The sequence below is a fragment of the Thunnus albacares genome, chromosome 2, assembly GCF_914725855.1.
Source record: "Thunnus albacares chromosome 2, fThuAlb1.1, whole genome shotgun sequence".
In the NCBI taxonomy this organism is placed as follows: Eukaryota; Metazoa; Chordata; class Actinopteri; order Scombriformes; family Scombridae; genus Thunnus; species Thunnus albacares.
Window position 1 is genome coordinate 7,305,169 of NC_058107.1, and position 72,089 is coordinate 7,377,257.

The window sequence follows — 72,089 nt, forward strand, 5'->3', positions numbered from 1 at the left end:
ATCAAAACTCAACGCCACGCCACGGCCAAACCATCATGATCATACACTAGTCTAGATGACACACACTGATTTTTAAGTCCTTACCATGGATTCTGTAGGAGGAGTTCTTTAAAATACAAGGTATGCGAAATGGCCAAGAAAAGGCGAAAATGTACCATTTTTTTCAAGATGGCCGACTTCCTGTTCGACTTACAATAAGGCTTCAGGAAGCTTTTTTGTGCGTCTTGACATTATACATGTGCCCTGTGAATTTCATCTTTCTACGTTAATCTGGAAGGCGGGGCTGCAATTTTGAAATTTTAAAGGGGGCGCTGTTGAGCCATTTTGCCACGCCCATTCAAAGCGACCACATAGGATTTTAGCTGACATCACTCTAGACATGTGTGTCAAGTTTCATGACTGTAGAGCAATCCCTTCTCCCTGAAAAACAGTATCATATTTCATGGCGAAGGATGTGTCGCCATGGTAACAGCATTCAGTTTTGGGTCATGAGCTGCCAAATGTAGCATCACCAAGGTCTTGTTTATTAGCTGACTTAATTTCAGGTGCATCAGCCAAATTTCCTAGGAGTAATTAGACAAAGTACGACGCATGATACTTCCTGTTGCCAGTAGGTGGCGCTATGACTTTCGCTAAATATGAGACTGAACATGTGTTCAGATTGGGACTCTTAACAAGCATATGAAATGTGGAAAAGATCAGACCACGTGGAGTCAAGTTATAAGGCATTGAAATTTCATGGCGTCACAGCGAAATTCGCCGCGTCGCCATGGCAACACCTTTCAACGAAGGGTCACCAACTTCATAATATAAGATCTCCAAGGTCTTGAGGCTATTCTCAGTAAATTTCAGCTGGATTCCATCACCGTGCTGCCCACAGGGCGTCAGAGCGTAAAACATGTAACTTCCTGTTGCCAGGAGGTGGCGCTATGACTCATATCCTGTATTGTCACATGGACCCGTTCAGGGCGGGACTCTTATGAAGCACAAAAGGTTTGGCTCTCTTAGGATCATGTATGCCGGAGTTATAGCCGTTTCATTTTTCATGGCGAAGGATCGAAATTCGCCGCCCAGCCACGCCCCCTAGGAAAGACTAATGAGAATTGTTTTAATAACTTTTAATCTCCTATGCCTGTAGATGATACGGACCGAATTTGAAAGTCCTGGGGTCAAATCTCTAGGAGGAGTTCGTTAAAGTATGCGGGCTGGAAATGACAAAATCGGTGCAAAATTTCAACTTTGATACAAAATGGCCGACTTCCTGTTGGAGTTAGGCTATGTGTCCTTGGGACTTTTTGGTGCGTCTGGTCATGATACATATGCATACCGAATTTCGTTCTCCTACGACAATCTGTATCGAGGGGCTCAATTCTAGGTGGCGCTGTCGAGCCATTTTGTCCCGCTTTATTTCGAGACCCATAAAATATCGAAATTTTCGCCAGTCCTGACATCTGTGCAAATTTTCATGAGTTTTCGTGCATGTTTAGGCCCTCAAAAATGCGTTTGTTTCGGAGGAATAATAATAATTAAAGCTGCAAGCAGCGATGATCGGGCCCTCGCACCCCAGCGCATGTCCAAGTGACGCTCAGTCGAAGGGCTTTTGTCAGTGACTTGTTGTGTAAAGTTTGAGGCAGATCCAACCGTGTACACTCAAGTTATATCAATTTCCTCTGTCATGGCGAAACATCAAAACTCAACGCCACGCCACGGCCAAACCATCATGATCATACACTAGTCTAGATGACACACACTGATTTTGAAGTCCTTACGATGGATTCTGTAGAAGTTCTTTAAAATACAAGGTATGCGAAATGGCCAAGAAAAGGCGAAAATGTACCATTTTTTTCAAGATGGCCGACTTCCTGTTCCACTTACAATAAGGCTTCAAGAGGCTTTTTTGTGCGTGTTGACATTATACATGTGCCCTGTGAATTTCATCTTTCTACGTTAATCTGGAAGGCGGGGCTGCAATTTTGAAATTTTAAAGGGGGCGCTGTTGAGCCATTTTGCCACGCCCATTCAAAGCGACCACATAGGATTTGAGCTGACATCACTCTAGACATGTGTGTCAAGTTTCATGACTGTAGAGCAATCCCTTCTCCCTGAAAAACAGTATCATATTTCATGGCGAAGGATGTGTCGCCATGGTAACAGCATTCCGTTTTGGGTCATGAGCTGCCAAATGTAGCATCACCAAGGTCTTGTTTATTAGCTGACTTAATTTCAGGTGCATCAGCCAAATTTCCTAGGAGTAATTAGACAAAGTACGACGCATGATACTTCCTGTTGCCAGTAGGTGGCGCTATGACTTTCGCTAAATATGAGACTGAACATGTGTTCAGATCGGGACTCTTAACAAGCATATGAAATTTGGAAAAGATCAGACCACGTGGAGTCAAGTTATAAGGCATTGAAATTTCATGGCGTCACATCGAAATTCGCCGCGTCGCCATGGCAACACCTTTCAACGAAGGGTCACCAACTTCATAATATAAGATCTCCAAGGTCTTGAGGCTATTCTCAGTAAATTTCAGCTGGATTCCATCACCGTGCTGCCCACAGGGCGTCAGAGCGTAAAACATGTAACTTCCTGTTGCCAGGAGGTGGCGCTATGACTCATATCCTGTATTGTCACATGGACCCGTTCAGGGCGGGACTCTTATGAAGCACAAAAGGTTTGGCTCTCTTAGGATCATGTATGCCGGAGTTATAGCCGTTTCATTTTTCATGGCGAAGGATCGAAATTCGCCGCCCAGCCACGCCCCCTAGGAAAGACTAATGAGAATTGTTTTAATAACTTTTAATCTCCTATGCCTGTAGATGATACGGACCGAATTTGAAAGTCCTGGGGTCAAATCTCTAGGAGGAGTTCGTTAAAGTATGCGGGCTGGAAATGACAAAATTTCAACTTTGATACAAAATGGCCGACTTCCTGTTGGAGTTAGGCTATGTGTCCTTGGGACTTTTTGGTGCGTCTGGTCATGATACATATGCATACCGAATTTCGTTCTCCTACGCCAATCTGTATCGAGGGGGTCAATTCTAGGTGGCGCTGTCGAGCCATTTTGTCCCGCTTTATTTCGAGACCCATAAAATATCGCAATTTTCGCCAGTCCTGACATCTGTGCAAATTTTCATGAGTTTTCGTGCATGTTTAGGCCCTCAAAAATGCGTTTGTTTCGGAGGAATAATAATAATAATAATAATAATAATAATAATAATAATAATAATAACTCCTTCAGTTTCAATAGGGCTTCGCACCGGTCGGTGCTCGGGCCCTAATAATAATAATAATAATAAGAAACAAACAAACACACGAAAAACAATAGGGTCTTCGCCCTTTGGGCTCAGGCCCTAATTAAAGCTGCAAGCAGCGATGATCGGGCCCTCGCACCCCAGCGCATGTCGAAGTGACGCTCAGTCGAAGGGCTTTTGTCAGTGACTTGTTGTGTAAAGTTTGAGGCAGATCCAACCGTGTACACTCAAGTTATATCAATTTCCTCTGTCATGGCGAAACATCAAAACTCAACGCCACGCCACGGCCAAACCATCATGATCATACACTAGTCTAGATGACACACACTGATTTTGAAGTCCTTACCATGGATTCTGTAGAAGTTCTTTAAAATACAAGGTATGCGAAATGGCCAAGAAAAGGCGAAAATGTACCATTTTTTTCAAGATGGCCGACTTCCTGTTCCACTTACAATAAGGCTTCAAGAGGCTTTTTTGTGCGTGTTGACATTATACATGTGCCCTGTGAATTTCATCTTTCTACGTTAATCTGGAAGGCGGGGCTGCAATTTTGAAATTTTAAAGGGGGCGCTGTTGAGCCATTTTGCCACGCCCATTCAAAGCGACCACATAGGATTTTAGCGGACATCACTCTAGACATGTGTGTCAAGTTTCATGACTGTAGAGCAATCCCTTCTCCCTGAAAAACAGTATCATATTTCATGGCGAAGGATGTGTCGCCATGGTAACAGCATTCAGTTTTGGGTCATGAGCTGCCAAATGTAGCATCACCAAGGTCTTGTTTATTAGCTGACTTAATTTCAGGTGCATCAGCCAAATGTCCTAGGAGTAATTAGACAAAGTACAACGCATGATACTTCCTGTTGCCAGTAGGTGGCGCTATGACTTTCGCTAAATATGAGACTGAACATGTGTTCAGATCGGGACTCTTAACAAGCATATGAAATTTGGAAAAGATCAGACCACGTGGAGTCAAGTTATAAGGCATTGAAATTTCATGGCGTCACATCGAAATTCGCCGCGTCGCCATGGCAACACCTTTCAACGAAGGGTCACCAACTTCATAATATAAGATCTCCAAGGTCTTGAGGCTATTCTCTGTAAATTTCAGCTGGATTCCATCACCGTGCTGCCCACAGGGCGTCAGAGCGTAAAACATGTAACTTCCTGTTGCCAGGAGGTGGCGCTATGACTCATATCCTGTATTGTCACATGGACCCGTTCAGGGCGGGACTCTTATGAAGCACAAAAGGTTTGGCTCTCTTAGGATCATGTATGCCGGAGTTATAGCCGTTTCATTTTTCATGGCGAAGGATCGAAATTCGCCGCCCAGCCACGCCCCCTAGGAAAGACTAATGAGAATTGTTTTAATAACTTTTAATCTCCTATGCCTGTAGATGATACGGACCGAATTTGAAAGTCCTGGGGTCAAATCTCTAGGAGGAGTTCGTTAAAGTATGCGGGCTGGAAATGACAAAATTTCAACTTTGATACAAAATGGCCGACTTCCTGTTGGAGTTAGGCTATGTGTCCTTGGGACTTTTTGGTGCGTCTGGTCATGATACATATGCATACCGAATTTCGTTCTCCTACGACAATCTGTATCAAGGGGGTCAATTCTAGGTGGCGCTGTCGAGCCATTTTGTCCCGCTTTATTTCGAGACCCATAAAATATCGCAATTTTCGCCAGTCCTGACATCTGTGCAAATTTTCATGAGTTTTCGTGCATGTTTAGGCCCTCAAAAATGCGTTTGTTTCGGAGGAATAATAATAATAATAATAATAATTAAAGCTGCAAGCAGCGATGATCGGGCCCTCGCACCCCAGCGCATGTCCAAGTGACGCTCAGTCGAAGGGCTTTTGTCAGTGACTTGTTGTGTAAAGTTTGAGGCAGATCCAACCGTGTACACTCAAGTTATATCAATTTCCTCTGTCATGGCGAAACATCAAAACTCAACGCCACGCCACGGCCAAACCATCATGATCATACACTAGTCTAGATGACACACACTGATTTTGAAGTCCTTACCATGGATTCTGTAGGAGGAGTTCTTTAAAATACAAGGTATGCGAAATGGCCAAGAAAAGGCGAAAATGTACCATTTTTTTCAAGATGGCCGACTTCCTGTTCCACTTACAATAAGGCTGCAAGAGGCTTTTTTGTGCGTGTTGACATTATACATGTGCCCTGTGAATTTCATCTTTCTACGTTAATCTGGAAGGCGGGGCTGCAATTTTGAAATTTTAAAGGGGGCGCTGTTGAGCCATTTTGCCACGCCCATTCAAAGCGACCACATAGGATTTGAGCTGACATCACTCTAGACATGTGTGTCAAGTTTCATGACTGTAGAGCAATCCCTTCTCCCTGAAAAACAGTATCATATTTCATGGCGAAGGATGTGTCGCCATGGTAACAGCATTCAGTTTTGGGTCATGAGCTGCCAAATGTAGCATCACCAAGGTCTTGTTTATTAGCTGACTTAATTTCAGGTGCATCAGCCAAATTTCCTAGGAGTAATTAGACAAAGTACGACGCATGATACTTCCTGTTGCCAGTAGGTGGCGCTATGACTTTCGCTAAATATGAGACTGAACATGTGTTCAGATCGGGACTCTTAACAAGCATATGAAATTTGGAAAAGATCAGACCACGTGGAGTCAAGTTATAAGGCATTGAAATTTCATGGCGTCACATCGAAATTGGCCGCGTCGCCATGGCAACACCTTTCAACGAAGGGTCACCAACTTCATAATATAAGATCTCCAAGGTCTTGAGGCTATTCTCAGTAAATTTCAGCTGGATTCCATCACCGTGCTGCCCACAGGGCGTCAGAGCGTAAAACATGTAACTTCCTGTTGCCAGGAGGTGGCGCTATGACTCATATCCTGTATTGTCACATGGACCCGTTCAGGGCGGGACTCTTATGAAGCACAAAAGGTTTGGCTCTCTTAGGATCATGTATGCCGGAGTTATAGCCGTTTCATTTTTCATGGCGAAGGATCGAAATTCGCCGCCCAGCCACGCCCCCTAGGAAAGACTAATGAGAATTGTTTTAATAACTTTTAATCTCCTATGCCTGTAGATGATACGGACCGAATTTGAAAGTCCTGGGGTCAAATCTCTAGGAGGAGTTCGTTAAAGTATGCGGGCTGGAAATGACAAAATCGGTGCAAAATTTCAACTTTGATACAAAATGGCCGACTTCCCGTTGGAGTTAGGCTATGTGTCCTTGAGACTTTTTGGTGCGTCTGGTCATGATACATATGCATACCGAATTTCGTTCTCCTACGACAATCTGTATCGAGGGGCTCAATTTTCTTGACTTTCTAGGTGGCGCTGTCGAGCCATTTTGTCCTGCTTTATTTCGAGACCCATAAAATATCGCAATTTTCGCCAGTCCTGACATCTGTGCAAATTTTCATGAGTTTTCGTGCATGTTTAGGCCCTCAAAAATGCGTTTGTTTCGGAGGAATAATAATAATAATAATAATAATAATAATAATAATAATAATAATAATAATAACTCCTTCAGTTTCAATCGGGCTTCGCACCGGTCGGTGCTCGGGCCCTAATAATAATAATAACTCCTTCAGTTTCAATAGGGCTTCGCACCGGTCGGTGCTCGGGCCCTAATAACTCCTTCAGTTTCAATAGGGCTTCGCACCGGTCGGTGCTCGGGCCCTAATAATAATAATAATTCCTTCAGTTTCAATAGGGCTTCGCACCGGTCGGTGCTCGGGCCCTAATAATAAAGAAACAAACACACGAAAAACAATAGGGTCTTCCCCCTTTGGGCTCAGGCCCTAATAATTCCTTTGGAAACAAGAGGGCTTCGCGCTGGTCAGCACTCGGGCCCTAATAATTCCTTTTGATACAAGAGGGCTTCACGCTGGTCAGTGCTCGGGCCCTAAATTTAAATAATTTTGCTGCCTCAACAAATATAGATACAAATACTGGGCTCTCTGCAAATGGCAATGGCAAAGAGGGCTGTGATGGTAAAAATGTAGCAAGACTTTACTGCTAGTGAAATGCAAACAACAGTTTCAGAAGTAGAAGCCAGAGAAGGCAGATTTGGCTAGTAAACATGTCATTGGCACAACCGTTTGGAGTCTGATTGTGAATCCTGTATACAGCCTGCATACCTGTTGCACCACTACCACGCAGTACATCCGTAACAAAATAAAAAGTTGGTAAATGTGTAGATGTGTGTAATTGATCTTAATAAATCTCTACTGCTGTGCCAGGTGTACATTACATTTATGATGATGATTTATGGATTACGCCTTAGCTATTAATTTTATTTTAAGTAAATAAATTGTGTATTATAAGCAATTTCACACTTTTAATTGTTGTATATTTTTTAAAATAATTCTTGTTGTAATACACTGCTTACATTGAATAAATCATTCATGACTACATAATTTTTTAACACCATGGGATGTTTATGATTTGTGCGTATGCACAGATAAAAACAGAGCTGGAAATGAGCATAATAGGTCCCCTTTTAATGATCCACATGAGTGTTTTCTGATTGAACACCTCCATAGTTTAGGTTTTGTCAAGTTTTGGCAACTGAAATTACTGGGTTAAGATTAAGGAAAGATCATGGACATGTTTAAAAGAAACCAGTGTTGACCGTTGGTAGGAAGCAAACAGTGGTCTCCTGTGTCAAAGTCACATGCTTTGTTGACCCATCGATTCACCTTCCCCAACTACTGCACTACTAGTTTATGTGGTGCAATAACAATGTTAAGCTGCTTCCATCTGAACATGTTAGCAGTTGCCCATTTACACCTCCAGCAGACAAAGAGCAACATCAGCATTCATTTAGTGTTTGTGTCCACCTAAGGAATCTAAGTCCAATATTCATTGTCATTTTAGCTCTGGTTTTGTCTCCACAGCTCCTGAGAAGAATATCTGGCTCTTTACCTGCTAAATGTCTGTCTGCTGTTTGGTGTTGTTAATTCATCACATCAAAAAAAGTGTGATGTTTGATGCATCATGCTGCTCTGTGCTTGTGGCCTCTGTTATACAGTTGGGGCTCTTTTGTCTTACTGCTGTGACATCAGTGAAACAATTTTTTTGTTTTGTTTTGTGTATTTTTTTTACAATCAATGTGCATGTACTGCACATCTATTGACCAAATTATGTTTTTAAGTTTCAGTTGCAACTTCCTTTTAACTAATATAAACATCAGAGATAAAAAAGGTAAAAAGTTAACTGCTTGTGCATGCTGCATGTTATATTTCCAATTATCAAGCCAAATAAGTAAATATGGTATAAGCAACTGTCTGCATTAAACTAACTCAGATCAATCTGTTCAGAACATGGCTGGCCTTCCCTTTAATTTTTTACATTACAGTTTTATCTTGAGGTCTATGTGCTATTAATATATCAATTCAGTCATATTTATGTGCAGTAACCAGGAGCTGTCTATCTGCAGGGTATTAGGGAGCCTGCAGTCTTCACACAGATAGCATCTCAGAAACTAAGGCAACATTAATCCAGTGTTGTTTGCTGACACACCAGTGCCCTAAAAGCCACCTGACTGGACTTCACAGACTCTCTTCATTTGATTTTTGGATGTGCTGCATTTCAGAGAGAGAGACTGAGCAATGACAAGTATAATAGAGTCTCTGAATGAAAAATACACAGAAATAAGGAGAAAATCAGCAGAGTGGTCCTTTATTCGAAGAAGTCAAATGTAGGCGTATTTATTTGAGAATGATTTTAAGATAAGTGTTTATACTACAGGGACTGCCGAAGAAAATACAGTTACATTTTCTTGTGTCATTCTAAAAACAGGGTCTCTCTCAGAATTGTCTTGTAAACACCTGAACAGGGACTCATGAGAACACCGGCCTGCTGCCAGAACTACTCACTAGTAGGGGTTTGCCCAAATACAAATATGTTATTCAGCAAAGCACAAATAGTGGGGTTTTTTTACGAATATTTGTTTCAAACAAATATTTTAGTTTTCGGGAAGAAAAGAAAAACCATGTCAAATAACAATGTGCAGGTCGGTTACATCGCCATCTCAGTCTCTCTCTCTGCTCTGCTGTTATGACTATCAGCAGGTCTCAAGAAGGGGAGTCACATCCACCTGCTACATGACACACATTTCCTAATTTGGACATCACTCCAGGAGTTGGGGGTGTTCCCCAGAGATGAAACTGAGCTACTGACACACACAAAGAACTCCCAAGGGACTCTCCATAACCTGTTGTGGTTAGGTTGTAAAAAAAAAGGTGACAAATGAAAAGTGCAAAGCAATAATTGCCTTTGAAGTTCTTCTCTTCTTTACATCTCCTCTTTACATGGTGTGCTGTCTCTGTGTTATTGGTGTATAAATAGGTAGAGGTCTGTCTGCAATGAGGCAATAAATTAAGTTTTAGCTCAGTAGTCAGCACAGTCATCTATGATCTGGGAGACTCCAGTTCGAGACCCATTTGGGGATCTCCTTTGTAATGTAGTTTATTCATTAACGCTTATTAGAACACTTTAATTTTCTAAAAGTAAAAGTGTAATAAAAACAGAAACAGGATTTTCAAGCCTCTTTCCACTTTTATTCGAATACAAATACAAATAATTTTGCTGCCTCAACAAATACAGATACAAATACAATTAAAGCTGCAAGCAGCGATGATCGGGCCCTCGCGCCCTTGCCTACATTGTCTTGGATGGAGTCGAAGGGCCTCAGTCACAGGCATGTAGATGTCACCAGACCCGAGCTGTTTCCAGATACTGAAAGAGGGAGGTTAACATCACTGCCTGTTTGCTATTTTGCCTGCTGCTGGGGCTACTTCATTGAATGTCGTAGGGGGCGCTATGGAGCCAGTTTGCATTATTGACTAAATATTATCATGTAGACATGTTCAGGCCTGGACTGTTTTCAAATGTCAAGTTTCAGGCAGATCCGACCTTGTACACTAAACTAACAATTTCGCCTGTCATGGCGAAACATCAAAACTCAACGCCAAGTCACGGCCACACGCTTCAATGATAACTAAATCTTTTGATAACTTTTGATCACACACTAGTGTAGATAACACACACTGATTTTAAAGTCGTTACGATGAATTCTGTAGGCGGAGTTCGTTAAAATACAAGGTATGGGAAATGGTCAAAAAAATGCAAAAATTGACCAGTTTTTTCAAGATGGCCGAATTTCATTTTGTGAATTTTATTTTTCTATGTTAATAATAATATTAATTTATTATATATATATTATAATAATAATAATTCCTTTGGATACAAGAGGGCTTCGTGCTGGTCAGCGCTCTGGCCCTAATAATTAAAGCTGCAAGCAGCGTTGAATGGGCCTTCGCGCCCTTGCACACATCAGGCCGCGGCGCAGTCAGCTAAGCTTCTGGGAACTAAGAAAACATTTGGAGATGATCAGTGTGAGAGTCTTTTGACACACAATACTAACCAGTTTCTCTCCGTGAGCACACCCCTCTGTTTATCACAGATAATTATGGATTATGAAATCAAAATATTGTTAACCTTAACCAATAATTCAGGCACCAACTGTAGGATCTGTGAGGAACACAGTTGATTATTTGCATTAATTATCAATTATCTAAGATAATTAACTAATTATAATAATTAATAGAATTATTAATATGAACTAACAAATACGGAGCACCACCCGGAAACCGGGACCAATAACCGAACAAGGTAATCTCATAAATGGGAGTTCACCTAGAATGTTAATATCTGAGAGATATCAACATTCAAGGGTGAACAAAGAAGGGTTGAATTCAAGCTCTGATTCCTTCAATCAGCCACTTTTCACAATATGTTACACACAATAATGACAAAAGAACTTCTCTTTAAGGATATAACATTGTTTATTAAACTTAGCAAAATTAACAAAGTTAACAAATGTTTCATTCAATAAACAGATATTCTAAAATCTAATTCTACCAAACTAAACACAAACAGCTTTGCACTGGGTTGGACACATGCAGGGGAATGCATGTATGTATGTATGTATGTATGTATGTGTGTGTGTGTGTGTGTGTGCGCGCGCGCATGTGCGAGACAAGATGGTGACTGGGAATGACGTGATGACGTCGTCAGTCTGCGACACGGACGTGACTGTGGGAGTAGGTCACGTCACGCGAGACCCAAATGGCAGAAGTACGGCAGTGTCTTGGCTAGACAAAAACAAGATGGCACCGCCTGGTAGTCGGCGTCTTGCTCTCATCCAATTCCGTGAAAAACACACGTGTCTGATGGCAGATAAGGAAACAACGCAAAGCTTTGTCCGACATTATCTGACCATCAGATGTGCAAAACGATGTCGGTGCGTGTATCTGTGCGCGCGTGAGTGTGTGTGTTAGTTGCAAGAGAGGGAGGAAGGAAAGCGATCGTGAGAGGAAGAGAAGCTGATCTTTTGTCCACAGATAGCGCACGTACGGACGGCAGTCTGTAACGCACGTTGTCTGATTTCTGATCGACAAATTAATTTACTTTCTCACTCACGGTGGCACAAACACAGCAGTAGTCCCGAGCGGGACAAACACAAAATAGTCTAGCGTGGTGAACACAACTAACAGGCAGCACACTTAAAATACTCCTCAGAGTAAAGCAGAGAAAAATGGACTCGGCGGTCCGTCAACTCAAACAACAAGAACAATAGCAATAAAGCTAAATGCTAAAAAACAGCAACTGATGCTGAAAAGAACACACAACTAACACTGCCTATGCCCAGACTTATGCCTCTTACTTGGTCGCTTCAGAAAGCGAGCAGGGTGTGTGTGTGTAGTCCGTCTTAATGTCCAACTTTGTTCTTGGCTCGGAGGCAGACGGTGCCGTTCTCGCACGGTCGGCCAAAATCACGGCAGCTGGCTCTGAGTGGAGTGGCGGAGAGAACAGCAGAGTCGACTCGGCGAAGACGAGCAGGGCAGAGCCGGTCCACGTTATCCTGAAGTAACTTCATTTCTTCTTTCTCGGGGGAATTTGAGGACGCTGGTTGCAGCAGCGGTCTCTCTCGGATCCAGGAATGTGTTTGGGTGAACACGGGCAAAATCTCGTCTCGTCCGACGAGGGGAGTCTTCAATGAGGGGAAAACATGTTCGTGGGGTAGTCAAGCTAACTCACAGAGGAGTTACCCCTAGCTCAGTGACATGGGAAAGACGTGTATTTTGGGCGTGCTCGCTTATAAAGGGGTGGTGATGTCATGGCTGCGTCATCAGGACGCTCCACTGTGCAGGAGCGTCTCCGCCAATGAGGGACCGATGTTGACTGTTCCCTGCTGAGGTGTGAAAATCGCAAAGCATCCTTGGAAATGGAGTTTGCTCCACCCTCATGGCAGGTCCATTACAATTTTAATACTGAGCTCCGGAACTCCAGCCTTCCTGAGTTCTTCCCTCATATAGGCTATAGTTTTTCTTGATCATTAGTACAATATATGATTATATGTGTAATAGTATCCTCAGCCAAGAGGGAAAAATATGTGCATATATCAACATCAGCAATTGGCAAAAATTACAGTCAAAAAGTGATCATGTTGAATAATCATGATCTCAATATTGAACAAAAATGATCATGATTATGATTTTTACCATAATCAAGCACCCCTAAAAACAGCAAATTGTGATTTACAAACACACACAGAGTTTAAATATGTATGTGATAAATTGTAAATATGTATGTAATGAATTGTTTTCTTTAAGAAACTGTTACTTGAACATTTTTCCAGTGTGCTCCCAAAGTTATATGTATGCTCCTAATTTCTTTCATTTAGGAGCACATGTACTCCTTGAAAAAAAGTAAGGATTGAACACTGCTGTCAGATGTGTAGAAGCACTAAGTAAGTGGAGTGTGGCGCAGTCTAAGGGCTTCTGTCACAGGCAGTAGATGTTTACTTTACCCATCCCCCCCTCCCATTCTCTCCCTTTCCCTCACAGCTGCAGAGAAGGACATCAGTGTACTCTTCTTGTGAAATATCCTCATAAATCCCATAACTTTGGCCAAATCCTACATAAAAATATCATTTTTTGTAGGAATTTTCGTCGCGAATCCATTGATACAGGTTAGAACGTGGTCGGACTTATAGTTTAGATGCCAGATGCCCCAGTTTAGCACAAAGTCCATGCCAAGAGTTTGCCTCCCCATTGGTTTACATTGTAAGGTGTAATGTCGCACTCCAACTTTCAGGGCTTACTAAATCAAAACCGTTCGAGTTATTACAAAGTTTTTAATAGCTTTTGCTCAATATAGTGTGATAAGTCATGTACTCAAGTTTGAAGCCGATACCATTAATGCCCTAGGAGGAGATAGCGTTTATTCAAGGTCCAAAATTGGCACAAAATCGTATTTTGAAATTGAGATTGCAGACTTCCTGTTGGATTTAAGTCAGGGGTGTCAGCATATGATTTGTGGGGCTTGATGAGTCGAATAATTGAGTTTTGGTTCGATCTCTCCACGACATTCCTACAGGCCGTGGCGGCCGTTTTAGATACATAGGTGGCGCTCTCGAGCAGATTTTGACACTTCGGGGGTTAATTTTTACATTTTATCAAATTTTTCACCAGACCTGATGTGCGTGCCAAATTTGGTGAGTTTTTAAGCATTTTTAGGGGGTCAAATTTAGAGTTAAAGTGGCGTATTAATAAAGAAAGATTATTAAGAAAGAAAAGTTAAAGTACGTGGGCTAAAAACGGCAAAATTGGCCTGAAAATCGCAACTTTGAACCAAAATGGCCGACTTCCTGAAGAATAAGAATAATAATAATAATTAAAGCTGCAAGCAGCGATGATCGGGCCCTCGCGTCCTTGCATATGTCGGGGCTCGGCGCTGGTGAAGGGCTTCTGTCACGGGCATATAGATGTCCCCACACCTGGGCTGTTTTCAGACAGTGCAAGGGGAGATTAACGTCACATACTCAATCACCTACTCTGCATGCTGCAGGGGCTGCTGCATTGAAATGTCGTAGGGGGCGCAATGGAGCCAGTTTTCATCACTGACTGAATATTGCTATTTAGACGTGTTCAGGCTGGGAGTCTTATCAAACATGTAAAGTTTGGTGTAGACTCGAGCATTTATACTAAAGTTATAGCAATTTCGCCTGTCATGGCGAAACATCAAAACTCAAAGCCACGCCACGGCCACACGCTTCAATGATAACTAAATCTTTTGATAACTTTTGATCACACACGACTGTAGATGACACACACTGATTTTGAAGTCGTTACCATGAATTCTGTAGGAGGAGTTCATTAAAAGGTATGCGAAATGGTCAAAAAAATGCGAAAAATGACCACTTTTATCAAGATGGCCGACTTCCTGTAGGACTTACAATACGGCTCCAAGAGGCTTTTTTGTGCGTCTTGACATGATACATATACCTCCCAAATTTCATTTTCCTAGGTTAATCTGGAAGGCAGGGCTACAATTTTGAAATTTTCAAGGGGGCGCTGTTGAGCCATATTGTCACATCTTTGCAAATGACCTATCCAGGATTTTAACTGGTGTCGCTCCAGACATGTGTGCCAAGTTTTGTGACTGTAAACCCATCCATTGTCCCTAAAATACAGCATCGTATTGCATGGCGAAGGATGTGTTGCCATGGCAACAGCGTTTGGTCATGGGTCATGACCTGCTAAATGTAGCATCACCAAGGTCTTACATCTTAGCTGAGTCAATTTCAGGTGCATCGGCCAAATTTCCTAGGAGTAATACAACAAAGAACGACGCATGATACTTCCTGTTGCCAGTAGGTGGCGCTATGACTCTCACTAAATATGGGCCTGACAATGTGTTCAGACCGGGACTCTTAACAAGCATATGAAATTTGGAAAAGATCAGACCATGTGGAGTCAAGTTATAAGGCTTTCAAAATGTCATGGCGAGACATCGAAATTCGCCGCGTCGTCATGGCAACACCTTTCAACGAAAAGTCACTAACTTCATAATATACCATCTCCAAGGCCTTTAGGCTATTCTGAGTAAATTTGAGGTGGATCCCATCACCGTGCCACCCACAGAGCGTCAAAGTGTAAAACATGTAACTTCCTGTTGCCAGCAGGTGGCGCTATGACTTAGATCCAATATTGACACATGGATGTGCTTGACTCTGTCCAAGCACAAAAGGTTTGGGTCTCTTAGGATCGTGCATGCCAGAGTTATGGCCGTTTCAATTTTCACGGCGAAGGATCGAAATTCGCCGCCCGACCACACCCCCTCAGCAATGTCAAAAACTCACCGTTTTGATAACTTTTCATCTCCCAGGTCTGCAGATGATACTGACCGAATTTCAAGTTGCTCAGGTCAAATCCCTAGGAGGAGTTCGTTAAAGTACGCGGGCTAAAAACGGCAAAATTGGCCTGAAAATGGCAACTTTGAACCAAAATGGCCGACTTCCTGTTGGATTTAGGGTATGGCTCCAAGAGAGTTTTTGGTGCGACTGGTCATGATATATAAGCACACCAAATTTCATTGTTCTACGACCATCTGTATCGTGGGGCTCGCTTTTCTTAATTTTCTAGGTGGCGCTGTCGAGCCATTTTTCCCCGCATTTTTTGCGAGACGCATAAAATCTGCGATTTTCACCAGAACTGACGCGCATGCCAATTTTGGTGAGTTTTGGTACACGTTTGTAGAAGTTATTTGAGGTCAAAGAGTTGTAATAATAATAATAATAATAAAAAATTAAAGCTGCAAGCAGCGTTGAACGGGCCTTCGCGCCCTTGCGCACGTCAAGCCGCGGCGCAGTCAGCTGAGCTTGTGGGGACCAAGAAAACGTTTGGAGATGATCAGTGTGAGAGTCTTTTGACACACAATACTAACCAGCGTCTCTCTGTGAGCCCACCCCTCTGTTCACAGACAATTATGAATTATGAAATCAAAATATTGTAAACCTTAATCAATAATTCAGGTACCAACTGTAGGATCTGCGAAGAACACAGTTAATTATTTGCTATAATTATCAATTATCAATAATAATTAATTATAACAATTAACAGAATTATTAATATGAACTAACAGATACGAAGCACCACCCCGAAACCGGGACCAATAACCGAGCAAGGTAGTCTCATAAATGGGAGTTCACCTAGAATGTTCATATCTGAGAGATAATCATTCAAGGGTGAACAAAGAAGGGTTGAATTCGAGCTCTGACTCCTTCAATCAGCCACTTTTCACAATATGTTACCAATAATGACTAAAGAACTTCTCTTTAAAGATATAACAGTGTTTATTAAACTTAGCAAAATTAACAAAGTTAACAAATGCTTCATTCAATAAATAGCTATTCTAAAATCTAATTCTACCAAACAAAACACAAACAGCTTTGCACAGGGTTGGACACTTTTGTCCCACGTTATCTGACCATCAGATGTGCAAAACGATGTCGGTGCGTGTATCTGTGCGCGCGTGAGTATGGTGTTAGTCACAAGAGAGGGAGGAGGGAGAGCGATCGTGAGAGAGAGAGAAGCGGTTCTTTTTCCACAGAGAGCGCACGTATGGACGGCAGTCTGTAACGCACGTTGTCTGGTTTAAGATCGACAAATCAGTTTACTTTCTCACTCACGGCAGCACAAACACAGTAGTCCCGAGCGGGACAAACACAAAATAGTCAAGCGTGGTGAACACAACTAACAGGCAGCAAACAGGCAGCAGCGGAGCGTTAACTGCAGCATGACCGAAAGAAGCACAACCAGTTAGCCTCTGCTAGCCTCTCAGCTAACCCCGGCTCTCTGTTTAGATCCAAACGGAGCACCGAGTCCCGAATTGCTATTTAGGTTAAAGCGGAGAGAATCAGCGGGTCTGTCGGCCAGCTGAGTGAAGTGAAACCTGCGGAAAAAACACCGTGACCATCAAGGTAAAACAGGTCGGCGAAAACACGGCAGCTGGCTCTGAGTGGAGTGGCGGAGAGAACAGCAGAGATGACTCGGCGAAGACGCGAAGGGCAGAGCCGGTCCACGTTATCCCGAAGTAACTTCATTTCCTCTTTCTCGGGGGAATTTGAGGACGCTGGTTGCAGCAGCGGTCTCTCTCGGGTCCAGGAATGTGTTCGGGTAAACACGGGCAAAGTCTCGTCTCGTCCGACGAGGGGAGTCTTCGATGAGGGGAAAACATGTTCGTGGGGTAGTTAAGCTAACTCACAGGGGAACAGGAGTTACCCCTAGCTCAGTGACATGGGAAAGACGTGTAGTTTGGGCGTGCTCGCTTATAAAGGGGTGGTGATGTCATGGCTGTGTCCTCGAGACGCTCCGCTGTACAGGAGCGTCTCCGCCAATGAGGGACCAATGTGGACTGCTCCCTGCTGAGGTGTGAAAATCGCAAAGCATCCTTGGAAATGGAGTTTGCTCCACCCTCTGTCACAGGCAGTAGATGTTTACTTTACCCATCCCCCCCCTCCCATTCTCTCTCTCTCCCTCACAGTTGGAAGGAAAGATTTCAAAGTGATCTTCTTGTGAAAAATCCTCATAAATCCCATAACTTTGGCCAAATCCTACATAAAATTATCATTTTTTTGTAGGAATTTTCGTCGCGAATCCATTGATACAGGTTTGAAAGTGGTGGGACTTATAGTTTAGACGCCAGATGCCCCAGTTTGGCACAAAGTCCATGCCCAGAATTTGCCTCCCCATTGGTTTACATTGTAAGGTGTAATGTCGCACTCCAACTTTCAGGGCTTACTAAATCTAAACCGTTCGAGTTATTACAAAGTTTTTAATAACTTTTGCTCAACACAGTGTGATAAGTCATGTATTAAAGTTTGAAGCCGATACCATTAACGCCCTAGGAGGAGATAGCGTTCATTCAAGGTCCAAAATTGGCAAAAAATCATACTTTGAAATGGACATTGCGGATTTCCTGTTGGATTTAGGTCAGGGGTGTCAGCGTATGATTTGTAGGTCTTGATGAGACGAATAATTGGGTTTTGGTTCGATCTCTCTACGACATTCCTACGGGCCGTGGCGGCCGTTTTAGATACATAGGTGGCGCTAGAGAGCACATTTTGGCACTTTGGGGTTTAACTTTTACATTTTATCAAATTTTTCACCATTCCTGATGTGCGTGCCAAATTTGGTGAGTTTTTGAGCATGTTTAGGGGGTCAAATTTAGAGTTAAAGTGGCGTAATAATAAAGAATAATAATAATTAAAGCTGCAAGCAGCGATGATCGGGCCCTCGCACCCCAGCGCATGTCGAAGTGACGCTCAGTCGAAGGGCTTTTGTCAGTGACTTGTGTAAAGTTTGAGGCAGATCCAACCGTGTACACTCAAGTTATATCAATTTCCTCTGTCATGGCGAAACATCAAAACTCAATGCCACGCCACGGCCAAACCATCATGATCATACACTAGTCTAGATGACACACACTGATTTTTAAGTCCTTACCATGGATTCTGTAGGAGGAGTTCTTTAAAATACAAGGTATGCGAAATGGCCAAGAAAAGGCGAAAATGTACCATTTTTTTCAAGATGGCCGACTTCCTGTTCCACTTACAATAAGGCTTCAAGAGGTTTTTTTGTGCGTGTTGACATTATACATGTGCCCTGTGAATTTCATCTTTCTACGTTAATCTGGAAGGCGGGGCTGCAATTTTGAAATTTTAAAGGGGGCGCTGTTGAGCCATTTTGCCACGCCCATTCAAAGTGACCACATAGGATTTTAGCTGACATCACTCTAGACATGTGTGTCAAGTTTCATGACTGTAGAGCAATCCCTTCTCCCTGAAAAACAGTATCGTATTTCATGGCGAAGGATGTGTCGCCATGGTAACAGCATTCCGTTTTGGGTCATGAGCTGCCAAATGTAGCATCACCAAGGTCTCGTTTATTAGCTGACTTAATTTCAGGTGCATCAGCCAAATTTCCTAGGAGTAATTAGACAAAGTACGACGCATGATACTTCCTGTTGCCAGTAGGTGGCGCTATGACTTTGGCTAAATATGAGACTGAACATGTGTTCAGATCGGGACTCTTTACAAGCATATGAAATTTGGAAAAGATCAGACCACGTGGAGTCAAGTTATAAGGCATTGAAATTTCATGGCGTCACATCGAAATTCGCCGCGTCGCCATGGCAACACCTTTCGACGAAGGGTCACCAACTTCATAATATAAGATCTCCAAGGTCTTGAGGCTATTCTCTGTAAATTTCAGCTGGATTCCATCACCGTGCTGCCCACAGGGCGTCAGAGCGTAAAACATGTAACTTCCTGTTGCCAGGAGGTGGCGCTATGACTCATATCCTGTATTGTCACATGGACCCGTTCAGGGCGGGACTCTTATGAAGCACAAAAGGTTTGGCTCTCTTAGGATCATGTATGCCGGAGTTATAGCCGTTTCATTTTTTAAAGGGGGCGCTGTTGAGCCATTTTGCCACGTCCATTCAAAGCGACCACACAGGATTTTAGCTGACATCACTCTAGACATGTGTGTCAAGTTTCATGACTGTAGAGCAATCCCTTCTCCCTGAAAAACAGTATCGTATTTCATGGCGAAGGATGTGTCGCCATGGTAACAGCATTCCGTTTTGGGTCATGAGCTGCCAAATGTAGCATCACCAAGGTCTCGTTTATTAGCTGACTTAATTTCAGGTGCATCAGCCAAATTTCCTAGGAGTAATTAGACAAAGTACGACGCATGATACTTCCTGTTGCCAGTAGGTGGCGCTATGACTTTCGCTAAATATGAGACTGAACATGTGTTCAGATCGGGACTCTTAACAAGCATATGAAATTTGGAAAAGATCAGACCACGTGGAGTCAAGTTATAAGGCATTGAAATTTCATGGCGTCACATCGAAATTCGCCGCGTCGCCATGGCAACACCTTTCGACGAAGGGTCACCAACTTCATAATATAAGATCTCCAAGGTCTTGAGGCTATTCTCTGTAAATTTCAGCTGGATTCCATCACCGTGCTGCCCACAGGGCGTCAGAGCGTAAAACATGTAACTTCCTGTTGCCAGGAGGTGGCGCTATGACTCATATCCTGTATTGTCACATGGACCCGTTCAGGGCGGGACTCTTATGAAGCACAAAAGGTTTGGCTCTCTTAGGATCATGTATGCCGGAGTTATAGCCGTTTCATTTTTTAAAGGGGGCGCTGTTGAGCCATTTTGCCACGTCCATTCAAAGCGACCACACAGGATTTTAGCTGACATCACTCTAGACATGTGTGTCAAGTTTCATGACTGTAGAGCAATCCCTTCTCCCTGAAAAACAGTATCGTATTTCATGGCGAAGGATGTGTCGCCATGGTAACAGCATTCCGTTTTGGGTCATGAGCTGCCAAATGTAGCATCACCAAGGTCTCGTTTATTAGCTGACTTAATTTCAGGTGCATCAGCCAAATTTCCTAGGAGTAATTAGACAAAGTACGACGCATGATACTTCCTGTTGCCAGTAGGTGGCGCTATGACTTTCGCTAAATATGAGACTGAACATGTGTTCAGATCGGGACTCTTAACAAGCATATGAAATTTGGAAAAGATCAGACCACGTGGAGTCAAGTTATAAGGCATTGAAATTTCATGGCGTCACATCGAAATTCGCCGCGTCGCCATGGCAACACCTTTCGACGAAGGGTCACCAACTTCATAATATAAGATCTCCAAGGTCTTGAGGCTATTCTCTGTAAATTTCAGCTGGATTCCATCACCGTGCTGCCCACAGGGCGTCAGAGCGTAAAACATGTAACTTCCTGTTGCCAGGAGGTGGCGCTATGACTCATATCCTGTATTGTCACATGGACCCGTTCAGGGCGGGACTCTTATGAAGCACAAAAGGTTTGGCTCTCTTAGGATCATGTATGCCGGAGTTATAGCCGTTTCATTTTTTAAAGGGGGCGCTGTTGAGCCATTTTGCCACGCCCATTCAAAGCGACCACACAGGATTTTAGCTGACATCACTCTAGACATGTGTGTCAAGTTTCATGACTGTAGAGCAATCCCTTCTCCCTGAAAAACAGTATCGTATTTCATGGCGAAGGATGTGTCGCCATGGTAACAGCATTCCGTTTTGGGTCATGAGCTGCCAAATGTAGCATCACCAAGGTCTCGTTTATTAGCTGACTTAATTTCAGGTGCATCAGCCAAATTTCCTAGGAGTAATTAGACAAAGTACGACGCATGATACTTCCTGTTGCCAGTAGGTGGCGCTATGACTTTGGCTAAATATGAGACTGAACATGTGTTCAGATCGGGACTCTTAACAAGCATATGAAATTTGGAAAAGATCAGACCACGTGGAGTCAAGTTATAAGGCATTGAAATTTCATGGCGTCACATCGAAATTCGCCGCGTCGCCATGGCAACACCTTTCGACGAAGGGTCACCAACTTCATAATATAAGATCTCCAAGGTCTTGAGGCTATTCTCTGTAAATTTCAGCTGGATTCCATCACCGTGCTGCCCACAGGGCGTCAGAGCGTAAAACATGTAACTTCCTGTTGCCAGGAGGTGGCGCTATGACTCATATCCTGTATTGTCACATGGACCCGTTCAGGGCGGGACTCTTATGAAGCACAAAAGGTTTGGCTCTCTTAGGATCATGTATGCCGGAGTTATAGCCGTTTCATTTTTCATGGCGAAGGATCGAAATTCGCCGCCCAGCCACGCCCCCTAGGAAAGACTAATGAGAATTGTTTTAATAACTTTTAGTCTCCTATGCCTGTAGATGATACGGACCGAATTTGAAAGTCCTGGGGTCAAATCTCTAGGAGGAGTTCGTTAAAGTATGCGGGCTGGAAATGACAAAATTTCAACTTTGATACAAAATGGCCGACTTCCTGTTGGAGTTAGGCTATGTGTCCTTGAGACTTTTTGGTGCGTCTGGTCATGATACATATGCATACCGAATTTCGTTCTCCTACGACAATCTGTATCGAGGGGGTCAATTCTAGGTGGCGCTGTCGAGCCATTTTGTCCCGCTTTATTTCGAGACCCATAAAATATCGCAATTTTCGCTAGTCCTGACATCTGTGCAAATTTTCATGAGTTTTCGTGCATGTTTAGGCCCTCAAAAATGCGTTTGTTTCGGAGGAATAATAATAATAATAATAATAATAACTCCTTCAGTTTCAATAGGGCTTCGCACCGGTCGGTGCTCGGGCCCTAATAATTAAAGCTGCAAGCAGCGATGTTCGGGCCCTCGCACCCCAGCGCATGTCGAAGTGACGCTCAGTCGAAGGGCTTTTGTCAGTGACTTGTTGTGTAAAGTTTGAGGCAGATCCAACCGTGTACACTCAAGTTATATCAATTTCCTCTGTCATGGCGAAACATCAAAACTCAACGCCACGCCACGGCCAAACCATCATGATCATACACTAGTCTAGATGACACACACTGATTTTTAAGTCCTTACCATGGATTCTGTAGGAGTTCTTAAAATACAAGGTATGCGAAATGGCCAAGAAAAGGCGAAAATGTACCATTTTTTTTCAAGATGGCCGACTTCCTGTTCGACTTACAATAAGGCTTCAAGAGGCTTTTTTGTGCGTCTTGACATTATACATGTGCCCTGTGAATTTCATCTTTCTACGTTAATCTGGAAGGCGGGGCTGCAATTTTGAAATTTTAAAGGAGGCGCTGTTGAGCCATTTTGCCACGCCCATTCAAAGCGACCACATAGGATTTTAGCTGACATCACTCTAGACATGTGTGTCAAGTTTCATGACTGTAGAGCAATCCCTTCTCCCTGAAAAACAGTATCATATTTCATGGCGAAGGATGTGTCGCCATGGTAACAGCATTCAGTTTTGGGTCATGAGCTGCCAAATGTAGCATCACCAAGGTCTTGTTTATTAGCTGACTTAATTTCAGGTGCATCAGCCAAATTTCCTAGGAGTAATTAGACAAAGTACGACGCATGATACTTCCTGTTGCCAGTAGGTGGCGCTATGACTTTCGCTAAATATGAGACTGAACATGTGTTCAGATTGGGACTCTTAACAAGCATATGAAATTTGGAAAAGATCAGACCACGTGGAGTCAAGTTATAAGGCATTGAAATTTCATGGCGTCACATCGAAATTCGCCGCGTCGCCATGGCAACACCTTTCGACGAAGGGTCACCAACTTCATAATATAAGATCTCCAAGGTCTTGAGGCTATTCTCAGTAAATTTCAGCTAGATTCCATCACCGTGCTGCCCACAGGGCGTCAGAGCGTAAAACATGTAACTTCCTGTTGCCAGGAGGTGGCGCTATGACTCATATCCTGTATTGTCACATGGACCCGTTCAGGGCGGGACTCTTATGAAGCACAAAAGGTTTGGCTCTCTTAGGATCATGTATGCCGGAGTTATAGCCGTTTCATTTTTCATGGCGAAGGATCGAAATTCGCCGCCCAGCCACGCCCCCTAGGAAAGACTAATGAGAATTGTTTTAATAACTTTTAATCTCCTATGCCTGTAGATGATACGGACCGAATTTGAAAGTCCTGGGGTCAAATCTCTAGGAGGAGTTCGTTAAAGTATGCGGGCTGGAAATGACAAAATCGGTGCAAAATTTCAACTTTGATACAAAATGGCCGACTTCCCGTTGGAGTTAGGCTATGTGTCCTTGAGACTTTTTGGTGCGTCTGGTCATGATACATATGCATACCGAATTTCGTTCTCCTACGACAATCTGTATCGAGGGGCTCAATTCTAGGTGGCGCTGTCGAGCCATTTTGTCCCGCTTTATTTCGAGACCCATAAAATATCGAAATTTTCGCCAGTCCTGACATCTGTGCAAATTTTCATGAGTTTTCGTGCATGTTTAGGCCCTCAAAAATGCGTTTGTTTCGGAGGAATAATAATAATAACTCCTTCAGTTTCAATAGGGCTTCGCACCGGTCGGTGCTCGGGCCCTAATAATAATAATAAGAAAGAAACAAACACACGAAAAACAAGAGGGTCTTCGCCCTTTGGGCTCAGGCCCTAATTAAAGCTGCAAGCAGCGTTGGACGGGCCTTCGCGCCCTTGCGCACATCGGGCCGCGGCGCAGTCAGCTAAGCTTCTGGGAACCAAGAAAACGTTTGGAGATGATCAGTGTGAGAGTATTTTGACACACAATGCTAACCAGTGTCTCTCTGTGAGCCCACCCCTCTGTTCACAGACAATTATATATATGAGGGATATTTCTTACAAGTGTGGTGTGCTTTTATTTTGAAAGTTTGATTGACATGTGTACTGTCAGGTGTGTAGAGATAATAAGTAACTGCAGCTGGACACAGAAAAATACTCATATATTTGAATGGAGGGTGTGAGCGAACCCACACCTTTTTGAACATTTACTGCTTCCACATAATTTTAGATACAAACTTCATTTGAACTTTATATGAGCCACGAGACTTTGACCTACAAATCTTGAATTTACATGTGTTTTCTATCTTTTATTGTTTTTGAGATATTAGAGTGTGAGTTTTAAAGTCTTTTCTTGCTCCTCCTGTGATTTTATAATGAGTGTGTATTGCGGAATGTTTCAGAGCACTGAGGGAGTGACATCATCAGGAGCAGTTGGAGAGGAGGATATTAGAGAACGCTTCTTGTGAAATATCCTCATAAATCCCATGACTTTGGCCAAATCCTACATAAAAATATCATTTTTTTGTAGGAATTTTCGTCGCGAATCCATTGATATAGGTTTGAAAGTGGTCGGACTTATAGTTTAGACGCCAGATGCCCCAGTTTGGCACAAAGTCCATGCCCAGAGATTGCCTCCCCATTGGTTTACATTGTAAGGTGTAATGTCGCACTCCAACTTTCAGGGCTTACTAAATCTAAACCGTTCGAGTTATTACAAAGTTTTTAATAACTTTTGCTCAACACAGTGTGATAAGTCATGTATTAAAGTTTGAAGCCGATACCATTAACGCCCTAGGAGGAGATAGCGTTTATTCAAGGTCCAAAATTGGCAAAAAATCATACTTTGAAATGGACATTGCGGATTTCCTGTTGGATTTAGGTCAGGGGTGTCAGCGTATGATTTGTAGGTCTTGATGAGACGAATAATTGGGTTTTGGTTCGATCTCTCTACGACATTCCTACGGGCCGTGGCGGCCGTTTTAGATACATAGGTGGCGCTAGAGAGCACATTTTGGCACTTTGGGGTTTAACTTTTACATTTTATCAAATTTTTCACCATTCCTGATGTGCGTGCCAAATTTGGTGAGTTTTTGAGCATGTTTAGGGGGTCAAATTTAGAGTTAAAGTGGCGTAATAATAAAGAATAATAATAATAATTAAAGCTGCAAGCAGCGATGTTCGGGCCCTCGCACCCCAGCGCATGTCGAAGTGACGCTCAGTCGAAGGGCTTTTGTCAGTGACTTGTTGTGTAAAGTTTGAGGCAGATCCAACCGTGTACACTCAAGTTATATCAATTTCCTCTGTCATGGCGAAACATCAAAACTCAACGCCACGCCACGGCCAAACCATCATGATCATACACTAGTCTAGATGACACACACTGATTTTTAAGTCCTTACCATGGATTCTGTAGGAGTTCTTAAAATACAAGGTATGCGAAATGGCCAAGAAAAGGCGAAAATGTACCATTTTTTTCAAGATGGCCGACTTCCTGTTCGACTTACAATAAGGCTTCAAGAGGCTTTTTTGTGCGTCTTGACATTATACATGTGCCCTGTGAATTTCATCTTTCTACGTTAATCTGGAAGGCGGGGCTGCAATTTTGAAATTTTAAAGGAGGCGCTGTTGAGCCATTTTGCCACGCCCATTCAAAGCGACCACATAGGATTTTAGCTGACATCACTCTAGACATGTGTGTCAAGTTTCATGACTGTAGAGCAATCCCTTCTCCCTGAAAAACAGTATCATATTTCATGGCGAAGGATGTGTCGCCATGGTAACAGCATTCAGTTTTGGGTCATGAGCTGCCAAATGTAGCATCACCAAGGTCTTGTTTATTAGCTGACTTCATTTCAGGTGCATCAGCCAAATTTCCTAGGAGTAATTAGACAAAGTACGACGCATGATACTTCCTGTTGCCAGTAGGTGGCGCTATGACTTTCGCTAAATATGAGACTGAACATGTGTTCAGATTGGGACTCTTAACAAGCATATGAAATTTGGAAAAGATCAGACCACGTGGAGTCAAGTTATAAGGCATTGAAATTTCATGGCGTCACATCGAAATTCGCCGCGTCGCCATGGCAACACCTTTCGACGAAGGGTCACCAACTTCATAATATAAGATCTCCAAGGTCTTGAGGCTATTCTCAGTAAATTTCAGCTAGATTCCATCACCGTGCTGCCCACAGGGCGTCAGAGCGTAAAACATGTAACTTCCTGTTGCCAGGAGGTGGCGCTATGACTCATATCCTGTATTGTCACATGGACCCGTTCAGGGCGGGACTCTTATGAAGCACAAAAGGTTTGGCTCTCTTAGGATCATGTATGCCGGAGTTATAGCCGTTTCATTTTTCATGGCGAAGGATCGAAATTCGCCGCCCAGCCACGCCCCCTAGGAAAGACTAATGAGAATTGTTTTAATAACTTTTAATCTCCTATGCCTGTAGATGATACGGACCGAATTTGAAAGTCCTGGGGTCAAATCTCTAGGAGGAGTTCGTTAAAGTATGCGGGCTGGAAATGACAAAATCGGTGCAAAATTTCAACTTTGATACAAAATGGCCGACTTCCCGTTGGAGTTAGGCTATGTGTCCTTGAGACTTTTTGGTGCGTCTGGTCATGATACATATGCATACCGAATTTCGTTCTCCTACGACAATCTGTATCGAGGGGCTCAATTCTAGGTGGCGCTGTCGAGCCATTTTGTCCCGCTTTATTTCGAGACCCATAAAATATCGAAATTTTCGCCAGTCCTGACATCTGTGCAAATTTTCATGAGTTTTCGTGCATGTTTAGGCCCTCAAAAATGCGTTTGTTTCGGAGGAATAATAATAATAACTCCTTCAGTTTCAATAGGGCTTCGCACCGGTCGGTGCTCGGGCCCTAATAATAATAATAAGAAAGAAACAAACACACGAAAAACAAGAGGGTCTTCGCCCTTTGGGCTCAGGCCCTAATTAAAGCTGCAAGCAGCGTTGGACGGGCCTTCGCGCCCTTGCGCACATCGGGCCGCGGCGCAGTCAGCTAAGCTTCTGGGAACCAAGAAAACGTTTGGAGATGATCAGTGTGAGAGTATTTTGACACACAATGCTAACCAGTGTCTCTCTGTGAGCCCACCCCTCTGTTCACAGACAATTATATATATGAGGGATATTTCTTACAAGTGTGGTGTGCTTTTATTTTGAAAGTTTGATTGACATGTGTACTGTCAGGTGTGTAGAGATAATAAGTAACTGCAGCTGGACACAGAAAAATACTCATATATTTGAATGGAGGGTGTGAGCGAACCCACACCTTTTTGAACATTTACTGCTTCCACATAATTTTAGATACAAACTTCATTTGAACTTTATATGAGCCACGAGACTTTGACCTACAAATCTTGAATTTACATGTGTTTTCTATCTTTTATTGTTTTTGAGATATTAGAGTGTGAGTTTTAAAGTCTTTTCTTGCTCCTCCTGTGATTTTATAATGAGTGTGTATTGCGGAATGTTTCAGAGCACTGAGGGAGTGACATCACCAGGAGCAGTTGGAGAGGAGGATATTAGAGAACGCTTCTTGTGAAATATCCTCATAAATCCCATGACTTTGGCCAAATCCTACATAAAAATATCATTTTTTTGTAGGAATTTTCGTCGCGAATCCATTGATATAGGTTTGAAAGTGGTCGGACTTATAGTTTAGACGCCAGATGCCCCAGTTTGGCACAAAGTCCATGCCCAGAGATTGCCTCCCCATTGGTTTACATTGTAAGGTGTAATGTCGCACTCCAACTTTCAGGGCTTACTAAATCTAAACCGTTCGAGTTATTACAAAGTTTTTAATAACTTTTGCTCAACACAGTGTGATAAGTCATGTATTCAAGTTTGAAGCCGATACCATTAACGCCCTCGGAGGAGATAGCGTTTGTTCGGGGGCCAAAATTGGGGCAAAGTCTTATTTTGAAAAGCTGATTGCAGACTTCCTGTTGGATTTAGGTCAGGGGTGTCAGCGTATGATTTGTAGGTCTTGATGAGACGAATAATTGAGTTTTGGTTTGATCTCTCTACGACATTCCTACGGGCCGTGGCGGCCATTTTAGATACATAGGTGGCGCTCTCGAGCACATTTTGGCACTTCGGGGGTTAATTTTTACATTTTATCAAATTTTTCACCAGACCTGATGTGCGTGCCAAATTTGGTGAGTTTTTGAGCATGTTTAGGGGGTCAAATTAAGGATTGAAGTGGCGTATTAATAAAGAATAATAAAGAAACAAACGCACGAAAAACAATAGGGTCTTCGCCCTTTGGGCTCAGGCCCTAATTAAAGCTGCAAGCAGCGTTGGACGGGCCTTCGCGCCCTTGCGCACGTCGGGCCGCGGCGCAGTCAGTTGAGCTTGTGGGAACCAAGAAAACGTTTGGAGATGATTAGTGTGAGAGTCTTTTGACACACAATACTAACCAGTGTCTCTCTGTGAGCCCACCCCTCTGTTCACAGACAATTATGAATTATGAAATCAAAATATTGTTAACCTTAATCAATAATTCAGGTACCAACTGTAGGATCTGCGAAGAACACAATTAATTATTTGCTATAATTATCAATTATCAATAATAATTAACTATAACAATTAACAGAATTATTAATATGAACTAACAAGCACGGAGCACCACCCGGAAACCAGGACCAATAACCGAACAAGGTAATCTCATAAATGGGAGTTCACCTAGAATGTTAATATCTGCGAGATATCAACATTCAAGGGTGAACAAAGAAGGGTTGAATTCGAGCTCTGACTCCTTCAATCAGCCACTTCTCACAATATGTTACACACAATAATGACAAAAGAACTTCTCTTTAAAGATATAACATTGTTTATTAAACTTAGCAAAATTAACAAAGTTAACAAATACTTCATTCAATAAACAGCTATTCTAAAATCTAATTCTACCAAACAAAACACAAACAGCTTTGCACAGAGTTGGACACTTGCAGGGGAATGCGTGTATGTATGTATGTGTATGTATGTATATGTGTGTGTGTGTGTGTGTGTGTGTGTGTGTGTGTGTGTGTGTTAGTAGCAAGAGAGGAAGGAGGGAAAGCGATCGTGAGAGGGAGAGAAGCGGCTCTTTTTCCACAGAGAGCGCACGTACGGACGGCAGTCTGTAACGCACGTTGTCTGGTTTCTGATCGACAAATCAATTTACTTTCTCACTTACGGTGGCACAAAAGTAGCAGTTGTCCCGACCGGGAAAAACACAAAATAGTCTAGCGTGGTGAACACAACTAACAGGAAGCAAACTTAAAATACTCCTCAGAGTAAAGCAGAGAAAAATGGACTCGGCGGTCCGTCAACTCACACAACAAGAACAATAGCAATAAAGCTAAAAAGGCTAAATGCTAAACAACAGCAACTGATGCTGAAAAGAACACACAACTAACACTGCCTATGCCCAGACTTATGCCTCTTACTTGGTCGCTTCAGAAAGTGCGCAGGTTGTGTGTGTGTGTAGTCCGTCTTAATGTCCATCTTTGTTCTTGGCTCGGAGGCAGACGGTGCCGTTCTCGCACGTCGGCGAAAACACGGCAGCTGGCTCTGAGTGGAATGGCGGAGAGAACAGCAGAGACAACTCGGCAAAGACGCGCAGGGCAGAGCCAGTCCACGTTATCCCGAAGTAACTTCATTTCTTCTTTCTCGGGGGAATTTGAGGACGCTGGTTGCAGCAGCGGTCTCTCTCGGATCCAGGAATGTGTTCGGGTGAACACGGGCAAAGTCTCGTCTCGTCCGACGAGGGGAGTCTTCGATGAGGGGAAAACATGTTCGTGGGGTAGTTAAGCTAACTCACAGGGGAACAGGAGTTACCCCTAGCTCAGTGACATGGGAAAGACGTGTAGTTTGGGCGTGCTCGCTTATAAAGGGGTGGTGATGTCATGGCTGTGTCCTCGAGACGCTCCGCTGTACAGGAGCGTCTCCGCCAATGAGGGACCAATGTGGACTGCTCCCTGCTGAGGTGTGAAAATCGCAAAGCATCCTTGGAAATGGAGTTTGCCCTTTGGGCTCAGGCCCTAATTAAAGCTGCAAGCAGCGTTGAACGGGCCTTCGCGCCCTTGCGCACATCGGGCCGCGGCGCAGTCAGCTAAGCTTCTGGGAACCAAGAAAACGTTTGGAGATGATCAGTGTGAGAGTCTTTTGACACACAATACTAACCAGTGTCTCTCTGTGAGCCCACCCCTCTGTTCACAGACAATTATATATATGAGGAATATTTCTTACAAGTGTGGTGTGCTTTTATTTTGAAAGTTTGATTGACATGTGTACTGTCAGGTGTGTAGAGACAATAAGTAACTGCAGCTGGACACAGAAAAATACTCATATATTTGAATGGAGAGTGTGAGTGAACCCACACCTTTTTGAACATTTACTGCTTCCACATAATTTTAGATACAAACTTCATTTGAACTTTAAATGAGCCACAAGACTTTGACCTACAAATCTTGAATTTACATGTGTTTTCTATCTTTTATTGTTTTTGAGATATTAGAGTGTGAGTTTTAAAGTCTTTTCTTGCTCCTCCTGTGATTTTATAATGAGTGTGTATTGCAGAATGTTTCAGAGCACTGAGGGAGTGACATCACCAGGAGCAGTTGGAGAGGAGGATATTAGAGAACGCTTCTTGTGAAATATCCTCATAAATCCCATGACTTTGGCCAAATCCTACATAAAAATCACATTTTTTTGTAGGAATTTTCGTCGCGAATCCATTGATACAGGTTTGAAAGTGGTCGGACTTATAGTTTAGACGCCAGATGCCCCAGTTTGGCACAAAGTCCATGCCCAGAGATTGCCTCCCCATTGGTTTACATTGTAAGGTGTAATGTCGCACTCCAACTTTCAGGGCTTACTAAATCTAAACCGTTCGAGTTATTACAAAGTTTTTAATAACTTTTGCTCAACACAGTGTGATAAGTCATGTATTAAAGTTTGAAGCCGATACCATTAACGCCCTCGGAGGAGATAGCGTTTGTTCGGGGGCCAAAATTGGGGCAAAGTCTTATTTTGAAAAGCTGATTGCAGACTTCCTGTTGGATTTATGTCAGGGGTGTCAGCATATGATTTGTAGGTCTTGATGAGACGAATAATTGAGTTTTGGTTTGATCTCTCTACGACATTCCCACGGGCCGTGGCGGCCGTTTTAGATACATAGGTAGCGCTAGAGAGCACATTTTGGCACTTCGGGGGTTAATTTTTACATTTTATCAAATTTTTCACCAGACCTGATGTGCGTGCCAAATTTGGTGAGTTTTTGAGCATGTTTAGGGGGTCAAATTTAGAGTTAAAGTGGCGTAACAAGAAAGAAGAAAGAAACAAACACATGAAAAACAATAGGGTCTTCGCCCTTTGGGCTCAGGCCCTAATTAAAGCTGCAAGCAGCGATGATCGGGCCCTCGCACCCCAGCGCATGTCCAAGTGACGCTCAGTCGAAGGGCTTTTGTCAGTGACTTGTTGTGTAAAGTTTGAGGCAGATCCAACCGTGTACACTCAAGTTATATCAATTTCCTCTGTCATGGCGAAACATCAAAAGTCAACGCCACGCCACGGCCAAACCATCATGATCATACACTAGTCTAGATGACACACACTGATTTTGAAGTCCTTACCATGGATTCTGTAGGAGGAGTTCTTTAAAATACAAGGTATGCGAAATGGCCAAGAAAAGGCGAAAATGTACCATTTTTTTCAAGATGGCCGACTTCCTGTTCCACTTACAATAAGGCTTCAAGAGGCTTTTTTGTGCGTGTTGACATTATACATGTGCCCTGTGAATTTCATCTTTCTACGTTAATCTGGAAGGCGGGGCTGCAATTTTGAAATTTTAAAGGGGGCGCTGTTGAGCCATTTTGCCACGCCCATTCAAAGCGACCACATAGGATTTGAGCTGACATCACTCTAGACATGTGTGTCAAGTTTCATGACTGTAGAGCAATCCCTTCTCCCTGAAAAACAGTATCATATTTCATGGCGAAGGATGTGTCGCCATGGTAACAGCATTCAGTTTTGGGTCATGAGCTGCCAAATGTAGCATCACCAAGGTCTTGTTTATTAGCTGACTTCATTTCAGGTGCATCAGCCAAATTTCCTAGGAGTAATTAGACAAAGTACGACGCATGATACTTCCTGTTGCCAGTAGGTGGCGCTATGACTTTGGCTAAATATGAGACTGAACATGTGTTCAGATTGGGACTCTTAACAAGCATATGAAATTTGGAAAAGATCAGACCACGTGGAGTCAAGTTATAAGGCATTGAAATTTCATGGCGTCACATCGAAATTCGCCGCGTCGCCATGGCAACACCTTTCAACGAAGGGTCACCAACTTCATAATATAAGATCTCCAAGGTCTTGAGGCTATTCTCAGTAAATTTCAGCTGGATTCCATCACCGTGCTGCCCACAGGGCATCAGAGCGTAAAACATGTAACTTCCTGTTGCCAGGAGGTGGCACTATGACTCATATCCTGTATTGTCACATGGACCCGTTCAGGGCGGGACTCTTATGAAGCACAAAAGGTTTGGCTCTCTTAGGATCATGTATGCCGGAGTTATAGCCGTTTCATTTTTTATGGCGAAGGATCGAAATTCGCCGCCCAGCCACGCCCCCTAGGAAAGACTAATGAGAATTGTTTTAATAACTTTTAATCTCCTATGCCTGTAGATGATACGGACCGAATTTGAAAGTCCTGGGGTCAAATCTCTAGGAGGAGTTCGTTAAAGTATGCGGGCTGGAAATGACAAAATCGGTGCAAAATTTCAACTTTGATACAAAATGGCCGACTTCCTGTTGGAGTTAGGCTATGTGTCCTTGAGACTTTTTGGTGCGCCTGGTCATGATACATATGCATACCGAATTTCGTTCTCCTACGACAATCTGTATCGAGGGGCTCAATTTTCTTGACTTTCTAGGTGGCGCTGTCGAGCCATTTTGTCCCGCTTTATTTCGAGACCCATAAAATATCGCAATTTTCGCCAGTCCTGACATCTGTGCAAATTTTCATGAGTTTTCGTGCATGTTTAGGCCCTCAAAAATGCGTTTGTTTCGGAGGAATAATAATAATAATAATAATTAAAGCTGCAAGCAGCGATGATCGGGCCCTCGCACCCCAGCGCATGTCCAAGTGACGCTCAGTCGAAGGGCTTTTGTCAGTGACTTGTTGTGTAAAGTTTGAGGCAGATCCAACCGTGTACACTCAAGTTATATCAATTTCCTCTGTCATGGCGAAACATCAAAACTCAACCCCACGCCACGGCCAAACCATCATGATCATACACTAGTCTAGATGACACACACTGATTTTTAAGTCCTTACCATGGATTCTGTAGGAGGAGTTCTTTAAAATACAAGGTATGCGAAATGGCCAAGAAAAGGCGAAAATGTACCATTTTTTTCAAGATGGCCGACTTCCTGTTCCACTTACAATAAGGCTTCAAGAGGCTTTTTTGTGCGTGTTGACATTATACATGTGCCCTGTGAATTTCATCTTTCTACGTTAATCTGGAAGGCGGGGCTGCAATTTTGAAATTTTAAAGGGGGCGCTGTTGAGCCATTTTGCCACGCCCATTCAAAGCGACCACATAGGATTTTAGCTGACATCACTCTAGACATGTGTGTCAAGTTTCATGACTGTAGAGCAATCCCTTCTCCCTGAAAAACAGTATGATATTTCATGGCGAAGGATGTGTCGCCATGGTAACAGCATTCAGTTTTGGGTCATGAGCTGCCAAATGTAGCATCACCAAGGTCTTGTTTATTAGCTGACTTAATTTCAGGTGCATCAGCCAAATTTCCTAGGAGTAATTAGACAAAGTACGACGCATGATACTTCCTGTTGCCAGTAGGTGGCGCTATGACTTTCGCTAAATATGAGACTGAACATGTGTTCAGATCGGGACTCTTAACAAGCATATGAAATTTGGAAAAGATCAGACCACGTGGAGTCAAGTTATAAGGCATTGAAATTTCATGGCGTCACATCGAAATTCGCCGCGTCGCCATGGCAACACCTTTCAACGAAGGGTCACCAACTTCATAATATAAGATCTCCAAGGTCTTGAGGCTATTCTCAGTAAATTTCAGCTGGATTCCATCACCGTGCTGCCCACAGGGCGTCAGAGCGTAAAACATGTAACTTCCTGTTGCCAGGAGGTGGCACTATGACTCATATCCTGTATTGTCACATGGACCCGTTCAGGGCGGGACTCTTATGAAGCACAAAAGGTTTGGCTCTCTTAGGATCATGTATGCCGGAGTTATAGCCGTTTCATTTTTTATGGCGAAGGATCGAAATTCGCCGCCCAGCCACGCCCCCTAGGAAAGACTAATGAGAATTGTTTTAATAACTTTTAATCTCCTATGCCTGTAGATGATACGGACCGAATTTGAAAGTCCTGGGGTCAAATCTCTAGGAGGAGTTCGTTAAAGTATGCGGGCTGGAAATGACAAAATCGGTGCAAAATTTCAACTTTGATACAAAATGGCCGACTTCCTGTTGGAGTTAGGCTATGTGTCCTTGAGACTTTTTGGTGCGCCTGGTCATGATACATATGCATACCGAATTTCGTTCTCCTACGACAATCTGTATCGAGGGGCTCAATTTTCTTGACTTTCTAGGTGGCGCTGTCGAGCCATTTTGTCCCGCTTTATTTCGAGACCCATAAAATATCGCAATTTTCGCCAGTCCTGACATCTGTGCAAATTTTCATGAGTTTTCGTGCATGTTTAGGCCCTCAAAAATGCGTTTGTTTCGGAGGAATAATAATAATAATAATAATTAAAGCTGCAAGCAGCGATGATCGGGCCCTCGCACCCCAGCGCATGTCCAAGTGACGCTCAGTCGAAGGGCTTTTGTCAGTGACTTGTTGTGTAAAGTTTGAGGCAGATCCAACCGTGTACACTCAAGTTATATCAATTTCCTCTGTCATGGCGAAACATCAAAACTCAACCCCACGCCACGGCCAAACCATCATGATCATACACTAGTCTAGATGACACACACTGATTTTGAAGTCCTTACCATGGATTCTGTAGGAGGAGTTCTTTAAAATACAAGGTATGCGAAATGGCCAAGAAAAGGCCAAAATGTACCATTTTTTTCAAGATGGCCGACTTCCTGTTCCACTTACAATAAGGCTTCAAGAGGCTTTTTTGTGCGTGTTGACATTATACATGTGCCCTGTGAATTTCATCTTTCTACGTTAATCTGGAAGGCGGGGCTGCAATTTTGAAATTTTAAAGGGGGCGCTGTTGAGCCATTTTGCCACGCCCATTCAAAGCGACCACATAGGATTTTAGCTGACATCACTCTAGACATGTGTGTCAAGTTTCATGACTGTAGAGCAATCCCTTCTCCCTGAAAAACAGTATGATATTTCATGGCGAAGGATGTGTCGCCATGGTAACAGCATTCAGTTTTGGGTCATGAGCTGCCAAATGTAGCATCACCAAGGTCTTGTTTATTAGCTGACTTAATTTCAGGTGCATCAGCCAAATTTCCTAGGAGTAATTAGACAAAGTACGACGCATGATACTTCCTGTTGCCAGTAGGTGGCGCTATGACTTTCGCTAAATATGAGACTGAACATGTGTTCAGATCGGGACTCTTAACAAGCATATGAAATTTGGAAAAGATCAGACCACGTGGAGTCAAGTTATAAGGCATTGAAATTTCATGGCGTCACATCGAAATTCGCCGCGTCGCCATGGCAACACCTTTCAACGAAGGGTCACCAACTTCATAATATAAGATCTCCAAGGTCTTGAGGCTATTCTCAGTAAATTTCAGCTGGATTCCATCACCGTGCTGCCCACAGGGCGTCAGAGCGTAAAACATGTAACTTCCTGTTGCCAGGAGGTGGCGCTATGACTCATATCCTGTATTGTCACATGGACCCGTTCAGGGCGGGACTCTTATGAAGCACAAAAGGTTTGGCTCTCTTAGGATCATGTATGCCGGAGTTATAGCCGTTTCATTTTTCATGGCGAAGGATCGAAATTCGCCGCCCAGCCACGCCCCCTAGGAAAGACTAATGAGAATTGTTTTAATAACTTTTAATCTCCTATGCCTGTAGATGATACGGACCGAATTTGAAAGTCCTGGGGTCAAATCTCTAGGAGGAGTTCGTTAAAGTATGCGGGCTGGAAATGACAAAATCGGTGCAAAATTTCAACTTTGATACAAAATGGCCGACTTCCCGTTGGAGTTAGGCTATGTGTCCTTGAGACTTTTTGGTGCGTCTGGTCATGATACATATGCATACCGAATTTCGTTCTCCTACGACAATCTGTATCGAGGGGCTCAATTTTCTTGACTTTCTAGGTGGCGCTGTCGAGCCATTTTGTCCCGCTTTATTTCGAGACCCATAAAATATCGCAATTTTCGCCAGTCCTGACATCTGTGCAAATTTTCATGAGTTTTCGTGCATGTTTAGGCCCTCAAAAATGCGTTTGTTTCGGAGGAATAATAATAATAATAATAATAATAATAATTAAAGCTGCAAGCAGCGATGATCGGGCCCTCGCACCCCAGCGCATGTCGAAGTGACGCTCAGTCGAAGGGCTTTTGTCAGTGACTTGTTGTGTAAAGTTTGAGGCAGATCCAACCGTGTACACTCAAGTTATATCAATTTCCTCTGTCATGGCGAAACATCAAAAGTCAACGCCACGCCACGGCCAAACCATCATGATCATACACTAGTCTAGATGACACACACTGATTTTGAAGTCCTTACCATGGATTCTGTAGGAGGAGTTCTTTAAAATACAAGGTATGCGAAATGGCCAAGAAAAGGCGAAAATGTACCATTTTTTTCAAGATGGCCGACTTCCTGTTCGACTTACAATAAGGCTTCAAGAGGCTTTTTTGTGCGTGTTGACATTATACATGTGCCCTGTGAATTTCATCTTTCTACGTTAATCTGGAAGGCGGGGCTGCAATTTTGAAAGTTTAAAGGGGGCGCTGTTGAGCCATTTTGCCACGCCCATTCAAAGCGACCACATAGGATTTGAGCTGACATCACTCTAGACATGTGTGTCAAGTTTCATGACTGTAGAGCAATCCCTTCTCCCTGAAAAACAGTATCATATTTCATGGCGAAGGATGTGTCGCCATGGTAACAGCATTCAGTTTTGGGTCATGAGCTGCCAAATGTAGCATCACCAAGGTCTTGTTTATTAGCTGACTTAATTTCAGGTGCATCAGCCAAATTTCCTAGGAGTAATTAGACAAAGTACGACGCATGATACTTCCTGTTGCCAGTAGGTGGCGCTATGACTTTCGCTAAATATGAGACTGAACATGTGTTCAGATTGGGACTCTTAACAAGCATATGAAATTTGGAAAAGATCAGACCACGTGGAGTCAAGTTATAAGGCATTGAAATTTCATGGCGTCACATCGAAATTCGCCGCGTCGCCATGGCAACACCTTTCGACGAAGGGTCACCAACTTCATAATATAAGATCTCCAAGGTCTTGAGGCTAGTCTCAGTAAATTTCAGCTGGATTCCATCACCGTGCTGCCCACAGGGCGTCAGAGCGTAAAACATGTAACTTCCTGTTGCCAGGAGGTGGCGCTATGACTCATATCCTGTATTGTCACATGGACCCGTTCAGGGCGGGACTCTTATGAAGCACAAAAGGTTTGGCTCTCTTAGGATCATGTATGCCGGAGTTATAGCCGTTTCATTTTTCATGGCGAAGGATCGAAATTCGCCGCCCAGCCACGCCCCCTAGGAAAGACTAATGAGAATTGTTTTAATAACTTTTAATCTCCTATGCCTGTAGATGATACGGACCGAATTTGAAAGTCCTGGGGTCAAATCTCTAGGAGGAGTTCGTTAAAGTATGCGGGCTGGAAATGACAAAATCGGTGCAAAATTTCAACTTTGATACAAAATGGCCGACTTCCCGTTGGAGTTAGGCTATGTGTCCTTGAGACTTTTTGGTGCGTCTGGTCATGATACATATGCATACCGAATTTCGTTCTCCTACGACAATCTGTATCGAGGGGCTCAATTTTCTTGACTTTCTAGGTGGCGCTGTCGAGCCATTTTGTCCCGCTTTATTTCGAGACCCATAAAATATCGCAATTTTCGCCAGTCCTGACATCTGTGCAAATTTTCATGAGTTTTCGTGCATGTTTAGGCCCTCAAAAATGCATTTGTTTCGGAGGAATAATAATAATAATAATAATAATAATAATAATTCCTTCAGTTTCAATAGGGCTTCGCACCGGTCGGTGCTCGGGCCCTAATAATTCCTTCAGTTTCAATAGGGCTTCGCACCGGTCGGTGCTCGGGCCCTAATAATAACTCCTTCAGTTTCAATAGGGCTTCGCACCGGTCGGTGCTCGGGCCCTAATAACTCCTTCAGTTTCAATAGGGCTTCGCACCGGTCGGTGCTCGGGCCCTAATTAAAGCTGCAAGCAGCGATGATCGGGCCCTCGCGTCCTTGCGTATGTCGGGGCTCGGCGCTGGTGAAGAGCTTCTGTCAGGGGCATATAGATGTCCCCAGACTTGGGCTGTTTTCAGACAGTGCAAGGGGAGATTAACGTCACATCCTCAATCACCTACTCTTCCTGCTGCAGGGGCTGCTGCATTGAAATGTTGTAGGGGGCGCTATGGAGCCAGTTGTCATCACGGACTGAATATTGATATTTAGACGTGTTCAGGCTGGGAGTCTTATCAAACATGTAAAGTTTGGTGTAGACTCAAGCATTTACACTAAACTTATAGGACTTTCACCTGTCATGGCAAAACATCAAAAGTCAATGTCACGCCACGGCCAAATGCTTCAATGTAAACTAAATCTTTTACTAACTTTTGATTGTACACTAGTGTAGATGACACACACTGATTTTGAAGTCCTTACAATGCGTTCTGTAGGAGGAGTTTTTTAAAATACAAGGCATGACAAAAGGCAGAGAATAAGTTTTTCCAAAATGGTGGACTTCCTGTTGGACTTACAGTATGGCTCCAAGAAGCTTTTTGTGCGTCTGGATATAATACATATGCCCTGTGAATTTCATTTTCTATGTTAATATGTAAGGCAGGGTTTCAATTTTGAAATTGTCAAGGGGGCGCTGTTGAGTTATTTTGTCACAACATGTCAATGACCCATACAAGATTTTAAATGGTGTCTCTCCGGACATGTGTCAAGTTTCGTGTCTTTAGCCCATTCCTTGTCCCTGAAAAACAGCGTAGTATGTCATGGCGAAGGATGTGTTGTCATGGCAACGGCTTTTGATCATGGGTTATTTTTATGTATTGTTGATGCTTTTTTAAAAGGAATAGGATAGGTGGACATGTTAAGTTTCGATTTAACGTCAGTCTATCAGAGGCATAGTAGGGGCGGGTTTATGTGGAGTGTGTGTGAAAAAAATAGGCGGTCAACCAGATCCAATTAAGCAAGGAGAAGGTAAGCATCTTTTTTAAAGTGTTTTCACTTGTTGTTTGTAATAGGAAATATATGAGTTCGCGATATGCGATATGACGAAATAGGTCGTGTGACAATAGAAAACGTGTACTATTACACATATTATGCTATATTTTTTATTTCGTAATACGTAAATCAAACCTTTTATGACAATATTTTTATCGGTTTTGAGTCTGTTCGTCATTTTTCGGTTACTTAGTAGTAAAGTACTCTTCTTGGATTTTTATTCGCAAAGCTTTGGTCATAGTCAATTCTCAACTTCTCATTGCTGTGTGTTGCTGCTCTGCAGCTCTGCACAAATGGTGGGGGATGGGCAGCCTCTCCCACGCTGAGAAAGTAGAGAAGAGTAGCGAAGTAGCGAGAAGGCGACTTGAAATGATAGCAAAATTCAGCAGAGATTGTAATTGTTTGTGCTATTTATCAAATTACGACACCCGTGTAATTTAAGTGTTAAAGCATCAGCAGGCTTTTGTAGTCGCACACCAACTACTTTTTCTTTGAATTAATAATGTGATATGATATGATGTGATATTTTTGTTTTGTTGTCTTTCCATAGTATGTGGTTATTAATTAAGTATTTATCTATGTTGTTTGTAGTTTATTTATTGTGTCTTGTTTTATGATGTTGCGCAGATGGCTGAAGCATCTCCAAGCAAATTTATAAAAATTGATGATCCGGAGGTGGAGAGGCTGCGGCAAGAGTGCCAGCTTCTTTCAGTAAGTGATAAATGTGGTGGTTTTTGTGTTGTTAGTATTTATGGGATTCCTTATGAGTTGGACAAAACACCTTGGAAAAATAAATATGGAATTTGGAAAATAATATGTATATGAAAATATGGAAAAATAAAATGTGATGCTCATACAAATCTAATTCCATGTACGTAAAACTTTATATAACCTGTCAATCCTATTTTTTTTTTCATCAAAGTGTGATTTTTACCTTGCTATGATTTATTTTTTGTTAATATTTACAAGTAATTGGTCATTCAAAAGCAGAGATGTCAAAGTATACACATTCATTACTTAAGTAGAAGTATAGATACTAGGGTTTTAAAATACTTCTGTAGAAGTTGAAGTATCACCTCAAGCTTTTTACTCAAGTAAAAATATTAAATTACTGCTTTCTAAACTACTTGAAGTATAAAAGTAAAAGTAATGTAAGGTGAAAAAAATGCCAGTAAGGACAAAAGCTTAGGCCATGCCACATGGGCCTATAGTGCACTACCATGCTTCCCCCAAAAAAACATTTTGAAAAGGCCATAATGACTATAATGTTATATTAAAATGTTAATGTAAAATGTAATGTCAACATTTGGATGCACTAGGCTACTGATTTTGACCGCATATATGCCCATTGAAAATGAATGCATTTTAGTATAGACATTCTCTTCAGTAACTGACATCTTCACACTAGGTCTGCTATGTGTCCTGCTGGGGTGTGGCATACTTTATAAATGTGCAGGTGCAATTGACTGCGTACAAACCAATAGAGTGTTGGAATAGTACATGTTTATTTTTCTCATCCAACCACAATCAAATTCACTCTATTTGGATGGCGCGATTTATATGCATAGGTTTTTTTGTGCTTTTTTAAACAATGATAAGCCGGGAATGAAAATAAGCTGAAATGAAATAGGAGTAACGAGGCTATTTTTAAAATGTAAGGAGTAGAAAGTACAGATAATTGCCTGAAAATGTAAGGAATAGAAGTAGAAAGCTGTCTGAAAAATAATTAGTCCAGTAAAGTATAGTTAACCAAAATTTTTACTTAAGTAAGGTAATGAAGTATTTGTACTTTATTACTTGACACCTCTGTTCAGAAGTAAACTTGAATGTTAGCATTAAAATGTGTTTAGATTTGTACTATTGGAATGTGATCACAAAATATCAAATCAGCATGTTATGATCTGTTGACAGTATGCCTGCAACGATGGAGCTGTCCCAAGGGACCAGCTTTACCAGCAGGCTGTGGGGGTCCATGGTCGCACTTTGAGTGCATTAGTGAGGCAGGTCCGCCTCCGTCGAGCGGCAGAACAAAAGCTGCGCATGGTGCAGACGGAGCTGCACCATGCGCAGCAACAACTGGCTGCAGTGAAAGAGCAGCTGGAGGTGGAGCGAGCCTCTGCCAGTTTTATTAAAGATGGTAATTGTTTGTTCAGTTGTGGTTTGGCTATTGTCCATGTTATGACTGTCATTGTATGTATGTATATATATATTTTTGTTGTTGAATGCATTATCAAAGAATTGACGTCATAAAAATAGGATTGTCACATTTACTGTTTTTGTATGTTTGTCTACCATGTCTGCAGAAGAAACCTGTGCTGCCTCACCTCCAAGCCCCACCAGTGACCCATCAACCCTTCCCTCCACCCCTTGACTTTTTTGTGTGTGTTCATTGTTCATTGTTCATTGTGTGTGTTGTTTTAATAAAAATGTTTCTAAGTCTTTTTTTGGTTGTTGATTGACTGTTATCAGGTGTATTATTCAAAATATTATGTAACAGCCACCTCTGTTGAAGTCTGTGTTATTCTCTTCTTTATTCAGAGGAGCCCCCTTCCCCAACTATTATTAATAAGTTTAGTTTCATAGATTTCTACTATGTACCTGCTCTATATTTGGGTTTTATTGGTACACAGTCACTCCTCTGTTCGAAAATACAACATTTTATTCAGTTTTCTTTATAGCTTTATGATTATTTTCATAATATAGATTCCTCTGTAAAAAGTTATGTTATTGTTAATATATTTTTTTATATAACAAGGTCATGAAGGTCTCAACATATTACATCTTGAATCATTAACACTCAGTTTATTTGTGAAGTACTGATTAAATGTAGGAGCTCATTACAATTCTTTTTAATGACATTGTGCACTGAAACACAAATACTTTTATTTTGACAACTTCCGCAATTGTAACCGGTATGTTTTTCTTCCAGCTGCTTTGCACAGACCTGTCGGCACTCCTGATTGGTTCATTTGAATTTTGAAAAACGCGCAGGTGAAGGTATAAATACAGGTCAGAATACGTTTGCCCCCTGTTGCTTTGTTTTCGGACATTGTGACAACTGGTGAGAGAGCGAAAGAGCGAACAAGCTAGCTTGTGAGCATTTCAGCGATTTCAGCAGCGATTTCAACAGCTTTGCATTGCATTCTTGGGATCTTCGGTGGACTTTTGGTGAACGCACTGTGAGTGAATTTAATGTTTTATTATAAGCGACAAAATGTAAAGGTAGTTTTGGCTCGTTATCCTTTTACCGTCATATGTATCATTAGCTCCTTAAACTGTTGCAGCTAAACTGTTTAAATGGTGTCATGTGAAAGTGGCGGCTGTAGTTGGCGGCATTCTTATATTTGTGGTGATATTTTCTAACATGAAGTCAAATATAGATTTAGGAACAGTGTTTTTTATGCTTTGAGTATAGCTATTGGAAACGTTTATCCTGTGAGTAACTTACATGTTGTTTTAACGGCTGTAGCTGTTTTCGAGCTATCCAAAATTTGAATTAGCAATATTACTTTCATTGTGAAATATACATTGTAAATGCACCTTGTTAAACAAGGTAGCAGCTAGCGTTATGGTTAACGCCATCCTGTCAACCAAATATAGCCACTCTTTCTTACAGCCTATGGTCTGTAAACTTATACACATGGTCGGAGTCCCTAATACTAGCAACATTAACCATCTTATTTTATCAGCAAAAATATATCTCTTGTGGCCGAAGTTGTTTTAATTATTGTGTGTGTGTGTGTGTGTGTGTGTGATACACGGACAAGAATTTGTATAATTTTCGCACTACTGTACATAAATGTAAAGATGTATGAAAAATGTAATTGTATATTTATTGTGTGTTATAAGTGTTTTTGTAATGTCGTATTGAATCAATTGTGTCTGCATATTTTCAGATGCCTCGCGACAAGTCCTTTCGCTGTTCTCAGGCAGCTAGGCGGAGAATGGCGGAGCGCCGTCTTGTGGTTTTCGGACCTCAGCGGCCTTCCACTGGCACCTGTGCCCGTATGTATTCAACTGTTTTTTCAGTGCAACTTTTCCTTATATGTATATGCATTACATAGTTGTAGTATAATTGTAACGTATGTGTCCATGCATTTGTTTGTTCCAAATTTTTAATTGAACTTTTTGTGGGGTTGTTGTGTTTTTATAAACAGGTGAGGGCACAGGTTTTCGTCATAAGGTGAAGAAGTGGCCAATTTCTGCTTTGACTGGGCGCAGTCACAAATTGGTCATTCCACCTGAGGATCCTGACAAGAAGGTATTATTGGTTCAGAGTTTAATAAAAAACCTTTGATGTAAAGAGTTGTTATTGACTGTAATTGATTAAATTGTTTGTTGTTCCAGTTCGTTCTTGTCATTGGAGCCTCCCATCTACGGGCCATGGTAGATGGATTTGTGAAGATGCCAGAGGGACGCCTCTCCTTTGGCTTCATGTCGACCCCGGGGGCCTGTGCGTCTGAGTTGAGGACCGAGATGTTGCATGCTGCTGTACCTCGGACACCCGACGCAGTCTGTGTGATGGCCCCCAGCAACAACCTGACCGCCAGCAGGACGGTTGATGAGGCGGGAGCTGACTTTCGACAGTTCCTGCGCAGCGCGCGCAGTCTTTGGACAACGGTATGCTTTATAGTAGTAAATAGTCTTTGGTACTACGCATTATTTGATTGGGTTACCTGGTGAAAATTGTATACAATAATTTTCATCATTATGGAAATACTTTTGTTTTGTATAGGTCTTTGTCCAGGATTTCACACCTCGCCTGAATGCAGACCTGGGTATTCAGGAACTCATGCGGCAAGAGTTCCATCGTGTGGCAGCCAGCATGGGTAAGTTGAAAAGAAAGTTTTAGTGTTAGTTTTGATATGTATAACAGATGATTTCTTTTTGGCCTATCTGATTATATGAATCAAAGAATTCATTCAGTTAATATGATATAAAGTGACAAATTAATATATGTAGATATTTCACTGTTTCATGATGTGTGTGTGTGTGTGTGTGAGTTTTTTGTTTCAGTGTTGTTGTTTTTTTGTTTTTTTTTTAGGTATCAGATACTTTCCCACCGCTGAGCACTTCCCCTTGGATCGCCTGGACTTGTGGAGCAGAGATGGCGTAAGTAGAACAATATCTGATAAGATTGCCAATGAAAAACTTACTATACTCAAGTTTAGTTGATTTTTAAAGTGCAATTCATTGTAGATTCATACAGACATGAAAACTTCTGTTTTGTAAAATGTTATTTATTGCTTATATTTTGCAGGTCCACCTGAGTGATGCTGGCGGTATGGCGATCCTCTCTCAGCTGATCTGGATGTCTGCTTATCAGCTATTGGAGACACCACCACCTACGCCCCAGGTTCCTCTCAGGACTTCACCCCCTGGGAGAACCTTTGTACCAAAGGTGGTGGTGAAGGGAGAAGCACCTGTGCCGCGTCCGTCAAACCCTTTTGACTGGACAGTTGTCAGCAAGGGCAGGAAGGTGAGACATTGCATATTGTATGTGTGTTTTAGTTTTTGGAGTGGAAGATTTTTCCTGACTAGTGTAACACTGTGCGGACAAAGTGATATCCATTTGTTGCTGTACCTGTGTGCATGTTTTGGCTTATTTTCAAGATACATTTGCAACAATGGTCTTGTTCTTTTGTTTTCCACAGGCAGATGAAACATCAGTCAAGTGTTTCATCCCGCTGAATCCCGTCCGTTTCAGCAGTGCCGTGTTGGATGCGATGGACAAAGCTGTCCCATCGCATCTCCCTAGCCCTGTGTGCACGGCTGTTCCACAAGGCAAACTGGTAATTTGCATTCAAATTGTATTTGTGAGGCCTTTTTATAAGTGTTTTGTCTTGACACAGAATGGGACTGTTATATTGTATGAATTTACTTATGCCCCAAATTTGTATTTGTATTTAAAATGTTTTTGTCTTACATTAGAAGCCAAATGTGGTCCACCGGCAGAAAGCTGTTGCCTCAAAAAGGAAACGTGGACAGCAGCAGGTTGGTAACTTTTCTTTTTTTAAATGTTATATTTACATTTTTCTTTTGTATAGTTTGAGAAGATAGTAATGACATATTTACCTGTTTGTAATATTCAGGGAGTAATTGTGAAACAATGATAAAGTACATTTATACAGTTCTTTCAATTGTGTTTCCTTCCTAGGTTGTGGCTAAACCTGGCACCCAGCTCGTGTCTTGTGAGGCCTCACCTGGCTGTCCTGTGAAAGACGTTCTGCCGGTGGAGGTTTGTGTGAATGTATTTTACACTTCAGCATTATTTACAATCATGCAAGTCTAGTTTAAATTGGTAGCCTATAAGGTTGCATATAAAAAAACATGGATTAGTTATACGCATTGTACATCTGTAAAGTCGAAGCAAATTGTATAATACAGACCTAATGTTTATAAAGGATGTTTTGTTCTTGCACTAGAAGCCAGAAGATATTTTGTGTCACAGCAGACTTGCAAGGAAGTATTTTAGTAATGTGGTTCATTCATTTTGTTTAATTTTATTTTGTTTTTGCTTTTTGTGTTGTAGGAGGAGGCAACCCCCTGTTTTGTGGAGGTGTTTTCCCAGGATTCACCTACCATTGTCAAGACAGTGGTTGCAGGCGAGGAGGTAGGTGCTCTCACTAAAAATTTTCTGTTTCGTTCTGGTTTCTTGTAATGGAGTTAGTGAAGCTACTTTATTGTCACTGTTCATGTAGTATAAATGATAATTACAAATTGATATTTTTTGTAGCATTAAAGCCCCATGTCTATGCAGTTTATACATTGTGTTTTTTCATGGGGTATTTTGTTTTTTGTGTTGTAGGAGGAGGCAACCCCTTGTGTTGTGGAGGTGTTTTCCCAGGATTCACCTACCAGTGTCAAGACAGTGGCTGCAGGCGAGGAGGTAGGTGCTCTGAATGAAAATTTTCTGTTTCGTTCTGTTTTCTTGTAATGGAGTTAGTGAAGCTACTTTATTGTCACTGTTCATGTAGTATAAATGATAATTACAAATTGATATTTTTTGTAGCATTAAAGCCCCATGTCTATGCAGTTTATACATTGTGTTTTTTCATGTGGGATTTTGTTTTTATAGGAGGAGGGAACCCCTTGTGTTGTGGAGGTGTTTTCCCATGATGCACCTACCAGTCCCATTCAATTGGTTGGAACAGAGGAGGTTTGTGCTCTTAGTCTGAATGTTTTTGAATCTAGTCATCAGCTATGCTATTGTTAGTGTAGTATATGCATGATTGAAAACAGTTTTGTTATTATTTGTAGTAGTAGTAGTTGCACTTTGGAAACGTAATATAGTCTAGATGAAATCAAGTGTAAACATGGAAATAGTAACCAGCCTTTTTTGTTGAACTCAATAAATACACCTAACTAGATGAAGACTAACTAAAGGTGTAATACAGTCTGTGATCGAGAGTGTTTTGTTTTGTCTATTTCTGATGAGGATGATGATGGGAGCGCACTGATCAAAATCTCCATTTATCTTTATTACAGATGCCGGACAAGGAGAGTCTTCATCATCAGCACTCATCAGGATCTGGTAAGGTGAAGAGCAAGGCTAGCGCTAGCTCCAGCGTATTATGGTCTTCTGTAGTAGCTGGTACTTCTAGCCATGTTCAACATAGTGTAACAGGTTCGTATCATCAGGGTAGTAATCGCTTTAAATATGGGGGATTCCAATGTATGGCTGTTGGTTTGGTAAGTCTGGCAAAACATGCGGTTGACAGTGTTTTTGCATGGCAGGTAAAAGATCTAGACAGGGTCGTAGTTTTAGGTGATCAGTTGTACACGTCTTTGAGAGACAACAAGAAGATTAGTGGATCATCTAAATTCTTGTGTGTTCCTGATTTGCCAAAGCACTGGGTTATAGATGGACATAACTTTGAGTTTCGTTATGGTGACTATGTATCGGGTGATGTCAGTGTGGTTGATGGAGAGTTTATTCAGGCTGGCATATTCATGTCTCTACAAAATGGCTTGAAAAACATGTTTGAGAAATACGATACATGTTTGCTAACATTGTGTGGTACCACGTGTGCAGTCATTCGTCAAAACGGACGCTATGCGGTTGTTGATTCCCATGCGCGCAGTGCTGCTGGAATGCCAGATCCTAATGGTAATAGTGTTGTTGTATATTTTAGTTGTCTTAAAGAGGTGTACAGTTTCATATGCAATTTGTCTACATCTCTCACTCAAAATGACAGACCATATGAGATTGCTGGTGTTCGTGTCATTTGCGGGGGCAGTAAGTCTGAGTTGAGAACAACAAAGTGTACTGACACTGTCACGACTTGTGAAACTGCATCCATGGCTTTCGGTTCATCGCTGGTATGTGGTATTCCTTCAGGAAGTAAAGTTGACCGAGGTACAAAGCGTAAGATTACAGGGCAAACTTGTGCTGCTAAGAAAATGAAAAGGAATAATGTGGCTGTAGTGAATTCAGATGTTGTGTTTGTCAGTGATGTAACTTCGAAAAAGCTGTGGTTTGATCCCATTTGTTGCGCAGGCTTTATGTACACAGTTTAATGTAGAGTTTGAGAAATATGATGCACCAATGCCTACAGAAGTTGGTCTGTTGGGAACGCCGTGTAAGAATGAGAAAATAGTGGCTGACGGTAACTGTTTCTTTAGAGCGATTTCCCAAGCTGTTAGTGGAACACAAAAGAACCATAGGAAAATTAGACTTGCTGTTGTGAAACAATTAGAGAGTAATGCTGCGGACTATAAAAGTATCTTGAGAAGTGAATATTCTTCAGTGGTAGAATACATTAAAAGTTCAAAAATGCGATATGTTGGCAGTTGGGCAAGGTTGAAATACAGGCAGCAGCAGATTGTTTAGGAGTTAATATCTTTACTTATCATGATGATCGATGGCTACAATATAGTTGCAAATATAGGTGTTTTTCAAAACAGGGGATCTACTTAGAAAATTGTAATGGTAACCATTATGAAAGTGTTGTTTGTGTTCATCAGCCTGAACTCCATAGTTGTTATGGTAGCTGCAAGTTGAACAGGTCTGAGTCCAAAGTGTACAATTTGAGACGGCAGAGTGCAGAGGAATGTTCATGGGTTAGCGCTGTGACAGAGAACACAAGTAAGAGCGATCAGAAAGTCCAGGAACAGAGTACAGCAACAAATAATGCTATTTCTAAGTATTTTATAAAGAAAAAGTATCTACAAATGAAAAAGAAATATCAGGAAAGTGTGCAGCATAGGGAGAAACGTAAGGAAAAGATTAAAGTGAAATATCAGAAAAATGTGTTGCATAGGGAGAAAGTTAAGGAAATGAGTGCAAGCAAATATAGGAGAGATATGTTGCATAGGGAGAAAGTTAAGGAAATGAGTGTAAGCAAATATAGGAGAGATATGTTGCATAGGGAGAAAGCTAAGGAAATGAGTGTAAGCAAATATAGGAGAGATATGTTGCATAGGGAGAAAGTTAAGGAAATGAGTGTAAGCAAATATAGGAGAGATATGTTGCATAGACAAAGTGTAAAAGCCATGACTAAAGCGAGATATTATGGAAATGCTGACCATAAGAAGCGTGTTTTAGCAGCCAGCATAGTGAAGAGGCAACAATTGAAAGAAAAGGCGGAGCAGTTTGATTTTGTTATGGAGCTGTTTTTGGCTAAAGTAAAGGATGGGCCAGAGTTTGTGTGTTGCGCCTGTCATAGATTGTTGTTTAGACATCAGGTTTTGAATTGTAAGAGGGATTTTTATAACAAGAATGAAGCAGTAGCATCATTTGCAGATAAATGTATCACTGAAGTGTATTTACACAAATGTAATAAGGACTGTGAAAAGCCATGTCAGTTGTTGGATACAGCTAGAGGTTGTCTGTGGATTTGTTACACTTGTCATGGTAAGATTAATAAAGGTATAATGCCACCTGAATGTGCAATAAACAGTTTGAAAGTTGATCCCATTCCACCAGAGTTGGCATGTTTGAATAGTTTAGAGCAGCATTTGATTTCTTTACATATACCATTTATGAAAATGTTAGCGTTACCTAAGGGAGGACAGAATGGTGTACATGGACCGGTAACATGTGTTCCAGCAAATATTGTGCAGACTAGTAATGTTCTGCCTCGTTGTAATATGGAAGGATCTTTGTTGCGTGTAAAATTGAAACGCAAGTTAACGTATAAAGGGCATTATGAGTATCAGTTTGTTGATACTATGCATGTAAGGCAGGCATTGCAGTATTTAAAAAGGACAAATGTGCATTATAAAGATGTAGAGTTTAATGAAGCTTGGTTAAATGAGTTTTTTAGGGAAGAGGGTGATTTAGGGAAAGACACTGATGGTGATGTTGAAAGTGGTAAAGTTGATTGTGAAGATGAGCTTTTGCACGATAGACAACAACATTGTATGTTTCAGGATACGTGTCTCATGCCTGTGGATATTGGTCAGGAAATGCTGGATCAATATTTTGACGATATATTGAACCTTGCTCCAGCAGAAGGAAATAGTCCTGTAAAATTGCTTTCGGATCATGCAAACGAAGCCAAATGCTTTCCGGTGTTGTTTCCGCAGGGACGTAATACTTATCATGAAAGTAGAGCAAATCGTTTGACGTTGTCGCGATATTTTAATAACAGAATTCTACATGCGGATGGTAGGTTTGCACACAATGTGGAATATATCTTTTTTGCGCAGTACATGTCTGAGATTGAGCAGGTTGTTTCTAATGTATCCATAGCATTACGAAAAGGGAAAGGCTGTTTGTCTCAAAACGTACCTGATAATAAGGTAAACGATATGTTAAAAAATGATGAATCTTTGAAAAAGTTGTTGGAGTTTGATGATGGGTATCGTTTCCTTAAACCGATTCGAGGTACCCCAGCTTTTTGGCAAGGAGCACAGCGTGATCTGCTTGCTTGTGTTCGTCAGCTCGGTGTTCCTACCTGGTTTTGTTCCTTTTCTTCTGCTGATATGCGCTGGACAAATCTTCTGGATAGTATTTTGAAGCAGGAAGGTAGAGCACAGACTGCTGCAGGTTTAGAGTGGGCAGACAGGTGTGATCTTTTACGCTGCAATCCTGTCACTGCGGCCAGGATGTTTGATTTCCGCTGGCATGTTTTTTTGAGAGAGGTACTTATGTCGCCATCACATCCGATTGGTAAAATTAAGGATTACTTTTATCGAGTGGAATTTCAGCAGCGCGGTTCACCCCATGTGCATTGTTTGTTTTGGATAGAGAATGCTCCATTGATTGATAAAAACACAGATGAAGAAGTAGTTGAATTTATTGATAAATATATAACATGTGAGTTGCCATCCCAAGATGAGACTTTATTGGAAACTGTCACTTCTGTGCAGCAGCATTCAAAACGACATTCAAAAACTTGTAAAAAGAAAAACACGGTTTGTCGTTTCAATTTTCCAAGGCCAGCATCCACTCGAACGTTTATATGTCGCCGTAAAGATGATGAAGAGTGCAAAAAAGCATGCAGTTGTGAGACAGATAAATCTTCAACGTGTGTTAATCATAGTCAGAAAACTTCAAATGACATGAAGAAAAAACATGCAGCAGAGATAATGACAAAAATCAAGAATGCTCTTTCCAATGAGAAGAATAGTTTTGATAGTGTGGTACATTTATTCCAAAGTGTAGGGATTGATCAGGTCACTTTTGAGGCTGCATATACGTGTTTAGCTAGAAATACACATATTGTGTTAAAGAGGCAAGTTAATGAAGTCTGGATAAATCAGTATAGCAAACCACTATTAAAATGTTGGCAGGCAAATTTAGACTTGCAATTTGTTGTTGATGCGTATGCGTGCGTTGTTTATATTATCTCTTATATGTCTAAGGCAGAAAGAGAGATGGGATTGTTGTTAGGGAATGCACAGAGAGAAGCATCTAAGGAGGGAAATGTTAGTGCAAAGGAGGCATTGAAAAATCTAGGCAGTGTGTATTTGCATAACAGAGATGTGTGTGCTCAAGAAGCTGTATACAGATTGACAAATATGCATTTAAAGGAATGTTCAAGGAAAGTTGTATTTGTACCGACAGGGGACAATATAGTTAGAATGAGTTTGCCTTTGAGTGTGTTGAAACAAAAGGCAAGATCGTGTGCTTGTACCTCAGAAGATGTTTGGATGACTAGTTTTGTTGACCGTTATAAAAATAGGCCAAATGATAGTGTATTCAATGACATGTGTATGGCAACATTTGCATCTGAATATCGTGTTTTGAGTAAAAATGAAAAATCTCAGGCCAGCATTAAATTAAAGAATGATTGTGGTTTTATCACGAAAAGAACACTAACAGATCCTGCAGTTGTTCGTTACGCGCGCTTTTCTGAGACAAAAAATCCAGAATTGTTTTACCAAAGTATAATGCAGTTGTTCTTGCCGTATCGTGCAGATGTGCAGCTAAAACCTCCAAACTGTGAGACATTTGCACAGTTTTATGAAAATGGTCATGTGAGGTTTAGTGATGGGTCAAGACATCGTGTTAAGTCAGTTGTTGATTTGAATAGAAGTCATTTTGAAATTAAAGCAGATGAATTGGATGAAATCCAGAATACAATTGATAGAGATGGTGTATTAGAGGATGCGTGGTGTGAGTTGTGCCCAGAAAAAGAGTTGGAGCGTTTACAGTGTGACCAAGAACAAAAAGACAAACAACAGATAGTGGAAGAACATGAGGAAAATATTCCAGATTTAGCAGTAACTAGTCAACATGTTGCACATTTGGAAAAAAGAAAAAACATCATGTGTAGAAGTGAAGGTTTGGCTTTAATTAGATCTTTGAATGAGACACAGCTTGCTGTTTTTTATCAAATTCGACAATGGTGTTTAGAGAAAGTATTAGGGAAAAATCCAGATCCCTTCCATGTATTCATCACAGGTGGTGCAGGGACAGGAAAAAGTCATTTAATAAAAGCGATTCAATATGAGGCAATGAGGCTATTGTCAACGGTGTGTCGTCATCCAGACAATATTAGTGTGTTATTAACGGCTCCTACAGGGATTGCTGCATATAATTTGCATGCATCTACTATTCACCACACGTTTAGTATCGGAAAAGATGTTGGTTTACCCTACACACCTTTGGGTGAGGAAAAAGTTAATTCTTCGCGCGCTAAATATAGTGATCTTCAGATTTTGATAATCGACGAAATATCAATGGTTGATCATAGGTTGTTGTCATACATTCACGGTAGGTTAAGACAGATTAAGCAAACCGGTGATTTCTCACCATTTGGAAATGTGAGTGTAGTTGCTGTTGGAGATTTTTTCCAGTTGCCTCCAGTAAAAGGGAAACCCCTATATGTAGATGATGTAGGTGTCAGCTTGTGGTCTAATCTGTTTAAGGTCGTTGAATTAAAACAAATCGTTAGGCAAAAAGATAACGTGTTCGCAGAGCTATTGAACAGGGTGAGAACTCGATCAAAAGGAACCCCAATGTTAAGCAGTGACATACAAATATTGAAACATTGTGAAACTGGTGAAGTCAGCTCAGCTTTACACATATTTCCTACAAATAAACAAGTAAATGAGCATAATTTGGCACAGCTGCTTAACATTTGTCCTGAATATGTCGAGATAGATGCTCAGGATTTTGTGAATAATAAGAAAACAGGCAAACTAGAATTGAAAAATGGACATCATGCGAAAACATATAACACATGTTTGACTGAACAGCTGTCTTTGGGTGAAAATGCGCGTGTAATGCTGTGTAAAAACGTGGATGTTACAGATGGTCTTGTTAATGGGGTTTGCGGTACTGTAACTCATATAGTTGGTGCAGATAAGGGTAAGTTTCCTCTCAAAGTGTATGTTAAGTTTGATGATGAGCATGCTGGCGCGCAGAGGAGGAAACAATCGACGAGTAGCTTAGTTTTCTTTGGTTCCACCGGTATTGAACCAGAGGAAGAAAAAGTTACTAACAAAGGTGGTATGCGACGACAGTTTCCGCTGAAACTTGCTTGGGCTTGTACAGTACATAAAGTACAAGGTATTACTGTAGATAGTGCTGTTGTTTCTCTTAAGAAAGTATTTTCTGCAGGCCAGGCATATGTAGCCCTAAGTCGTGTTAGAAGTTTGTCAGGTTTGGTGATTCAAGATTTTGAAGATAAAGCCATATATTGTAAGGATGGTATTCAGGATACAATTCAGAGTATGCCTCAATTCTTGAACCAAAATATAACTAGACACAAATTTAGTACAAGTAGTTTTACTGTATTTTTGATGAATGTGCAAAATTTGACACACCATGTATCTGATTTGGCATTATGTACACAGCAATTGCAGCTTAACTGTATTGCTGTTACAGAAACATGGCTACCTGCTGCTTCCTCATTTGAAGCTGTAAAGATTGATGGTTTTACTTTTCATGGTTGTCCACGAAGTTTATCTTACAATAGCAACAATCCAGCACTGATTGAACTTCAAGGACAACAGCATGGTAGAGTCGGCTTTTATAGTGCAGACAATTTGGAATATAATATTATCAAAGCAACAAATGTGAATTTGGAATGTTTTATTTATAACTATGTTACATGTAACATATTAATAGCTGTCATTTATCGACCACCATCTTATCCCATGTCTTTATTTAAAGAACATCTAGGCAAATTAGTTGATTGGCTAGATCCAAAAAGTAACACAATTGCAATCATGGGAGATTTTAATGAGGACATCTTGAAATCATCAACAATCTGCAAATTTCTAACAGACAAAGGGTACATTCAATATGTTACACAGCCCACAACAGAGAAGGGCACATTAATTGACCATGTGTATGTGAAAACATCACATTATGAAATTGAATCAGTAGTGTTGCCAACATATTTTAGTGATCATGAGGCGGTTGTTTGTTCTTTTAAATGTATATCTTCTGACATAGGACAGTAATACTTTACAACTGTTGTAGATGTATGTTTTTAGTGAGCATTATTTGGTGATTTTTAACTTTATGAGTTGTATGTTATTTAAGCTTATTTATGGCCAAGCATGAAATATGAAATGAAACTGGTATTTTTAACCATTTTGTGTATTAGGTGTTGTAAAAATAAATGACAAGGGTTTCTTTTTCCTGCATTACAACAGCATTTATAAGTCTAACATGTATTGATAATATTTGATAATGCACAAATGACATTTGGTGAACAACTACAATATAATTGTCATTTTGACATAATATGAAATGCTGCCATATGCTGTGGGTAATGCAGGTTTTGCTTTTCCTTCTATGTAGTGTCAAAAAGCAAAAGGCACCGGTAATGGCTACTCCTGGTTTATACTGGGATGGGGTTCGATTCCCTGCGGTGCCCTGCTGATCAATTTGACATTTACATAAAAGCATGTCCTCCAGCGCATGTCGAAGTGTTGCCCAGTCGAAGGTCTTTTGTCAGTGACTTGTAGATGTTTCCGGACTCAGGCTGTTTTCAGACAAATCAAGGAGAGAAACATCACTTCCTTTGTGCACTATTTTGCCTTCAGCTGGGACTGCTGCGTTGAAATGCTGTAGGGGGCGCTATCGAGCCAGTTTGCATCACTGAATGAATATTTTAAAGTAGACATGCTCAGGCCTGGATTGATATCAAACCTGTGAAGTTTGAGGTAGATCCAACCGTGTACACTCAAGTTATATCAATTTCCTCTGTCATGGCGAAACATCAAAACTCAACGCCACGCCACGGCCAAACCATCATGATCATACACTAGTCTAGATGACACACACTGATTTTTAAGTCCTTACCATGGATTCTGTAGGAGTTCTTTAAAATACAAGGTATGCGAAATGGCCAAGAAAAGGCGAAAATGTACCATTTTTTTCAAGATGGCCGACTTCCTGTTCGACTTACAATAAGGCTTCAAGAGGCTTTTTTGTGCGTGTTGACATTATACATGTGCCCTGTGAATTTCATCTTTCTACGTTAATCTGGAAGGCGGGGCTGCAATTTTGAAATTTTAAAGGAGGCGCTGTTGAGCCATTTTGCCACGCCCATTCAAAGCGACCACATAGGATTTTAGCTGACATCACTCTAGACATGTGTGTCAAGTTTCATGACTGTAGAGCAATCCCTTCTCCCTGAAAAACAGTATCATATTTCATGGCGAAGGATGTGTCGCCATGGTAACAGCATTCAGTTTTGGGTCATGAGCTGCCAAATGTAGCATCACCAAGGTCTTGTTTATTAGCTGACTTAATTTCAGGTGCATCAGCCAAATTTCCTAGGAGTAATTAGACAAAGTACGACGCATGATACTTCCTGTTGCCAGTAGGTGGTGCTATGACTTTCGCTAAATATGAGACTGAACATGTGTTCAGATTGGGACTCTTAACAAGCATATGAAATTTGGAAAAGATCAGACCACGTGGAGTCAAGTTATAAGGCATTGAAATTTCATGGCGTCACATCGAAATTCGCCGCGTCGCCATGGCAACACCTTTCGACGAAGGGTCACCAACTTCATAATATAAGATCTCCAAGGTCTTGAGGCTATTCTCAGTAAATTTCAGCTGGATTCCATCACCGTGCTGCCCACAGGGCGTCAGAGCGTAAAACATGTAACTTCCTGTTGCCAGGAGGTGGCGCTATGACTCATATCCTGTATTGTCACATGGACCCGTTCAGGGCGGGACTCTTATGAAGCACAAAAGGTTTGGCTCTCTTAGGATCATGTATGCCGGAGTTATAGCCGTTTCATTTTTCATGGCGAAGGATCGAAATTCGCCGCCCAGCCACGCCCCCTAGGAAAGACTAATGAGAATTGTTTTAGCAACTTTTAATCTCCTATGCCTGTAGATGATACGGACCGAATTTGAAAGTCCTGGGGTCAAATCTCTAGGAGGAGTTCGTTAAAGTATGCGGGCTGGAAATGACAAAATCGGTGCAAAATTTCAACTTTGATACAAAATGGCCGACTTCCTGTTGGAGTTAGGCTATGTGTCCTTGAGACTTTTTGGTGCGTCTGGTCATGATACATATGCATACCGAATTTCGTTCTCCTACGACAATCTGTATCGAGGGGCTCAATTTTCTTGACTTTCTAGGTGGCGCTGTCGAGCCATTTTGTCCCGCTTTATTTCGAGACCCATAAAATATCGCAATTTTCGCCAGTCCTGACATCTGTGCAAATTTTCATGAGTTTTCGTGCATGTTTAGGCCCTCAAAAATGCGTTTGTTTCGGAGGAATAATAATAATAATAATAATAATAATAATAATAATTCCTTCAGTTTCAATAGGGCTTCGCACCGGTCGGTGCTCGGGCCCTAATTAAAGCTGCAAGCAGCGTTGAACGGGCCTTCGCGCCCTTGCGCACAGCGGGCCGCGGCGCAGTCAGTTGAGCCTGTGGGAACCAAGAAAACGTTTGGAGATGATCAGTGTGAGAGTCTTTTTACACACAATACTAACCAGTGTCTCTCTGTGAGCCCACCCCTCTGTTCACAGACAATTATGAATTATGACATCAAAATATTGTTAACCTTAATCAGTAATTCAGGTACCAACTGTAGGAATCTGCGAAGAACACAGTTAATTATTTGCTATAATTATCAATTATCAATAATAATTAATTATAACAATTAACAGAATTATTAATATGAACTAACACATACGAAGCACCACCCCGAAACCGGGGCCAATAACCGAGCAAGGTAGTCTCATAAATGGGAGTTCACCTAGAATGTTAATATCTGAGAGATAATCATTCAAGGGTGAACAAAGAAGGGTTGAATTCTAGCTCTGACTCCTTTAATCAGCCACTTTTCACAATATGTTACCAATAATGACTAAAGAACTTCTCTTTAAAGATATAACAGTGTTTATGAAACTTAGCAAAATTAACAAAGTTAACAAATGCTTCATTCAATAAATAGCTATTCTAAAATCTAATTCTACCAAACAAAACACAAACAGCTTTGCACAGGGTTGGACACTTGCAGGTTGGACACTTTTGTCCGACGTTATCTGACCATCAGATGTGCAAAACGATGTCGGTGCGTGTATCTGTGCGCACGTGAGTATGGTGTTAGTCACAAGAGAGGGAGGAGGGAGAGCGATCGTGAGAGAGAGAGAAGCGGTTCTTTTTCCACAGAGAGCGCACGTATGGACGGCAGTCTGTAACGCACGTTGTCTGGTTTAAGATCGACAAATCAGTTTACTTTCTCACTCACGGCAGCACAAACACAGTAGTCCCGAGCGGGACAAACACAAAATAGTCAAGCGTGGTGAACACAACTAACAGGCAGCAAACAGGCAGCAGCGGAGCGTTAACTGCAGCATGACCGAAAGAAGCACAACCAGTTAGCCTCTGCTAGCCTCTCAGCTAACCCCGGCTCTCTGTTTAGATCCAAACGGAGCACCGAGTCCCGAATTGCTATTTAGGTTAAAGCGGAGAGAATCAGCGGGTCTGTCGGCCAGCTGAGTGAAGTGAAACCTGCGGAAAAAACACCGTGACCATCAAGGTAAAACAGGTCGGCGAAAACACGGCAGCTGGCTCTGAGTGGAGTGGCGGAGAGAACAGCAGAGATGACTCGGCGAAGACGCGAAGGGCAGAGCCGGTCCACGTTATCCCGAAGTAACTTCATTTCCTCTTTCTCGGGGGAATTTGAGGACGCTGGTTGCAGCAGCGGTCTCTCTCGGGTCCAGGAATGTGTTCGGGTAAACACGGGCAAAGTCTCGTCTCGTCCGACGAGGGGAGTCTTCGATGAGGGGAAAACATGTTCGTGGGGTAGTTAAGCTAACTCACAGGGGAACAGGAGTTACCCCTAGCTCAGTGACATGGGAAAGACGTGTAGTTTGGGCGTGCTCGCTTATAAAGGGGTGGTGATGTCATGGCTGTGTCCTCGAGACGCTCCGCTGTACAGGAGCGTCTCCGCCAATGAGGGACCAATGTGGACTGCTCCCTGCTGAGGTGTGAAAATCGCAAAGCATCCTTGGAAATGGAGTTTGCTCCACCCTCTGTCACAGGCAGTAGATGTTTACTTTACCCATCCCCCCCCTCCCATTCTCTCTCTCTCCCTCACAGTTGGAAGGAAAGATTTCAAAGTGATCTTCTTGTGAAAAATCCTCATAAATCCCATAACTTTGGCCAAATCCTACATAAAATTATCATTTTTTTGTAGGAATTTTCGTCGCGAATCCATTGATACAGGTTTGAAAGTGGTGGGACTTATAGTTTAGACGCCAGATGCCCCAGTTTGGCACAAAGTCCATGCCCAGAATTTGCCTCCCCATTGGTTTACATTGTAAGGTGTAATGTCGCACTCCAACTTTCAGGGCTTACTAAATCTAAACCGTTCGAGTTATTACAAAGTTTTTAATAACTTTTGCTCAACACAGTGTGATAAGTCATGTATTAAAGTTTGAAGCCGATACCATTAACGCCCTAGGAGGAGATAGCGTTCATTCAAGGTCCAAAATTGGCAAAAAATCATACTTTGAAATGGACATTGCGGATTTCCTGTTGGATTTAGGTCAGGGGTGTCAGCGTATGATTTGTAGGTCTTGATGAGACGAATAATTGGGTTTTGGTTCGATCTCTCTACGACATTCCTACGGGCCGTGGCGGCCGTTTTAGATACATAGGTGGCGCTAGAGAGCACATTTTGGCACTTTGGGGTTTAACTTTTACATTTTATCAAATTTTTCACCATTCCTGATGTGCGTGCCAAATTTGGTGAGTTTTTGAGCATGTTTAGGGGGTCAAATTTAGAGTTAAAGTGGCGTAACAAGAAAGAAAGAATAAGAAAGAAAGAAACACACGAAAAACAATAGGGTCTTCGCCCTTTGGGCTCAGGCCCTAATAAAGAAACAAACGCACGAAAAACAATAGGGTCTTCGCCCTTTGGGCTCAGGCCCTAATAATAATAACTCCTTCAGTTTCAATAGGGCTTCGCACCGGTCGGTGCTCGGGCCCTAATAATAACTCCTTCAGTTTCAATAGGGCTTCGCACCGGTCGGTGCTCGGGCCCTAATAATAATAATAATAATAATAATAATAATAATAATTAAAGCTGCAAGCAGCGATGATCGGGCCCTCGCACCCCAGCGCATGTCGAAGTGACGCTCAGTCGAAGGGCTTTTGTCAGTGACTTGTTGTGTAAAGTTTGAGGCAGATCCAACCGTGTACACTCAAGTTATATCAATTTCCTCTGTCATGGCGAAACATCAAAACTCAACGCCACGCCACGGCCAAACCATCATGATCATACACTAGTCTAGATGACACACACTGATTTTGAAGTCCTTACGATGGATTCTGTAGGAGGAGTTCTTTAAAATACAAGGTATGCGAAATGGCCAAGAAAAGGCGAAAATGTACCATTTTTTTCAAGATGGCCGACTTCCTGTTCGACTTACAATAAGGCTTCAAGAGGCTTTTTTGTGCGTGTTGACATTATACATGTGCCCTGTGAATTTCATCTTTCTACGTTAATCTGGAAGGCGGGGCTGCAATTTTGAAATTTTAAAGGGGGCGCTGTTGAGCCATTTTGCCACGCCCATTCAAAGCGACCACATAGGATTTTAGCTGACATCACTCTAGACATGTGTGTCAAGTTTCATGACTGTAGAGCAATCCCTTCTCCCTGAAAAACAGTATCATATTTCATGGCGAAGGATGTGTCGCCATGGTAACAGCATTCAGTTTTGGGTCATGAGCTGCCAAATGTAGCATCACCAAGGTCTTGTTTATTAGCTGACTTAATTTCAGGTGCGTCAGCCAAATTTCCTAGGAGTAATTAGACAAAGTACGACGCATGATACTTCCTGTTGCCAGTAGGTGGCGCTATGACTTTGGCTAAATATGAGACTGAACATGTGTTCAGATTGGGACTCTTAACAAGCATATGAAATTTGGAAAAGATCAGACCACGTGGAGTCAAGTTATAAGGCATTGAAATTTCATGGCGTCACATCGAAATTCGCCGCGTCGCCATGGCAACACCTTTCGACGAAGGGTCACCAACTTCATAATATAAGATCTCCAAGGTCTTGAGGCTATTCTCAGTAAATTTCAGCTGGATTCGATTACCGTGCTGCCCACAGGGCGTCAGAGCGTAAAACATGTAACTTCCTGTTGCCAGGAGGTGGCGCTATGACTCATATCCTGTATTGTCACATGGACCCTTTCAGGGCGGGACTCTTATGAAGCACAAAAGGTTTGGCTCTCTTAGGATCATGTATGCCGGAGTTATAGCCGTTTCATTTTTCATGGCGAAGGATCGAAATTCGCCGCCCAGCCACGCCCCCTAGGAAAGACTAATTAGAATTGTTTTAATAACTTTTAATCTCCTATGCCTGTAGATGATACGGACCGAATTTGAAAGTCCTGGGGTCAAATCTCTAGGAGGAGTTCGTTAAAGTATGCGGGCTGGAAATGACAAAATCGGTGCAAAATTTCAACTTTGATACAAAATGGCCGACTTCCTGTTGGAGTTAGGCTATGTGTCCTTGAGACTTTTTGGTGCGTCTGGTCATGATACATATGCATACCGAATTTCGTTCTCCTACGACAATCTGTATCGAGGGGATCAATTCTAGGTGGCGCTGTCGAGCCATTTTGTCCCGCTTTATTTCGAGACCCATAAAATATCGAAATTTTCGCCAGTCCTGACATCTGTGCAAATTTTCATGAGTTTTCGTGCATGTTTAGGCCCTCAAAAATGCGTTTGTTTCGGAGGAATAATAATAATAACTCCTTCAGTTTCAATAGGGCTTCGCACCGGTCGGTGCTCGGGCCCTAATAATAATTCCTTTGGATACAAGAGGGCTTTGCGCTGGTCAGCGCTCGGGCCCTAATAATTCCTTTGGAAACAAGAGGGCTTTGCGCTGGTCAGCGCTAGGGCCCTAATAATAATTCCTTTGGATACAATAGGGCTTCGCGCTGGTCAGCGCTCGGGCCCTAATAATAATTCCTTTGGAAACAATAGGGCTTCGCGCTGGTCAGCGCTCGGGCCCTAATAATAATAAAAATAATAATAATAATAATAATAATAATTCCTTTGGATACAAGAGGGCTTCACGCTGGTCAGCGCTCGGGCTCTAATAATAATTCCTTTGGAAACAAGAGGGCGTCGCGCTGGTCAGCGCTCGGGCCCTTATAAAAATAATAATGATAATAATAATAATACTAATAATAATAATAATAATAATAATAATAATTCCTTTGGATACAAGAGGGCTTCGCGCTGGTCAGCGCTCGTGCCCTAATAATAATAATAATAATAATAATTCCTTTGGATACAAGAGGGCTTCGCGCTGGTCAGCGCTAGGGCCCTAAAAATAATAATAATAATAACCCCATTGGAAACAATAGCGCTTCGCGCTGGTCAGCGCTCGGGCCCTAATAATAATAATAAGAAACAAACAAACACACGAAAGACAATAGGGTCTTCGCCCTTTGGGCTCAGGCCCTAATTAAAGCTGCAAGCAGCGTTGAACGGGCCTTCGCTCCCTTGCGCACATCGGGCCGCGGCGCAGTCAGCTAAGCTTCTGGGAACCAAGAAAATGTTTAGAGATGTGTGAGAGTCTTTTGACACACAATACTAACCAGTTTCTCTCCGTGAGCCTACCCCTCTGTTTATCACAGATAATTATGGATTATGAAATCAAAATATTGTTAACCCTAATCAATAATTCGGGCACCAACTGTAGGATCTGTGAGGAACACAGTTGATTATTTGCCATAATTATCAATTATCAAAGATAATTAATTATAACAATTAATAGAATTATTAATATGAACTAACAAATACAGAGCACCACCCGGAAACCGGGACCAATAACCGAACAAGGTAATCTCATAAATGGGAGTTCACCTAGAATGTTAATATCTGAGAGATATCAACATTCAAGGGTGAACAAAGAAGGGCTGAATTCAAGCTCTGACTCCTTCAATCAGCCACTTTTCACAATATGTTACACACAATAATGACAAAAGAACTTCTCTTTAAAGATATCACGTTGTTTATTAAACTTAGCAAAATTAACAAATGCTTCATTCAATAAACAGCTATTCTAAAATCTAATTCTACCAAACAAAACACAAACAGCTTTGCACAGGGTTGGACACTTGTAGGGGAATGCATATGTGTGTGTGTGTGTGTGTATGTATGTGTGTACGTGCGCGCGAGACAAGATGGCGACGGGGCCTGACGTGATGACGTCGTCGGTCTGCGACACGGACGTGACTCTGGGAGTAAGTCACATCACGCGAGACCCAAATGGCAGAAGTACGGCGGTGTCTTGGCTAGACAAAAACAAGATGGCACCGCCTAGTAGTCAGCGTCTTGCTCTCATCCGATTCCGTGAAAAACACACGTGTCTGATGGCGGATAAGGAAACAACGCAAAGCTTTGTCCGATGTTATCTGACCATCAGATGTGCAAAACTATGTCGGTGCGTGTATCTGGAGAGCGCACGTACGGACGGCAGTCTGTAACGCACGTTGTCTGGTTTCTGATCGACAAATCAATTTACTTTCTCACTCACGGTGGCACAAACACAGCAGTAGTCCCGAGCGGGACAAACACAAAATAGTCTAGCGTGGTGAACACAACTAACAGGCAGCAAACTTAAAATCTCAGTGTAAAGCAGAGAAAAATTGACTCGGCGGTCCGTCAACTCAAACAACAAGAACAATAGCAATGAAGTTAAAAAGCTAAATGCTAAACAACAGCAACTGATGCTGAAAAGAACACACAACTAACACTGCCTATGCCCAGACTTATGCCTCTTACTTGGTCGCTTCAGAAAGCGAGCAGGGTGTGTGTGTGTAGTCCGTCTTAATGTCCAACTTTGTTCTTGGCTTGGAGGCAGACGGTGCCGTTCTCGCACGGTCGGCCAAAATCACGGCAGCTGGCTCTGAGTGGAGTGGCGGAGAGAACAGCAGAGTCGACTCGGCGAAGACGAGCAGGGCAGAGCCGTTCCACGTTATCCTGAAGTAACTTTATTTCTTCTTTCTCGGGGGAATTTGAGGACGCTGGTTGCAGCAGCGGTCTCTCTCGGATCCAGGAATGTGTTCGGGTGAACACGGGCAAAGTCTCGTCTCGTCCGATGAGGGGAGTCTTCGATGGGGGGAAAACATGTTTGTGGGGTAGTCAAGCTAACTCACAGAGGAACAGGAGTTACCCCTAGCTCAGTGACATGGGAAAGCCGTGTATTTTGGGCGTGCTCGCTTATAAAGGGGTGGTGATGTCATGGCTGCGTCATCAGGACGCTCCGCTGTGCAGGAGCGTCTCCGCCAATGAGGGACCGATGTTGACTGTTCCCTGCTGAGGTGTGAAAATTGCAAAGCATCCTTGGAAATGGAGTTTGCTCATCCTCATGGCAGGTCCATTACAGTTTTAATACTGAGCTCTGGAACTCCAGCCTTCCTGAGTTCTTCCCTCATATAGGCTATAGTTTTTCTTGATCATTAGTACAATATATGATTATATGTGTAATAGTCTCCTCAGCCAAGAGGGAAAAAATATGTGCATATATCAACATCAGCAATTGGCAAAAATTACAGTCAAAAAGTGATCATGTTGAATAATCATGATCTCAATATTGAACAAAAATGATCATGATTATGATTTTTACCATAATCAAGCACCCCTAAAAACAACAAATTGTGATTTACATACACACACACACACACACACACACACACAGAGTTTAAATATATATGTGATAAATTGTAAATATACATGTAATGAATTGTTTTCTTTAAGAAACTCTTACTTGAACATTTTTCAGTGTGCTCCTAAAGTTATATGTATGCTCCTAATTTCTTTCATTTAGGAGCACATGTACTCCTTGAAAAAAAAGTAAGGATTGAACACTGCTGTCAGATGTGTAGAAGCACTAAGTAAGTGGAGTGTGGCACAGTCCAAGGGCTTCTGTCACAGGCAGTAGATGTTTACTTTACCCATCCCCACTTCCCATTATCTCTCTCTCCCTCTCAGCTGCAGAGATGGACATCAGTGTACTCTTCTTGTGAAATATCCTCATAAATCCCATAACTTTGGCCAAATCCTACATAAAAATCACATTTTTTTGTAGGAATTTTTGTTGCAAATCCACTGATACAGGTTTGAAAGTGGTCGGACTTATAGTTTAGACGCCAGATGCCCCAGTTTGGCATAAAGTCCATGCCCAGAGATTGCCTCCCCATTGGTTTACATTGTAAGGTGTAATGTCGCACTCCAACTTTCAGGGCTTACTAAATCTAAACCGTTCGAGTTATTACAAAGTTTTTAATAACTTTTGCTCAACACAGTATGATAAGTCATGTATTAAAGTTTGAAGCCCATACCATTAACGCCCTAGGAGGAGATAGCGTTTATTCAAGGTCCAAAATTTGCACAAAATCTTACTTTGAAATTGAGATTGCGGACTTCCTGTTGGATTTAGGTCAGGGGTGTCAGTGTATGATTTGTAGGGCTTGATGAGATGAATAATTGAGTTTTGGTTCAATCTCTCTACGACATTCCTACGGGCTGTGGCGGCCGTTTTAGATACATAGGTGGCGCTCTCGAGCACATTTTGGCACTTTGGGGGTTAATTTTTACATTTTATCAAATTTTTCACCAGCCCTGATGTGCGTGCCAAATTTGGTGAGTTTTTGAGCATGTTTAGGGGGTCAAATTTAGAGTTAAAGTGGCGTAACAAGAAAGAAAGAAACACACGAAAAACAATTATTAGGGTCTTCGCCCTTTGGGCTCAGGTCCTAATAATAATAATAATTCCTTTGGATACAAGAGGGCTTCGCGCTGGTCAGCGCTCGGGCCCTAAATACCTGGCCCTGTGCGCATCCCTACTCACTAGAGCACCAAATGTTTAATAATCCGCCACTGAAAATAGTCCCCAAAAATGCACAATTTCCTCCTGTTTGAGTACCATTAAAACATTAAAAACTACATTGACCAGCTGTTTTAGGAAATTACTGAGCTTTTTAAAAAAAAACAATACACCGACAGGGTAGGGATGTCAGAAACTATTGGGAGTCGGACTCACACATTGTTGGTTTTAGTCTTTTGTGGTATTTGTTGGCAATAAGAAAAAATTGGAATAACAACAGACTGATCATTTATTGGTATTCCAAAGGACTCTCATAAAAACCTCTAGCGCATAAGGAAGGTTGGATAAACCCTGTAGATCTAATTCAACATTGATGTGTGTGGATGTAATATCTAGCCTGAACTTTTATATGACTTTTTTGAAAAATCATAACAGCAAATAGCAAAATTATTAATTTAAATTGTTCCCTTTTTTTGTGTTTGTGTATTTTGTGAAAGCGACACAAAGCACATTATAGACGATATCAGAGTGGAGGACCAGAGCACAAATCAAAGATAAGCTTCGTTACTGAGTGAGTACACCAGTACACCACAGACACATACACAGACATACACAATGGTGGGCTTTACTGGCAGACTCTATGACATGGTAGAAGACAGTATTGTCACTGCACTTAAGGTGTTCCACTCTTCCTATGCTCTTCCTATTAGCAATGTCCAAGCTATGCTTACCTTCCTTAAAGAAAATGATGTGGACACAGTCTTCCCAAAGCTGACTGAAGTACTCAAAATAAATGCTACATTGCCAGTGACAACGGCATCAGTCGAACAGTTGAGTCGATTCTACAGATTGAAGCTGATCAAGACTCAGACTAGAAACTGAGGCTCTTAGATCTTCTGCTGTTGTCCATTGAGAGGGATATCCCAATTGACCATAAGGAGGTCATTTAACGTTTCACTAATCTTGCTTCTTGCTTCCCTGACAAGACAAGAGTTAATCCTCAAAATGTTAATAGTTCCGTGTTTTTACTACAGATGTGATTGAGGAATAAACATTGACAACCTTACCCATTCCCTGTAATTTATTACAGAGATGTTTGCAAAATAAATGTTTAAAAAGTAAATCCTTTTTAATACAGAGGTATTGCTTCCCTTATATTAAGGATTACCCTATAAAATGTTAATCTTAATTCTGTAAGTAGCCTTTTTACCAAACATGCACCGCTGGTAGGCTTATTTGTTCTCAAAGTGAATTAAATATGTAAGTTTTCTATTTGAAAAGCTTTGGAAACACATAGTTCTACTGTAACCCTGCTGGCTGATGTCCAGAGCAGATAACTCTTATTAAAAATTAAACAAAAGTACACCTTAATCATTATCTTAGGGAGCCAGTGGGCTGGAACTGCCATGCATTAACGATTTCTGACTCAATGGGCATTTCCATTATTCCATGTAGCCATGCAGTTATGGACAGCAACAGCATGGGATCCACTGGATGTGTGTGTGTGTGTGTGTGTGTGTGTGTGTGTGTGTGTGTGTGTGTGTGTGTGTTTGTGTGTGTGAATGTGCGTAACAGATTCTCTCTCTAACACACACACACACTTAGTGCCTTCTAACTTCACATTGTCCACTGAAGTCCTCTGTGTGATCTAATTTCAGATCCATATATGACTGCGGACAGTCAGTGTTACGTGGTAGAAGCTGCACTAACAGACCATCATCAACATTAATCAATTAATGATTTTCTTTAACAGCAGCTGTCTTCTAATCTTACTGCCTATTCACACAGGACAAAATTAATATACAATGCCAATGTATATTTAATGACCCACTTCCTTTCACAGGGAAGACCCAGTTTTGGAGGTGCTCAATACAGGCACAGCTGGCTGGTTAGGGGGCTCATGACCAGAGCGTCAGCAGTTCAAATCTTCCAAGATTTCCTACAGCACTGAGTACAGTCTGAGTCTGAGACTCACCTCTCATGTCCATTCTCTGTCCAAAGTGTCTATGTCCACTGGACATGTGACCATGGTCCCTCAAAAATCCCTCTCTCCTAATTAGAGAATGTGTGATTTGTAGGCCTAAAATGTGACTGTTTGTCATTTGAAGAAAAATAAGCCCAAAGTAATTTCACTGTCAAAAATTGACTATAGCTGTACTTTCCTCATATGGTTGACTAAGTAAATTATACAGAACACATCCAGATAAACTGCATTATTTGTTATTTGTTCTGATATTATCACAACAGCTCAGACATATTAACCAACTAATAACATTTCACAGAACACATTCTGTAATGCTAGAAGCAGAGAGCTCAGCTCATCTCCTCCAAGCCTCTGCAAAGCCCTCACAGAATCTGGAGCAACTTGATTATAGCTAAAGAAAAACAAAAGGACATCAACCACTAGATCTATCATTTAAAAACTCGGTGTGTTCAATGCTGTTAGCACTGAACAGTCATTGATGATTCTGGAGGAGTGGCTGCACTGGGAGTGAGCTACTGATTACATCTCAAACTTGGACCCAAAAAAGTGGAACATTTTGCAAATTAACACTCAAAAATCTTCAGAAAGGACTCTATAGAAGAGGTGATAGCATTGATCAGCAAGAACAGAAGAGAAAACATCATCTTTGGGTATATTTTTCTAATTAAAACAACTAGCTAGCTGTCAACTGCTAACTGCTACCTGCTGTTACCAATATTCCAAAGCTGGGATACAGTACTATAGAAGCTAAAAGAAGAGTATTTTTCTTTTGAAAACAAGAGGAAAACTTAAAGGATCCTTGCTGGTAATGTAATCCATGTATGCTGGAGCCTCTCTACACACCCTGGACTCTAGAAGTGATGGCATATGACTGAGGGTCACTCAACGGGATGGGGAGATGGTCAGCTCACCCCCCTGCCGACTCTGCTACTAGGCCAGTCCAGGTTTTCAAATGTAAAAATCAAATTAAACATCAAGTAAGACCATCTGTACATCCATCTCAACATCGAAGGAAACGGTCCTGGCCACATGAATCTTCTGGGGTTCCTAACCACCCGGATGGCAGCCTTTTCTCCCCGCTGAGGTCGAGAGGAGGTTCTGGGTGCACCGGGCCAGTGCTGAGGGGCTTAAGAGGAACATCTACCCTCTGGCAACTGGGATCCTGGATGGGACTGCTACATAGGACTGTCATCCGAGGCCGTTTATCGTACCACAGTCAAGTTCAAAGCAGTGTTTCATCAGCAAAAACACCTGGGCTGTGTTTCATGGGGTGCTTTTTGGACTACTGTTGGTACTCATTGCTGTATTGCCTGTACGTGTCTGTCTGGCCAGAGCAATCAACACTGATGGAAAACAACTGGGACACCGAGTGATTGAGCTTGGGACAAATGCTGGCTCATGGCCAGGTGATGCTCCTACAGTGAGTTTTCATCATAACTTACTGGGATATATTGCGATAAATTCCTCGGTCCTGCAGCACGGATGAGCTCAGGTACCAGAGTGAATCATCGATCCAGTGGGCCGGTCATCTGCCACCCCATTTCGGAGAATAGTAGGTCTATTAGCAGCTAAATCCTGGGTCAGTGACCCCTGGAGTGCTGCAGAACTTCAATGCTGATTTGTGCCCGAATGTGTCTGGGACTCCTCTGGTGCCAGTGATGAATGAGCAGCAACTTTCTGAGCCGGGCTTGTCCCTTAACAGATTAAACTTTGTTAACACCAGGCATGATGGCTCCATGAATAACTTTTCACTATTGGGCTGTGGAAACCTTGATAGGTCCAGTGTCTCTCACAAAACCTGCTGCTGACACCACTGCCTGTCAAAACCCTGCAGTGAGGAGGCAGAGGTTATTCAAAACCTTCCAAACTGTCAATCATGCAAAAGTCTTATGGGACCCGAAGCTGAAAGTGAGGGGGCTATTCGGGGGACATTTTAACATCAGAAGCATTACTGCAAAGAGCAATCAGCTAACTCATCTTGTGTCTTACTCAAATCTGGATTTTCTCTGTCTGACTCAAACATGGTTGAAACAAACAACTCCTGCGAGTGTGTTCACGGTGCCTGGATACCAATGTTTCAGAAGAGACAGACCTGATGGAAGAGGAGGATGGGTGCTTTTTTATGTGAGAGACAACATCAAATGTGAACGTGTGGTTTATAATGCGGGTAACATGTTAGAATATGTTGGGATAAAAATAATGTTATCCCAGCAAATGCCTTTTAACATCATAGGTATCTATAGGCCCCCTTGTGCAGATGACACTCTCTATGATCAGCTCACAGAAGTCTTGAAAGAGTGCAATTTCAACAAAGAATTATTACTTATGGGTGATTTTAATGTGAACTGGGAGGATAAAACTAAGAGGAAAAAACTAAAAATGATCACAGAGAAATTTCAACTACAACAACTAGTAACAACTAACAGCTAGTAAAAGGCCCAACTAGGATTGCAAAATGCTCCAGTACACAAATTGATCTGATATTTACTAACAGACCAGAAAGAATAAGTAAAAGTTATAGTTTAATCACTGGCTTATCAGATCATAACCTAACCCTATGTGCGAGAAAACTGACTAAAAGTAGATTTAAGACCACAGCAACTAGGACAATGATCCTTCAGTGAATATCCAGAGCTAAGCAAGAAGAATTTATCAATGAAATTAACAGCTTGAACTGGGATGATCTATTGTCCTCTGATGATCTGGATTATGGCTGTGATACTTTCACTCACAGAATCTGTGCGGGAAGATTTGATGTGAGGATACAGATAAAATCTAAAAATAAAAACAATTTACCGTGGTTTAATGAAAATTTGTGGAAACTAATGAAATCTAGAGATGCTGCACTAAGGAAGGCAATTAAAACTAGAAGAGACACTGACATGCTGATTTATAAAGGTTTAAGGAACAAAGTTATCCAAGAGATAAGAGAAGCTAAATTTCGTTTTTATCACAATATTTTGAATGAGGCAAAAGGCAACAGTAAATTGATCTGGGAAAACATCGATCTCACAAGGAGGGACCCAAAATTTTTAGGAGATTTTAAATTCAAAGTACAGGGAAAGTTAATTGAAGATCTCAGTTCTTGAGTCTGTATATGACTTAAGAAAAAAATTTACGTAAAAGAAACTGGATATTGTTCCTATAGATGCTACAGGCCAGGTTTTCGAGCTGGCAGAGACTAATGACTTAGTGAACAAAATCTCACATATCCTTGGTTCCTTCAAAACCATTAAGTATGGATACTAATGACAAAAACAGTATAGTATTTAATCCGTACTTTGTATAGAAATGGGACATATTGAGACACATGTCAGTTGTGTCAACAACACAACACAACAGCTTCACAGCCTGGAGAGAGACAGAAGAGCCAAGATCTTTACTGAAATCAAACACATATACCAAAAGCTTGACACACACTCAGGCTAAAAACAAAGTTTCACTTGTAAACAAAAACTGACATTGTCATGGAAGCAACTACATCAGACCATGTCACAACCTGGGAGAAAAGAACAACATCGCTGAGGTGGTACTAGATATTTAACCTTAATATATTTAATGTAATATTAAATTATATACAATCTATTTTACTTCTTCTATACTGTTTTAATATATTTGAAACACAAAACATAATTAATGCTGGGCCTCATACTCCATGTGTATGAGACAAAGGCAGGCCTCCATGCAGTCACAAGGCCTGATAACAAAGAAAGGTGCCAAGTCAGACAAAAGGACCCCAAACAGACTTCAATTCCCATCATGCTCTGCTCAACTCACACCTAGGTGTGAAATCCGGCAGTCAGTGTCTTGGCTCCTACTGCACAAGACTTGCTGGAAATGTCTGAGGATTTCCCTTTCCAGCCATGACATCACCGAGACTATAAACATTCCACTCACTGTCTGACCCTTGCTTCCTAGCTCTTCACCATCTAATGTAAGGAAGTAACTCCCATACGTACGTGACTTTAACTAGGCCATACAATCTCAGCCTCACTGGATACGTTACTGGACCCTTTCCTGCAGAAGAATGATTAGGGATAACCTCTGTGCCCTGCTCCTCCTTAATGGAATCAACTCTGCTGTTTTTTCTGCACCGCCACTGAGGGTCAGCTGCCGTGAAACCGCCAACAGCAGCATCCGAGCCGAGGAACTGAGCTGGACCCGAAAGACGGATTGAAACATGCCCTACTAACTTCCTTAAATGACACAAGAGGCTTAAGTCTGGGCAGAGTTAGGATATTAAAGTGTGTGTTATTTTCAGCTTTATTGCTGCTACTTTGTTGTGAAGTTAATGGACTGAGAGTCCGGTTTTGTTGCTGATAATAGCGTGAAGTATTGTTGTTGTTGCTGCTTGTGGTGGTTGTGTTTATCACGCTAGACTGTTTTGTGTTCGTCCAACTGTTTGGACTGCTGTTTGTTAGCTCTCCATCATATGTGAGACCGTGGGTTGCATCGCATTTATTGAAAACAGACCATGGCCAACTAATACATTCGCACACCACATTTCTGTGAAAATAAAAGCAAGCGCCACTTCTCACGATCGCTGAGATCTTTTGTTCTTTGGTGTCTTTACCCTTTCCTCTCTACTAAT

At 41.8% G+C, this 72,089-nt stretch overlaps 1 protein-coding gene and 1 pseudogene across 1 annotated transcript; both read left to right on the plus strand.

The window, feature by feature from the left end:
* Positions 1–43,667: 43,667 nt before the first annotated feature.
* LOC122969709 lies at positions 43,668–45,722 on the plus strand (annotated as a pseudogene).
* A 4-nt stretch (positions 45,723–45,726) lies between these two features.
* LOC122990655 lies at positions 45,727–55,411 on the plus strand. Its single transcript, XM_044364094.1, is given in 8 exon segments — positions 45,727–45,765; positions 45,929–46,009; positions 46,304–46,384; positions 46,580–46,660; positions 46,850–46,930; positions 47,260–48,260; positions 48,262–48,569; positions 48,572–55,411. Coding segments are annotated over 3 exon segments (7,371 nt in total). The 5' UTR covers positions 45,727–45,765; positions 45,929–46,009; positions 46,304–46,384; positions 46,580–46,660; positions 46,850–46,930; the 3' UTR covers positions 54,634–55,411.
* Positions 55,412–72,089: the final 16,678 nt, after the last annotated feature.